Raw genomic sequence first — 72,089 nt, forward strand, 5'->3', positions numbered from 1 at the left:
CTAAAGAAAGAACATGATCCTAAATGTTGGACGCAACAAATTACACTACAATGTAATATACATAATAGATATGGCACGCGGGCCAAACCAAATCTTGCCTAGGAAAGGTATGTACACAAACAAACCGCGTCTAAGATAGAAAAGGTGCCGCAACCCTCAAACCACAATACCAGCACTGGAATAGGCGGGTACACATGCACAACTGTGCTTCGACGTGAAAATATGGGCACGTACCAGACCAAGCTCAACATGGAAAGGCGCAAGCCATAGATGGATGTGATGCAGTGGATGCATGCAAGCTACAATGCAATATATACAATATGCACTGGATGGGTAGGTGTAGACACCCCATTTTTGACAGCCCATAAGACTTGGGCGTTACTGATGGTTTACTTGGTGATAAAAGGTGTGCAGGGCAAAGATCCAGTTTCTTCGGCAAGGAGAGAGATAGGTCTCAAATTCACACCCCATTTTGGACCAAAGCTATTTTGGATGGTTTTTAGACCTTAAAACCCTCTCTTTCAAAACTTTTTTGAAATAAAGTCTCTGCGTTGTTTCGAGGCTCGCATTTTGTCAAACGTTGCGCTTTTTGGTAAACCGAGCAGGGACGAAGTGGAAATGAATGAAAGAGAGATGAAATTTTTGAAAAATCTTTGAAAACACTTTGTTTAGGGGTTTGAAGTTGAAGAAAAGAGGAAAGGAGAGGAGAAAACTAGTTTGGGAGAAGTTCGGCATGAATCTAGGTAAGAGAGAGTTGAGCAGCTCTCGCTGAATCGGGCCTATTCATCTACATACTTGGATTTTAGCTATGGGGCCACCACCGTCAGAAATCTCACTTCCGGGGCTTCATTTTTCACTAAAGAATCTCTTAAATCCAAGTCCGGGTGGGAGAGATATGATCAGTTGAAGTTGGGCATCATCCCGGTTGGATCGAATCTGCGCGGCTTCACCAAAAAAGGCATAACCTTTTGCACAGGAGGAATTTTAATGCAAGGTTTGCTCCATTGGAAAGCTAACTTCTGGGGCTTCAATCTGGACACCCACCGGCCATTTTTTGACCTTGGCAACACCTATCGGCAATCTATTTATCCGGCCGGAAATTTATTGTGCCGACCGGCAATTTATTGTGCTGACCGGCCATTTTTGCTGGCCAACGACCTTCCGGAGTTTTCTACAGATTGAGTGGATGCCAGCTGTGCCAGCTGGAGGGCACAGACTGGATCCTCCATACACGTGTATGGAGGATCTTAGCTCTTGGTTTTGAAGCTTCTAAGAGAAGTCTTACTCCCTTGGCTCTATAAAGGAAGCTCTCCTCTTCCTTATACTAGGTTAGAAGAAAACCAGCTGGAGCATTACATACAATCCTCCATATATCTCATCCAAGCCTCCAAACCCTAAAATCCTTGCTCCATTTGCACTACACCCTATAGCACCACACCACCACTTCCATTTCCAGCAGCTGGAGGCTGTTCTTCAAAGCCTAAGGAGCCACAAACTCAAGCCAAGAAGCCATCAAAGTTTGGTCTTCAAGGGTGAGTAGCATTCTCTCTCTTTTGTGCTTTTTCTTGTATCATTTCTTAGCCATATTTTCTTACTGTTTTGGGCTCCGACCCTAACTGAAGTTAAGCTCATTTTGAGCCATTTTTCATGTTTCATTAAGGGCTCAACACTGTTTGAGCCCCCCCTCTTGCACTTGCTTCATTGTCCTTCTTAAATGCCATAATCTTGCATGTATTTTTTGGCCTATGTATGATCTGTTTTAGAGCCTGATGTAAACTGAAAATAGGCTTATTTTGAGCCTCTCTTCAACATTGAAGAAGGGTTCAACACTGTTTGGGACCTCCATGTTATACTTGCCTTTATATTCTCTTTTTGGTCCCATTTTTGCATGCCTTGGCAGCCCCTGATGTTGCTGTTTTTGGACTTTGGTCCGAACTAAAAACAGCCATATTTTTCCCCCATTGTCATGTTTCATTAGCGGTCTTTGGCTGTTTGTTGAATATTTTGTATACTTTCTGTTATAGCCTCTTTTGAGCCTCATTTTGCATGACATTTTGAGTGTATTTATATACTGTTTTTGGGGCTTCCATAAACTGTAAGTAGTCATATTTTTGGCCCCTCTTCAGTGTTGTAGAAGAGTCATTTTTTGTTTGGGCTTTGTGTCTACCACTTACTTCTTTGTCCATCTTTCGGTCCAATTCTTGCATAACAGCTTAGCCATACCTATGTTTGTTTTTGGGGTTTTTACAGTGCTTTAAAATGTCATATTTAGGGCCCTTCTTCAATGTTGTTGAAGGGCCCTAACCTGTTTGGGGTCAGCAACTGTGAGTTGCTTCATTATCTCACACTTAGGGCCATTTTTGCATGCTAGTTTTGCCCTATTTGTGTTTGCTGTTTGAGCATGCTTTAAACTATAAAAATGCTTATTTTTGGGCTGCCTTGCTTCTGTCTTTTCATTCCATGTACCAATTATGCATGCTTTGTATAGCTGTAAGCCATTTCACGTACCTAGTTTTGCATTTCGGGAGAAATTCCATGCATCGGGTGTCATTTCGCCTTGTTTCGGGGCTGTTTTGCCCCTCATTTTGCTAATTATTTTCATGCTTGCATATCATATTCCATGTCTTTGCCATGTCTCATTAGAGTGGCATTTCGATGCTTGAGGGTCGGTCCTCGGTTTGCGTGCACGCGTGCACGCATTTCGAGTTGTCTTGTTTTCATCTGATGGCCATCTGATGTGGGTGTGGTTGAGGTCCACTCACATTGGTGTAAGTCCATCTTGCACTGTGTATGCCATGTTTCAAATGCGTTGTGCATGTTATGTTGTTAGCATTGTGTGTGCCATGTAGTTGTATTGCATGTTTGTATGTTTGCTTGCATGCTTAGGTCGCATGTGCATTGTTGTGCATTGCCTCGCCTCTTGACCAACCATGATTAAGGTTGGGTCCCTTGTATGTTTTGTGTGCATTGCATTTGACATTGAAATGCATACTTGACTCTTTGGCCATCATGCATCGAAATGCGTGATTGGTGGCCCGAGGGTCGAGGGCCATGCTCCCTTGAGTCCATTACATGATTGGGAGTGTGTCCGTGCATACATTTGCCTAAAAATTCTATGCCATACACTGCTTGTCCTCTGCTGCTGCCAATTGCAGGTTCTGCAGGAAGCTTTGGCCGGTCGGTTAAATACAGTGCCGACCGGCAATCCATCAATGGCCGATAACTTCATCAGCGGCCGGTGACCATTTCCCATGGCCGGTGGCCATCCCTTCCAGCCGGTGGTATTCCCCAACATCCAGAGAGCATGTCCTTAGACTTTGGCAGTCCTCAGAGGAGTAGGGCAGTGAAAAACAGAGGCAACAGTGCTATGGCAGCGAGTTTCCGGGCAAGACGGGTTCGAGCATGCATCATTCGCGTATCTTGAGGCGAAGGCTGTGGCAATCTCTCTCCTTCATTTTGCATTCTTTTAATTAAGTAGAAATTCTGTAATAATTAATTTATTTGTTATTCGGACTGTAATATTTATTTGTACCCTCCGAGTGAGGGCAAATTTGTAATAAGTGTGGGTGAGTGTGTGAATGTCTTCCAATCCCCACTTCTTTCTTCCCTTTTACTTACCTGCTTATGATGGTAGATTAGGGCATGTTTAAATTAGCATACATTATGCTATGCATGCGTGCATTCATACATTTGTCTCGCATGCACCGGGCTCGGTACATCACGCTAACTGCATCTGTATTTCAAATTCCAAACTGAATACATGCTAGTTGTGCATTTTCATATGTCATTCATAGACTAGCCGAGCCCACTCTAATGACATTTTGTATGCGATGCATTAGGCATTTAACATGGACTTGGATCATGCATTGATTACTAACACGTTCCTGTTTTTAGCTCGGAGTACTATGTAAGTATTTATGCTTTAGCATCTCGCATGCGTGTGAATGTTGCCATAACAGTATGTTTGCCATGCGGCTAAATGCTTACGTGATGTTACTGTTTGAATGCCCGTGGGTGAAGGTTGGATTGTTTGAGTTGGAAAACTCATTGAAATCCGTGTTTTACCCTACTTGCGAGTAGCAAATTCCGAAGTGCTTTTCAAAACAAACGGATATGCAATGCTTGTTTCCAAATTAGGCAATCTAGTCTATACTTGTTTGCTGCGCACATAACATAGTAATTCTAGGCTAATAAATGGAATAAGAACACATAACGTTTTCAAAATCGGATATCATGGTTAGTAGAGGCCGGTCTTCAGACCGGGCGAAAGGGGGTGCTGATAGCTGACCTTTCCCGATCGTACCCAAGCTCCCGAGCCGAGACAACTCCGGTGATGACGGACATGTGGCCTTCGGCACCGAGTCAGGGTTTCCTAAATTTCCCATTAAAAAATATTTAGGTGGCGACTCTGTATCTAGCAAAGCAGTCCATGTTTGGCACTTCTTTTCAAAAATTCGTTTCTCAAAACAATTTGTCGGATTTGGACTCTTTGGTTCAAATATAGAACCGTGACAAAAATCGAGTCCGAGCTGTAGTGACCCCACGAAATGAACAGAACGGGAGCTCACCCTCCCGGGGCGTTCGGGGGACATCTACTGTTTCTGGCGACTCTGCTGGGGATTTAGAGAGCTTGACTCGAACTCGTGATATCCTATTTTGATTTTATTTATGTGTCTCTTTGCATTGCATTTGCATAGGTGCGCCTAGGAACACAGTGTTTGCCATCTGCCATTCCTGAACGGTTTGCCGGAGGCTTGTCTTGTCAAGGCATGACCATAAGGCAGACCGGTTATGGGCTCTGACAGTATGAGAACACAAACCCCGGTTTTACTGGGGCACCCCTTTTGGACATTCGACCTAGTGCATATTGAAATCCATAGTGACCATTCCAAACTAGGACAGGTTGCTCATCCAATGTTAGGTTGTTTGAAACCGCTGTGTGTGTAGTGAAACCCTAGTTCCTGACAAAATAGGACAGGGAAACCCTACCCCAACATAGGGGTGTTTTGGCTCTCACTTATCTGCTATGTGCTTTAGAGTATGCCTCTACAGGGAATGCATGTATCAGTTTGTAAGTTTGTGTATCAGGCTTGTGGGCATCAGCATCAGTATTTGGGGAAACAGTTTTACCCGAGGGTATCAATTTTGGGACAGATATTTGGGGAACAGTTATCAGTATTGAGTACAGTCGTTCTGCTATCCGTTCCAGTGAAATTGAACTGCGATGCTGTCTGTTTTCTCTTTTGCAAGGGGTAGTCCTGGAACTATAGCTTCAGAAGGCTCCGATATCCCCGGGGTACATTGGACTAGTGTTGATAGACTTTGTTAGGTCAGAAATTCAATTCAAGGGCAACCAGTGTTCTTTCGCTGAGGCAAGACAAAGAAAGGCCAGTCAGGGCTTACCGGTTCATCTGATCCATCAGTCGCCAGTCACATCACCTTTGTTCATACTCAGCAGGCCATGATGGCCCAGGGTTCGGAATAATTTGTGGCCGTGATAGCAGCGTTAAATCAGGGAACTACCATGCAGGCTGAGACCAGTATTGAAAAGCAACATCCATCTAGGGCATCTGCCTCACATCCAGCTTTGGGACCCCAGCCAAACTTTAACCCACTTCCGCCAGTTGAAGATTTGTAGTGTCCGAATCCTCGAGAAAGGTTGACTCCAGCTCAAGTGCTCAGACCCCTGGTGCAGCCTAATGAGAGGCTTTATTCCTTTGATGTTAATGAGCTCAATCCGACTGCAGTGAAGATTGCGAACCTTGAGAAGCAATTCAAAAAGGTGCAGGGCCTTAACTCCATTCCCGACATTGAGAATGGGCACACCGAGGCTGCCGTTCGGCTCCCAGACAGATTCAAAATGCCATATATTGACCGTTTCGACGGGTCTGGAGATCCAATGGTACATATCCGACTTTTCTTGGATGTCCTAAAGCCGATGGGTCTGACCAAGCCACAGAAACTCTCCCTGTATGGAAGAACCCTGTCGGGTGTAGCAGCCACTTGGTACGCTAAGTTAGAAGATAAAGTGAAGCAAAACTGGGAAGAATTGGCTGAGGCCTTTGTTGATCAGTATTCCTACAATACCCAAGTTGAAATGACCATGCAAGAGCTTGAAGCAACCCGCCAGAACCCAACAGAGCCTTTTGTGGAATTTTTTGCGAGGTGGAGAGCAAAGGCAGCACAGATGATAGATCGCCGCCCTTCTGAGAGGGATCAAGTACAGATGATGGTGCGAAACCTCGAGCATGATATGTTACAAAAGTTGATAGTTGCTCCGCTATTCACTTTCAAAGGTTTGCATAATCTGGGGGTTCAGATCGAGAATGCGTTCAACAGTGGGATCATTCCCAGAACAAGTGAACCGACGAGGAAGGTTTGTGCAGGGAGTACCAATGCTGGTAGTAACGCAATTCCCAAACCCACCGAAATCAATACAATAGCCACAGCCAACCCTTTTGCCAATCCAAGCCTACAAACAACCGGCCCAGCCCGAGCTCAGGGAAGAACTTTCACCCCCCTCTATATGAGCCTGACTAGCGCACTAAAAGCCTTGATGGAAAAAGGGCATCTCAAACCCCTCGATCCTCAACCTCTTCCTAACCCACTTCCAGCCAGACATAACCCCTCCAAGTACTGTATGTACCATCAGCAGCGCGGTCATGGCACCGACCGTTGCTACCGCCTTCGTCATGAGATCCAAAATCTCATTGACAACCGGATGATAGCTCCACCTTCAGCCCCCAATGACCAAGTACCTCATCCACATCTTAACCTAATCCACGTGCTGGCCGTCCCTTACGACCCCAGCGTATACATCACCCCAGTCCATCTACCCAAGCCTAATGTGTTTATCCCAGAGAGCCTGGACTTATGCATGATGGGTGCATCTGAACCCCAATCATCTCAAACCCATGAACCCACTACTTCTGAGCTGATGAGAATGATCGAAAATCTTCAGAGAACTGTGGCAGATCTGGCCTTTGGGGTTTTGGCCCCATCATCGACCACATCACGTACCAGGGAATTCATATCTAAAGGCTCCCCAACCTTGGGACGGGTCGCATTTGAAGAAGGCCAATCCCTTGGCAAAGTGGAGGCAAGTGGTAAGAACAAGGCAGGGGCAGGCATTGGTCCCCATGAACACCTTCAGTGGGATATTGAGGCTTTGAAAGCCAAAGGGCTGAACAAACAGCAAGTACTCGCAGTTGTTGCAAAAATTGTAGATGACACTTTCGCCACTCAGAGACGACCCATTTTTGACAAGGCCGAAGACTTAGACAAAGTATGCAAGACAAGCAAAGATATGCGCCTGAAGGCAGGGGCAAAATGCAACTGATAATGCAAAAAGCCGAACATAACTTATGATCATGCAAATGGCTCGAAAGCTCAAATCCAACCCTACTTGGCCAAATGACCAATTGAGCAAGGGCTGAGTGAAGATCGGGCAGTCATAAAATGTGCTGAATATGAGGTGGGAAAGGGATATAATCCCGAGGCCCAAAGAAGAAAAGATATAAATAGGAGAAACATCAGCTAGAAAGAGGTATATGAGAATTAGTGTACTTAACTTAGAATACAAGCATCCTCGAGTGTAGATACTAACTTGCCTGCCGGAGTGCTAATTCCGGCACCCCCGACCGGAGTGTTCATTCTTTTTCAAGTGACCAGAAGAGGATTACAAGCATTCCCCAGGATCATAAGAGTATTTACAAACTACTTCCCCACAGTATAGAAGCATGCACAGAAGAAAAACAGTAAACAAACATGAAGAGAAGCATTCAACACTTAGAAGGAAATATAAGACTTGCATTCAGAAGATGGAACTTATTCATAGGCAAAAAGGCGCTTTAACCTGGCAAAAAGATAACTTGTTCGGATACAAAAGAAGGCACACCAGCCAAATCGAAACTTAAAATTGTTCAAACAAAATTAAAGTACAACTGAAAGAAGAAAAGTTCAGAGTAAAGAAAAGAAACTTGTAAGTGTTGGTGGCATGGGCATCTGTCTCAGATTGTTCAACCTCGGCTGTTAGTGTTGTGTCGGCCTCGGTTGGCAATGTGGTTTCCTTTTCCGCCGCTATCTTAGCATCAATTTCCAGAAGTGTCTGGTCTAAGCTTTTCTCGGCTGAAAGAACCTCGGCTTCAGAAGTAGTTTGTTTGGGAGAAGCACCCTTGGAAACCAAGTCCTCTTCCTCATCATGAGTCAAGTCTAAGACTTGCTCGTTTAGAGTTAGGGACTTGGCCCCAATAACAGTTTCCTCTTCATCAACATCATCAGCCTCAGGGTCCTCATCCTTGGCTTCGTCTTAGGAATCCTTGGGAGCTAGAGGAAATGACAATTTGAGTTGATCGGTATCACGGAGAGGAGAGTCTGCAGGGACAAACAGTTTGTCTAGGGCCACAGTCCAGCCGAGGAGAAAGTCTCGGTTACAGGCTTGGGTAACCTGGGCCTTGTATGCATCACGGACAGCAGCTTGCCCCTCTGAGAATGTCTTCTTATCGATGGCTTTGATTTTGGCCTCCTTAGTGGCCAAGGCTTCTCTGAGCACTACCAAGGTTTTGGTGGTTTTAGTTTCAGCCTCCTTGGCCTCGGCTTTGAGAACCTTGGCCACATCCTCCACCACTTCAGCCCTCTCCTCGGCTTGGTCTTGCACACTTTTTGCAGCCTTGGCTTGATCTAGTAGAACTTTTATTTTTGCCTCAACATTGTTCAAAGAGGCAAGAAAGCCAGCAGCGTCTCAGGTTTTCTTTGTTAACTCCTTTTTCATCTCCTTGGCTTTCATCGTAAAGGAATGGGCATGTTGGATCGCCTAGAAGAAAAGGAATGAACATGTTAGTAAAATTTCTGCAGTATGAGAACTTGAAGTAAAAAGCCAAAAGTTTCAAGTATTGGGAACTTACTAAGATGGAATGTTGCATCATCAAAGAAAAATTTTCGTATTCAGAGATCTCGACCACGCGATTTAGATCAGTAGGCAGAAGAACGGTGGTAGAAAAAGCGACGCTGACTTCGATTTTGTCAATGGCACTGTTGCCGGCCCCGATTGGGTGGTCCCCAATAGCAATGGTAGCAGCCCAAGGTTCATTGGCCTGGAAAGCATTTGGGCTGGCTGTGGCTTTAGCCTTCGGCTTCTTCGACCGAGCAATATCAGATGGCTCGGCCTTGGCAGGCCTTTTCTCGGCAGCAGAAGCATTTTTCTCGACCTCAACCAGTCTGGAGATCGACAAGGTGTCTTTGGTGTCCACTTGGGTAACTGGGGCCTTTGCCTTAGCCCTTTTCACCCTCTTTGGTTTTGGCTTGGGCTGGGACTCTGATGGAGAGGATTGAACTGTCACCACTCCTGGCAGGTCGGCCAGGAGGTCCTCCACAATGGCTTTACTACGGCCCATTTCCTTGGCAGTTGTAGCGATGGTGATTTTGGTGCCAAAATGAATAGCTGGCAGGGCGATTAGAGGGTTTGCTCTGTCAAATACTGATTCTTTAGAATCTCATCGTATGCGACTTCGAGTTTTACCGGTAGGGATGTTTGGTGGAGCTCGACATCGGCATTGGCGTTGTGATATCAAGATGAGTTGGGGGGCAAATGTTGATGGCAACTCAACTGGATCAGAAGAGGAAGCCTGATCAGCTCTTGGTAAAGAAGTAACTGCAGGGGTTGAGGCAGACGGTGGAGTTTGACTTCTCCAAGGGACATCGGGCAATGCCGACTTGTATGTTGAGATGTAATTAAGTAGCAGAGGAGCTTTGCGCTGGTCAATAGGCAGGCCCAACAACTTTTTCAAGTCCTTGCTGGGGAAAAATGTTTGTCGGAAGTCCTTTGCCGGCTGGGGAAGAGCTGCAAAACAGACCAAGAAGAAAAGAAAAAACATTTAGAAAGAGATATATGAGTTGATAAGTCCTAACATAAATAGGATTAAAAGAATGACTCAGTTCTTACCATTACCCTCTTTAAACATGGATTGGCACAGAGTGAAGAGATGAAGATCATCATTAGGAGCAAACTCCCAGTTGCCTAAGACAATGAGGTAATCATCTCCCGCACCCTTGTTGGAGTCTGGGAGGTTGGCTATGATTTTGTATGTAGTGGATGTGGGTTTCAGGTAGTAAATGTAGCCTTTTTCTGACTTTAGGCACACATGATATCACAATACTGAATGTCGGCTAATGTTAACCTAGTGTTTTCTTAGCAGGATAGAGCAATTATACCATTAATAACCCTATAGGAATTGATGGCTAGCTGCATAGGGTTGAGTTTATAGTAGTGAAATAGTTCCTTAAAGAGAATGTCTAAGGGAAGCCGAAGTCTGCATTCTATGAAGGCCACAACGGGGAAGGGCATAGAGTCTCCATCTAGGATGATAGAGTCCTCCTCCCCAGCTAACCTAATCTGGACATCTGCAAGGATAGAAAACTCTCTCCTAAAGTACTCGAGTTTTTCTAGGATGTCTACCCTCCACCTGAACATACCCATTATCTCGGCAAAAAGGGCTTGGGTAACAGAGTGATGGATATAGGTTTGAAAACCTGGGCCAAAACCTAAATAAGCACTTGGGGCTAGGGTTTATGCATATCTATGGGGAGTTTGTTTCAGTTTCTCCTAAGTATTTGGTTTCTAGGCAAAACCCAATTTTAAGTCTACACAGAAACAAGAATTGAGGGAAAAATCTGAAATATAACAAGAAAAGCAAAAAAAGGAACAAGATTTAGAGTTAAGAAGCATCAAAGGCAAACAAAATTCAAGAATTGAACAGAGCAAAAATGTAGAAAGAAACACAAATATGGCAAGAGCAGTGCCAGACATTCAAAGTGACCAGTACAATGTGCTAAGGGTGTGCTTAGTCATACGGATGACAATCCAAGTACATGAAGAATTACAAACGTAGTGTGATTATGTGAAAGTAATGTGCACAAATCACAAGCAAGTGCAATGATGAATGTTCGAGGAACAACAAAGATTCAAGAACAGAGAGTGTCTCATACTAAACAAAATACAACAACAAAAATAGATGTAACTTCCACAGCAATAGATACGGAGTGGAATATATGGCAAAACTCAAAAAGAATAAACTGAGGACTTATCGAGTGAAACCGATAGAAAGGACGCTAGACTGAGTCTCACCAAAGTCAAACGGCGTAAATAATTGGAACCAAACGATGAATTGCTCGCCGGAGGAGATGATTGGAGTAGTTGTAGGAGCTTGGAAGCACAAAAATGGAGGTTTGAAAGAGAAGCGTTAGAAAGAGGAAATTTGAAGGAAAATTGAATTCTCAAAAGTGAAGAGACGGAGAGAGAGTAGGAGTTTTGTCAAAAATTCGAAAGGACGACAAACCATAATGGAATGCTTAGGACGACGTACCTGTCAGGCGGTATGGGCAGATCGACGTGACTTAGTGACGCATGAATAGTACAAGCCAGTAGGGGCGTGACACATGGAGGAAACGGTTGAGAAAACCGTGCATGACAACTTATGCGTAGATAAAACTCTTAGAATTCTTGCAACAACCTCAGCTAGAGAAACAATCTCGGTTAAGGCACTCAAAGAATTGGGTTTTTGATTTTGGTCATTGATAAGAGATGGACAGTTGAGTCTTGGGTATTTGAAACCAATGAGTCATGATCTCGGTCGAAAGGAAGAATGAATTTCAACCGGCATAAATATAAATAAGCAATGTAGGTTCCATCACCTCAGGTTGCCGAGGTAATAGAACCTAGGGGGCAGTTGTGGAGACATATTTTGTGAGTGACAGGACGTGGTCAAAGTGACATTGGAGTGTCAACCGAGGTGCCACATTGCCTGGTCCTAACACCGAGATGATCTCAGCTAGGCCGAGGTTATCTGCGGAGATATTGGAATCCGAGATGCGCAGATAAGGGACAAGAGTCCGAGAATAGGGGAGATCTCATTCTGGATAAAGATAAAGCTCTTAGGGAGTTTATCCCTATCTAGTTGAGAGTCCAAGATGAGCATTGATCCTGAGGCCATTGAAGTTAGGCCTCTACAAGGATCAGGTCATTGCTGCCTATAAAAGCAGGGCACCCCAGTAGGTCTCAGGTATTTGTAACATATTGTGAGCATTAAGTTAATTCTTGTGAGTTAAGCACAGCTTGCTATCTTTGAGAGATATTCAATTACTAACTTGATAGTCGGAGTGCCCCCGGGTGGACGAACTACCTCCAGATTCTTATCTTTCTGTGACAGGTTGTTCGAGCTTAATCTATTCTGCCGGTGCTCTCTAGCTGAGTTCCTTATTTGGTTATGTGGTCAGAAATCAACAGCCACACTACCTATACTAGGGTTCTATTACAAGACCTGATGGTGGCTCTCAATTTATTTATGGCTTCTCGGCACACATCAATGTTAAGATCCTCCAGAATCAGATATTACTGGATATAGATGTCATCCCTCTACTAGAGCTCATTATGGTGAACTAATTCTGTGTACGGCTCTACTGCTTTGAGTAGTGGTCAAGAAGTAGGTTGATTTTGCTTTGATTATTGTCTATTTGAAAACTAAGAAGAAAGCTAACAGTTGTCTATTTGAAAACTATGTTGTCAATGATTACTATTTATTTGGTTAAGAGGATGTTGAATTGCCGTTATTCCCTTGATTTTTCTTTTTGTAGTTCATAGAGTTTTCTTGTTTTATAACTTGTGATTAGGTTCATAAGTTTTCTAAAAAAAGATTTAGAAATTTTCTTTTTTTTTTTCAATAGGTTTTGCTCTGTTTACGTTCTTTGTTTGTGTGTGTGTTAGTTTTTACTTTTTCTTGGTTTGTGAACCTAACTGATCTTTTGGTTTTGATTGGTTTTGATGTAGGTGATGACTAATGGAAGTTTTAGGAGTGTATGAAAGAAGTTTGTACAAGGATTTTATATGGTGTGAATACAAGAAATCTGCTTACAAGTCAGTTAGGTCTTAGCTAAATGTCTAAAAGGGTTGACTTAACTTACTACATATATATATATATATATATATAAGAATTGGTTCTTTATTTCATCACCCTCTGTTTCCCCCCCCCCCCCCCCCCTCTCCCCTTTCCAATTTTCTTCAATTTTTTTTTTTTTTTTTTTTGTGAGAATTTTCAAATGATTTTTTGACTTGGTGGAATAATAGAATTTTCTTTTTAAACCAAAAGGCTAAAATTGGTATGATAAGGGTTTGGAAGTTCCAAAAAAAAAAAAAAAAAATTGTGGTGTTTCTTGAAAGAGCCACTAAATGTTGGATATGACATCATTAGTTAACAGAGACGAAAAAAAGGTGATAGACATTAGGATATTACGATATTGCAACGTTTTTCATAGTTGTCGTTGTAAGACATTATTGATGTTTTTGAAACGCTGTAAGCCTAAGATGGCAGCTGCATCTGTGATGCAATTTAGAAATGTCGCCTTTTCTTATGGTAGTGTTTTCTTAGACCTAAGGCGGCATTTTTGAAATGCTAAAAACCCCGCCACCAAGAGCATGATTTCCTATAGTGATACCATGGTTATACTATCTCTTTAGCAAAACCAAATTGTTGAAGTTTTCATTCTCTGCGAGTATTAACAAAATGTTTCAATTGTGTTAGGTCATCAAACCATCCTGTCTCACTATCCCAAAAATTGTTTTAAGTCTTTCCTTTGAAATATAGAGAGTTTCAGTGAGTACTTTCTAATAATATAAATGGGAGTTTATGCCATATACCAGGAACAACACAAGACAGAGCCTGCCAATACATGATGAACCTGCCTGTACTAAAAAACTTCGTTACGCTAACCACACACTATATCTCTTCAATTAAAGAGCTCTCTTACTATAGACAACACGCAAATTGAATGAACATACATTATTTTTTAGTGAACATCATACACAACATAACCACTATAGCAGAGCAACAAAAGCAAGCCTAACTAGTAAAAGAAAATTGAGATGGACATGGAGGTACATCAATTTCAATAACTCCTTCAAGCATCTGGGTGACCTTCCTCATTGTAGGCCTCAAAGATGGATCTTCTTGAATACACAAAATGGCAACCATCAAAAATCTCTCCAGCCTCTTCCAGTCATTTATCACTTCCATATCGTTTTCAACCAAAGTATCCAATTTTCCTTCCTGAAAGCAGTCATAAGCCCAATAAGTCAAAATTACTTTCTCTTCTTCACTAACCTCCAAATCGTTGTGCTTTTTCGACAAGAAATGATCCCCAGTAGCAACACACCATAGCTATAGACATCAACCTTTGCAGTAATTGGATTGTTGTTGAACCACTCTGTAGCAACATATCCTTTTGTCCCTCTAATAGTAATAGGATTGGTCTTACTCTGGTTCAACATTAGAAGTTTATCCAACCCAAAGTCAGAAATCCAAGCATTGTAATAATCATCCAGAAGTACATTCTAAGGCTTTATATCACAATGGATGATCTGGGTACTACATTCTTCATGCAGGTACCCAAGTCCTCTGGCAATCCCTAATGCAATTTGGGTCTTTTGATTCCAACTTGGCTTCTTTTCCCCAAAGAGAAAGCTTGTTAAAGTCCCATTGCTCATGAACTCGTACACTAACATCCGATGTTGTTCTTCGTTACAAAATCCAAGCAGTTGGACCAGATTCTTGTGAAGTGTCTGCCCAATTACATTTACTTCAGTTTTGAATTTTTTCTCTTTCTCTTGAACCACCCTATCTAGTTTCTTCACTGCAACAACTACTCTGGAACCCATTTGTATCGCCCCTTTGTAAACAATACCAAAAGCTCCGCTTCCCAGTTCTTCCTTGAAACCATTTGTAGCTTCTACAAGCTCTTCGTACGTAAAACAACAAAGATTAGTCTCCACAACATTGTGATTGACATGATGACTTTTTATGCTTTTCTTGTGGTAGATAAGGAAAAAACCCAAGCAAACAGCACCAATCAATACAAAATTGATGAACACAGAGCTACCCAACAGAACCGATCCAATGAGAATTAAGGTCCTCTAGTTCTTCTTTGTTTCTGGAACTGGAGGAGAAGGAAGAGTTTGAGGAGGAGGCTGTAATAGAGGAACATTGTTTTTCCTAAACATCATGAAAGCCTGACCATTAACAACACTGTCCTCTCTCCCATTTGAAAGTGGCAGTTTCTTCTTCCAGCAACTATCTCCTCTCAAAATGGCAACAACACAAAAAAAAGTCATTGATGCAAAACCTGTTGCACTGTGTTTCAGTCACAGGCACCAACTGTTCATAGTCAGATGTTGGCCAATCAGTATTGTAGACACCCCATTTTTGACCGACCTTAAGACTCAGACGTCACCAATTGAGCGCTTGGTGATGTTGCATATCGCGCTCGTTCAAAAGTCTCAGAGTCGCAGCCATGAGCCCTGCCTCCGGATTTCCGAACCCTCTTCTGTGCCTTGTCTCGGTTTGCGAACCAGACTCGGTTTTCTCTGTTTCTTTTCCTGAGGGGAGGGAGAGGTCCTGTAGACCATCTCTCAGTGGCCGTGGGCTACATTTTGTGGCTATAGGCCATTTTTCCCATTTCGGAGCCCGGTTCCCGATTTTCGGAGCTGTCAGGCCGTGTGCCTCGGTTCGGGACCGCTCAACCATCTCCATTCGCTCTGATTTTTGGCATACATCTTATTTTCTCCCTTTCAAGGGACACCAGGGTTTGAAAAACCCACTTTGTAGCCGAACGCCACTTTCGGTGCTTAGCAGCCCATTTTCGGGACCCCGAACTGTGTGTTTTGGCCCCCGAGCATTCGTTTTGCATCGATTTTCGTTCATTTTTGGCAGGTACCTCTGTTTTATCACCAAGAAGGTCACTGGAGGGTGGGAGGCCAGCAATTATCTTGGCAACCAGTTATTTTCCATTTTCGCCCTCCGGCACCCGTTTTTCTCACTTCCGAGCCAATGTTGAACACCTTGGGGCCACTTTCTTCAACCCCAAACCACATATTTGTGTTGTACACACATGGGAGGATCCTAATATCATATGGTCGGCCAGAAATTCCATTTGACCCTTTTGAACCCCTCTTGAAAATGGCCTATTCTCTCTCCTGTTTTACAGTTTGTAATTTTGAACCACAGGGTTGTGATGAGGAGGCATGGGAGGACACCAATATGTGGTGGCCAGCCACTAACACAACTTGGCCCTTTTGACCCTTGGCCGGCCGGCTAGGGGAGGTGGCCGGCCGGCCACCTGCAGCAAAAATGTCAGGCCGGCCTGCTTCTTCAGGTTGAGTGCATTCCAGCTGTGCCTTGGTTTTCCCCCAAAAATATCTACATCCGGGGGACCCTTTTGGAGGGAAAAGAAGCCTCATTTCCCTCCACTTTTGCCTAGACTCTTCTCTCCCTCTCTTGCCTATATAGTTGGCCTCCCAACTCAAGAAAAAGGGTTACAAGAATTGCTTTGAGGATATAGATACATATCTCTCCATTTCCTTCAAGTTTTGGCTCCATTTCTTCATCATCATCAAGCTCTACCACCACCCCTCCATTCCAGAAACAAGGGGAGGAATTCCAACAGCTTAGAGTCATCAAAGTTGGTCCAAGAAGCAACAAAAGCATTGGTCTTCAAGGGTAAGTCCACTTTCCCTCTTTTCTAGCTCATTTTTGCACCATTCCTCTAGCCATTTTGCCTACTGTTTTGAGCTCCGGCCCTAACTGAAAGTGACCTTCGTTTGAGCTCTTTTTCACTTTTTCTTAAGGGCTCAACACTGTTTGAGGCCCCCATATTGCACTTGCTTCAATATCTCCTTGTATGTCAATATTCTTGCATGCTTCACTAGCCTATCATTTTTCTATTTTTGGGCCATTATCAGAACTGAAAGTGGCCTTATTTTGACCTTCTTAACATGTTATATTAAGGGTCTTTGCTTGTTTGGTGAATTCTTTGTATACCTCATGTTATAGCCACTTTTGAGCCTCATTTTGCATTGCATTTCTAGCATGTTTGTGTACTGATTTTGGGGTTGCCATAAACTGTAAATGTGCATATTTTTGGTCCCTATTAAATGTTGTAAAAGGGCATTTTTCAGTTTGGGCTTTGCATATACCACTTGCTTCTTTGGCCACCTTTTGGACCATTTTCTTGCATAAGAGCTTAGCCATATCTATGTTTGTTTTTAGGGTTTTTATAGTTCTGTAGAGTGGCTTATTTTGGGCCCCTCTTCAATGTTGTTGAAGGGCCCTAACCTGTTTGGGGTCAGCAGCTGTGAATTGCTTCATAACCTCATATTTAGGGCCATTTTTGCATACTAGTTTTGCCCTATTTATGTTTGCTGTTTGGCCATTCTTTGAACTGGAAAAATGCTTATTTTTGGGCTTCCTTGCTACTATCTCTTCATTGCATGTCCATATTGTGCATATTTGGTATAGCTATAGGCCATTTCGGGTGCCAAAGTCCATGTTTCGGGACTATTCCATGCATCGGGTGTGTTTTCGCCTTATTTCAGGGCAGTTTTCCCCACATTTCGGTGCTGAAATTCCATTAGCATGTTTGCATATCATTTTCCATGCTATTGCATTGCATATGTCATTGCCTCGGTTTGCGTGCCCGTGTGCACGCATTTCGAGGCACTTCATTTTCATCCATCGGCCTCTTATGTGAGTGTGGCTGAGGCTCTCTCATGTTAGTATAAGTCCATGTTGCATTCTATATGCCATTTTAGCCATATTACATTGCATATGCCATTGCCTCGGTTTGCGTGCCCGTGTGCACGCATTTTGAGGCACTTCATTTTCATCCATCGGCCTCTTATGTGAGTGTGGCTGAGGCTCTCTCATGTTAGTATAAGTCCATGTTGCATTCTATATGCCATTTTAGCCATATTGCATCGCATATGCCATTGCCTCAGTTTGCGTGCCCGTGTGCACGCATTTCAAGGCACTTCATTTTCATCCATCGGCCTCTTATGTGAGTGTGGCTGAGGCTCTCTCATGTTAGTGTAAGCCCATATCATATTTCCATATCATTTGTATCGCATTCTGTCACTTTCTCGGCTTGTGTGCCCGTGTGCATGCATTTCGAGACATCTCATTTTCATGGCATTGTGCATACTAGGCTGTATCTTAGTTGCATTCATGCATATCATGCATATTGCATCGTGTTCGGGATAGGAGTTAGCCCGGTCACGGGAAACGAGGTGCGTTTCGTACTCCGAGTGACGGAACGTGTCTCAATTCCCAGTCACCGACACTCCGGATTACCCATGATGGACTCATCTGCCATCATACATCGATATGCGTGATTTGTGGCACAAGGATCGAGGCATGCATATATCTGTGAAAATACATTGCTATGTCCCTTTCCTGCTCTCTGTTGCAGCAAATGAAGAATCAGCAACTTTTTCAGAGTTTGGCACGCTTTCCAAGAAAAATCACAAAACAGAGGCTAATTGGGGCATCCCAGTGGATTTCCGCGCAAGGCAGCCCAGACATGCATCATTCATCAGAAGCAAGGCAGTCCCTGGCTTGCACGCCAGTTTTACAGCTTTCTTAGTTAATTTGATTAATTAATTAGGAATTTGTATGTTATTTGGACTGTATTATTTGGACTGTAATATTCTTTTATTCGGGACTGTATATTTATTCGGACCCTCCGAGCGAGGGCATAATTGTAATAAGTGTGCGTGAGTGTGATGTATGTCTTCCAACCCCACGTCTTTCTTCCCTTTTATTTATCCGCTTTTGATGGTTAGATTAAGACATATTTGAATTAGCATACAGTATGATAGCATGTTTGCATTCATTCATCTGTTTTGCATGCACCGGGCTCGGCGCATCATACTAACTGCATTGTACTTTCAATTCCAAATTAAATACATGTTAGCTGTTGCATCTCATATGCCATGTTCAGAATAGCCGAGCCTGCTATAGTTGCATTTTGCATGTGTTGCATTAGGCATTTCTGTACACTTAGGATTCATGCATAGATTTCTAATGAGTTTTTGTTTTGGCTCGGAGTACTCGGTGAGTTTTATGTTTTAGCATCCTTGCATGCGTGTAAGTGACTGCCATGAATAGCATGCTTACCATGAGGCTAAATGCTTATGTGATATATCTGCCTGAATGCCTGTGGGTGAAGGTTGGGTTATTTGGATTGGGACAATTCGTCAAATGTTTGTTTTAAGCCCACTAGATAGTGGCAAAACCATCTTTTCTAAGCCCACCTGCGGGTGGCAAAATCTGCATTTTAAGCCTACTTGCGAGTAGCAAACCATCTTTCAAATAAACAAGTATGAAATGTTTTGTTCCAATTCGGGCAACCCAGTCTATACTTATATGCTGTGTGCATCACATAGTAACCTAGGCTAATAACCGGAATAAGGACACACAAAGTTTTCAAATATAGATATCATGGTTAGTAGAGGCCGATCTTTGATCGGGCGAGCGGGGGTGCTCACGAAGTGACCTTCCCCAATCGTACCCAAGTTCCCGAGCCGAGGCAACTTTGGTGATGACGGACACGTGGCCTTAGGCAACGAGTCAGGGTTTCCTAAATTTCCCAAAATAAAATATTTAGGTGGCGACTCTGTATCTGGCAAAGCAGTCCATGTTTGGCACTTCTTTCAAAAATCTGTTTTCTCAAAACGATTTGTCGGATTTGGACTCTTTGGTTCAGATTTAGAACCGTGACAAATTTGAGAGTCCTGAGCTGTAGTGACCCCAAAATGAACAGAACGGGACTAACCCTCCCGGGGCGTTCGGGGACATCTACAGTTTCTGGCGACTCTGCTGGGGACTTAGAGAACTTGACTCGAACTCGTGATATCTGTTTTTGACTACACTTGTGTGATTCTTTGCATTGCATTTGAATTGGTGCGCCTAGAACACCATGTTTGCCATCTGCTATTCCTGAACGGTTTGCCGGAGGCTTGTCTTGTCATGGCGTGACCATAAGGCTGACCGGTTGTGGGCTCTGCCAGTATGGGAACACAAACCCCGGTTTTACCGAGACACCCTCTTTGACCATTCGACCTAGTGCATATTCGGATCCATAGTGACCATTCCAAACTAGGACAGGTTGCTTACCCGTTTATAGGTTGTTTAAAACCGCTGCGTGCGTAGTGAAACCCTAGCTCCTGACAAAATAGGACAGGGAAACCCTACCCCAACATAGGGGTGTTTTGGCTCTCACTTATCTTTTATGTGCTTTAGAGTGCGTCTCTACAGGAATGCATGTATCAGTGTATGAGTTTGGGCATCAGGCCTGCGGGCACCAGTTTGCGAATTTGGGCATCAGGCCTGTGGGCATTACTATCAGTATTTGGGAGTCAGCTTTACCTGTGGGTATCAGACTCAGATTTTGAGGCCGAATTTTGGGGCAGAATTCAGTAGAGGGCACACTCATTCAACTATGCTTGTATCTGTTCAGATGGAATCAGGCTAAGATGCTGTCTGTTCTCTCTTTTGCTAGGTAGTCTGGGAACCATAGCTTCAGAAGGCTCCGATATCCCCCCGAGGTTCATCGAACTTGTGCTGATAGACTTTGCTAGGTCAGAGATTCAGTTCAAGGGCAATCAGTGTTCCTTCGCCAGAGGCAAGGTAAAAAGGGCTAGTCGGGCACAAATCACCGGTTCAGTAGTTACCAGGTCAGCGGCCCTTATCCACCCCACCAGTGAACAGTCAGGCTGAGGTCTCAGTTTCTACTGCAAGGATAGATACCAATCAGTCAGATGGAACAGCAGAACACGTCAGGGATGGAGGCAATGATGCGCCAGATGCAAGAAAGTATGAGACTCATGCAGCAGGATGCTGCCCGTCAGGAGGAATTTGCTAAACAGAAGGCTGCGATCATGGCTCAGCAGGCCGAGCTCATCACCAAGCTACAACAGCAAAGCAGTGCATCCGCTTCACAACAAGTTCCTCCCCCAGTAGGAGCTCCAGCACCTGGGGAGACGCCAAACCTCCAGGATGATACGGACATTCCAGGTGGGCCGGCTCTGCCCCCAATTTTACCTCAACTATCCAAAACACCTACCAATCTACCGGACTCTCCCTCCGAGTTCGAGGTCGACCCCACAGCGTTGAAGTTGAGCAAGCTTGAAAAGCTGTTCAAGAAATCCCAAGGGGTAAAGTCCATCCTGGACATTGAGGACGGGTACACCGACGCAGCTGTAACTCTGCCGGACAGGTTCAAGATGCCTCACATCAACCGTTTTGATGGGTCAGGAGATCCCATGGTCCACCTGAGCTTGTTTTCAGATGTTTTGCGCCCGATGGGCTTGACAAGATTACAGAAGCTCTCCTTTTTTGGCAGGACCCTGTCGGGTATTGCGGTCACCTGGTATGCCAAATTAGAGGATTCAGTGAAACGAAGCTGGGAGGAGATGGCCGAGGCCTTCATCGCACAATATCCATACAATACCCAAATCGAGATTACGACCCGTGATCTTGAGACGATGAGGCAGGAGCCGAAGGAGAGCTTCTCAGAATTCGTAGCCCGCTGGAGGGCCAAGGCTTCGATGATGACCCTTAGGCCCATTGACAAAGATCAAATTCGGATGATTGTGCGCAATCTCCAGCCCAAGCTAATGCAGAAAATGATCGTGATCCCCTTCCCTACCTTTCCAGACTTGCATGAGATGGGAGTGCAGATCGAGGATGCTATGAAGCAGGGCCTCTTTGACCAGGAGAAGAAACAGCCCAAGAGGGCGTTTACCCGCAGTTCGAATGCGACCCCCAGCGGTGACGCAGCTGCAAGATCTTCTGAAGTGGGCATGGTCACCGCCACCGCACCAAAAACAACCACCCCATTCACCGGTGCATTCGGGAGTAGCTCGCAAGCAGCCAAATATCCACCCCAAGCCAAGAAGGTTTTCATCCCACTTTATATGCCTTTGTCAAAGGCTCTAGGGGCTTTGATCAAGAAAGGGCATCTGAAGCCCCTGGAGCCGCAACCATTACCAAAGAACCTCCCTCTCTCGCACAACCCAGCCGACTACTGTGCCTTCCATCAGCGAGCTGGCCATGACACTGACATGTGCTTTCGTCTCTGCCACGAAATACAAGATCTGATCGACAACGGGGTCATCCCCGCACCAGGACCTGCAAAGTCTATCGGCACTTGATCAGTGAACTTAGGGGATAATGTGATGTGATTGTAGACACCCCATTTTTGACCGACCTTAAGACTCAGACGTCACCAATTGAGCGCTTGGTGATGTTGCATGATGTGCTCGTTCAGAAGTTTCGGAGTTGCGGCCGTGAGCCCTGCCTCCGGACTCCCGAACCCTTTTCTGTGCCTTGTCTCGGTTTGCGAACCAGACTCGGTTTTCTCTGTTTCTTTTCCTGAGGGGAGGGAGAGGTCCTGTAGACCATCTCTCAATGTCCGTAGGCCATTTTTCCCATTTCGGAGTCCGGTTCCCGGTTTTCGGAGCCGTCAGGCCGTGTGCCTCGGTTCGGGACCGCTTAACCATCTCCTATTGCTCTGATTTTTGGCATACTTCTTATTTTCTCCCTTTTGAGGGACACTGGGGTCTGCGAAACCCACTTCGTGGCCGAACGCCACTTTCGGTGTTTAATGGGCAGTTTCCGGGGCCCCGAACTGCGTGTTTTGGCCCCCGAACATTCGTTTTGCATCGGTTTTCGTTCATTTTTGGCAGGTACCTCTGTTTTATCACCAGGAAGGTCACTGGAGGGTGGGAGGCTAGTAATTGTTGCAGCAACCAGTTATCTCTCCTCCGGAGCCTCCCGGCGCCCGTTTTTCCAACTTCCGGGCTAATGTTGAATACCTTGGAGCTAGTGTTGCCAACTTTCAACCACATAACTGTGATCTACACACCTTGGAGGACCCAAAAAAGTCATGGCCGGCCATTAATTGTTATTTCCATTTTTGCCCCTCCTCTTCCGGGCCAATGTTGAACACCTTGGGCCCACTTTCTTGAACTTTGAACCACATATCTGTGATGTACACACTTGGGAGGACCCTAAAAGTTTATGGCCGGCCATTAATTTTTCTTTCCATTTTTGCCCCTCCTCTTCAAATGCAATGTTGAACACCCTGGAGTCACTGTTGCCAACCCCAAACCACATATATGTGATCTACACACATGAGAGGACACCAAAAGTTGGTGGGAGGCTAGTAATTTTGCCAAAAAGCCAACTTCTTTTTGGTCAAAAGTGTTTCAGCATGAATCCGGGAAGGAGAAAAAGCTGCGCGGCTTCACCGAAACGGGCGTAACTCTTTGCACAAGAGGAATTAAGATATGAGGCCACCACCATTGGAAAGCTTACTTCCGGGGCTTCATTTTGCACTCAAGAATCTCCCAAGTCCAAGTCCGGGGGGGAGAGATGTGGTTGGTTGAAGTCCACTTGGACTAAATCTGCGCGGCTTCACGGAAAAGGGCATAACTTTTTCTACAGGAGGAATTTTAATGCAAGGTTTGCGCCATTGGAAAGCTAACTTCTGGGGCTTCATCCTAGGGGGTGACCGGGAATTTTTTCTGGCCGGCCGGCCATTTTTTTCTTTGACCTAGCCGGCCGGCTATGTTAAGTGGCTGGCCGGCCATCTGCAGAAAAAGTAACTGGCCGGCCTGCTTCTTCAGGTTGAGTGCATTCCAGCTGTGCCTTGGTTTTTCCCCAAAAAATATCTACATCCGGGGCCCCTTTTGAAAGAAGAAAGAGGCTCATTTTTCACTAGACTTTTGAAGAGGCTCTTCTCTCTCTCTCTTAAATTTTGTTGACCTCCCAACTCAAGAAAGGGGTTACAAGGCTTTCTTGGAGGAGATACATACATAGCACCCCATTTCCTTCAAGTTTTGGGTTCCATTTCTTCATCATCTTCAAGCTCTACCACCACCCTTCCATTCCAGCAGCAAGGGGAAGAATTCCAGCAGCTTAGAGTCACCAAATCTGGTCCAAGAAGCAACAAAAGTGCTGGTCTTCAAAGGTAAGTCCAATTTCCCTCTTTTCTAGCTCATTCTTGCACCATCTCTAAGCCATCCATGCTTTTTCTTTCAAGCTCCGGCCCTAACTAAAAAGGGCCCTCTTTTGAGCTCATTGTCACTTTTCATTAAGGGCTCAACCCTGTTTGAGCCCTCCATATGCTACTTGCTTCAATACCCTTTGTAAATACCGTTTTCTTGCATGTTTAGTTAGCCTACCATGCTTTTGTTTTCGGCCATTTTACAGGCCTATAGATAGTCTTATTTTGACCTATACTTCATGTTTTATTAAGGGTCTTTGGCTATTTGGTGATTATTTTGCATACCTTATGTTATAGCCACTTTTGAGCCTAATTTTGCATTGCATTTCTAGCATATTTGTATTCTGTTTTGGCTGTTTTACAGTTCTGGAAATATGCTTATTTTTGGTCCCTCTTCAATGTTTTAGAAGGGAATTTTTCAGTTTGAGCATTGCATATACCACTTGCCTCTTTGGCTACTTTTTGGTTCGTTTTCTAGCATGTTTAGTTAGCCTACCATACTTTTGTTTTCGGCCATTTTACAGGCCTATAGATAGTCTTATTTTGATCTATACTTCATGTTTCATTAACACTTTTTTTCTGTTTGGTGATTATTTTGTATACTTCATGTTATAGCACCTTTTGAGCTTTGTTTTGCATCACATTTTTAGCATATTTGTATACTGATTTTGAGGCTGCCATATACTGTAAATGTTCATATTTTTGGTCCATATTCAGTTTTGTAGAAGGAAATTTTTCAGTTTGGGTTTTGTTTATATCACTTGCTTCATTACCCCTTGAAAATACCGTATTCTTGCATGCCATTTTTGCCATATCTATACTTACTGTTTGGCCATGCTATAAACTGGAAAAGTGTTTATTTTGGGACTGTCTAGCTTCTGTATTTGCATTGTATGTCCATATTGTGCATGTTTGGCCTAGCTATAGGCCATTTCGGGTGCCTAAATTCATATTTCGGGACAATTTCATGCATTTGGTGTCATTTCGCTTCATTTCGGCACTGTTTTCCCCCATATTTTGTTGCTGAAATTCTGTTAGAATGATTGCCATCCATTTCATGTCATTACATCGCATTCTGCCATCGCCTCGGTTTGCGTGCCCGTGTGCACGCATTTCGAGGCACCTCATTTTTCTGCCATTGGCATCTTATGTGAGTGCGGCTGAGGCTCTCTCATGTTAGTATAAGTCCATACTTCATTTTTCATGTCATTTGCATTGCGTATGCATTGCCTCGGTTTGCGTGCCCGTGTGCACGCATTTCGAGGCACTTCATTTTCTGCCATCGGCATCTTATGTGAGTGCGGCTGAGGCTCTCTCATGTTAGTATAAGTCCATACTTCATTTTCCATGTCATTTGCATTGCGTATGCATTGCCTCGGTTTGTGTGCCCGTGTGCACGCATTTCGAGGCACCTCATTTTCTGCCATCGGCATCTCATGTGAGTGCGGCTGAGGCTCTCTCATGTTAGTATAAGTCCATTTGTCATTTTTCATGTCATTTGCATTGCGTATGCACCGCCTCGGTTTGCGTGCCCGTGTGCACGCATTTCGAGGCACCTCATTTTCTGCCATCGGCATCTCATGTGAGTGCTGCTGAGGCTCTCTCATGTTAGTATAAGTCCATTTGTCATTTTCCATGTCATTTGCATTGCGTATGCATTGCCTCGGTTTGCGTGCCCGTGTGCACGCATTTCGAGGCACCTCATTTTCTGCCATCGGCATCTCATGTGAGTGCGGCTGAGGCTCTCTCATGTTGGTATAGGCCCATCTGTCATTTCCATGTCATTTCAATAACATTTTATCATCGCCTCGGTTTGCGTGCCCGCGTGCACGCATTTCGAGGTACATATCATCGCCTCGATTTGCGTATCCCGTGCACGCATTTCGAGACACATATCATCGCCTCGGTTTGCATGCCCGCGTGCACGCATTTCGAGACACATATCATCACCTCAGTTTGCGTGCCCGCGTACACGTATTTCGAGACACATATCATTTTCTCGGTTTGCGTGCCCGTGTGCACGCACTCCGAGGCATTTCATTTTCATTGCATTCTGCCATTTTCTCGATTTGCGTGCCCGTGTGCACGCATTTCGAGGCATATCATTTTTATAGCATTATGCGTACTAGGTTGTATCTTAGATTGCATTCTGCCATTTTCTCGATTTGCGTGCCTGCATGCACGTATTTCGAGGCATATCATTCCATAGCATTGAGTATGTTAGGATTGCATCTTAGTTGCATTTCATGCACATCATGCATATTGCATCGTGTTCGGAATAAGAGTTAGCCCGGGCACGGGAAACGAGGTACATTTTGTACTCCGAGTGACGGAATGTGTCTCAATTCCCCCAGTCACCGACACTTCGGATTATCCATGATGGAGTTAGGTTTTAGCTGTAGTTTCATGTGCATTCATCCTATATTGAGTTGTGCATTTCGACTCCTCGGCCATCATGCCTCGGTATGCGTGATTGGTGGCACGAGGATCGAGACATGCATATATCTGTGAAAATACATTGCCATGCCCCTTTCCTGCTCTCTGTTGCAGCAAAACGAAGAATCAGCAACCTTTTGGGACTTGGCACGCATTTCAAGAACAGGTGTAAACAGAGGCTAATTGGGGCATTCCGGTGGATTTCCGCGCAAGACAATCCGGACATGCATCATCCATCAGAAGCGAAGCAGTCCCTGGCTTGCATGCCAGTTTTACAGCTTTCCTAGATTAATTTGTAAATTAATTAGGAATTTGTACATATTCGGACTGTAATATTTGGACTGTAATATTCTTTTATTTGGGACTGTATACTTATTCGGACCCTCTGTGTGAGGGCACAACTGTAATAAGTGTGCGTGTGTGTGTTGTATGTCTTCCAACCCCACGTCTTTCTCCCTTTTATTTATCCACTTTTGATGGTTAGATTAGGGCATGTTTAAATTAGCATACAGTATGACAGCATGTTTGCATCATTCATCTGTATTGCATGCACCGGGCTCGGCGCATCATACTAACTGCATTGTATTTTCGATTTAAAAGATGAATACATGTTAGCTGTAGCATTCCATATGCCATCTTAGAATAGCCGAGCCTGCTATAATTGCATTTTGCATGTGTTGCATTAGACATTTTTGTATACTTAGGATTCATGCATGATTTCTAATGTAGTTTCTGTTTTTGGCTTGGAGTACTCGGTAAGCTTTATGCTTTAGCATCCTTGCATGCGTGTGAGTGAATGCCATGATAGCATGCTTACCATGAGGCTATGTGCTTATCTGATATATCTGCCTGAATGCCTGTAGGTGAAGGTTGGGTTATCTGAATTGGAATGAATCATCAAATGTTTCAAGCCTACCAGCGGGTAGCAAACCATTTTCAAAAACAAGCATGAAATGTTTTGTTCCAATTCAGGCGATCCAGTCTATACTTGTATGCTGTGAGCATCACATAGTAACCTAGGCTAATAACCGGAATAAGAACTCACAATGTTTTTCAAAAATTGATATCATGGTTAGTAGAGGCCGGTCTATGACCGGGCGAGCGGGGGTGCTCACGAAGTGACCTTCCCCAATCGTTCCCAAGTTCCCGAGCCGAGGCAACTTTGGTGATGACGGACACGTGGCCTTTTGGCACCGAGTCAGGGTTTCCTAAATTTCCCAAAATAAAATATTTAGGTGGCGACTCTGTATCTGGCAAAGCAGTCCATGTTTGGCACTACTTTTTCAAAAATCAGTTTCTCAAAATGATTTGCCGGATTTGGACTCTTTGGTTCAGATTAGGAACCGCGACATTCAAGAGTCCGAGCTGTAGTGACCCCAAATGAACAGAACGGGAGCTAACCCTCCCGGGGCGTTCGGGGGACGTCTACAGTTTCTGGCGACTCTGCTGGGGATTTAGAGAACTTGACTCGAACTCATGATATCTTTTTTTGACTACACTTGTGTGATTCTTTGCATTGCATTTGCATTGGTGCGCCTAGGACACCGTGTTTGCCATCTGCTATTCCTGAACGGTTTGCCGGAGGCTTGTCTTGTCAAGGCATGACCATAAGGCTGACCGGTTGTGGGCTCTGCCAGTATGGGAACACAAACCCCGATTTTACCGGGGCACCCTCTTTGACCATTCGACCTAGTGCATATTCGGATCCATAGTGACCATTCCAAACTAGGACAGGTTGCTTACCCGTTTATAGGTTGTTTGAAACCGCTGCGTGCGTAGTGAAACCCTAGCTCCTGACAAAATAGGACAGGGAAACCCTACCCCTTTATAGGGGTGTTTTGGCTCTCACTTATCTGTTATGTGCTTTAGAGTGCGTCTCTACAGGAATGCATGTATCAGTGTATGAGTTTGGGCGTCAGGCCTGCGGGCACCAGTTTGCGAGTTTGGGCATCAGGCCTGCGGGCATTACTATCAGTATTTAGGAGTCAGCTTTACCTGTGGGTATCAGACTCAGATTTTGAGGCCGAATTTTGGGCAGAATTCAGTAGAGGGCACACTCATTCAACTATGCTCGTATCTGTTCAGGTGAAATCAGGCTGAGGTGCTGTCTGTTTTCTCTTTTGCTAGGTAGTCTTGGAACTGTCGCTTCAGAAGGCTCCGATATCCCCCGAGGTTCATCGAACTTGTGCTGATAGACTTTGTCAGGTCAGAGATTCAGTTCAAGGGTAATCAGTGTTCTTTCGCTGAGTCAAGGTAAAGAAAAGCCGGTCAGGACTCATATGTTCATCTAATCCGTCAGTCGCCAGTCACATCACCTTTGTTCAGACTCAGCAGACCGTGATGGCACAAGGTTCGGAAGAGTTTGCGGCCGTGACAGCAGCGCTAAGTCAGGGAACTGCCATGCAGGCTGAGACCAGTATTGAAACGCAGCGCCCATCTGGGGCATCTGCCTCACATCCAGCTTTGGGACCCCAGCCGAACTTTGACCCAATTTCGCCAGTTGAAGACTTGCAGTGTCTGAATCCTCGAGAAGGGTCGACTCAAGCTCAGGTGCTCAGACCTCTGGTGCAGCCTAATGAGAAAACTCAACCCTTTCATGTTGATGAGTTCAATCCGACTGCAGTGAAAATTGCAAACCTTGAGAATCAATTCAAAAGGGCACAGGGCCTTAACTCCATTCCTGGCATTGAGGATGGGCACACCGAGGCTTCCATCCGGCTCCCAGACAGATTCAAAATGCCATATATCGACCGTTTCGACGGGTCTAGAGATCCAATGGTACATATCCGACTTTTCTTAGATGTCCTGAAGCCGATGGGTCTGACTAAGCCACAGAAACTCTCTTTGTATGGAAGAACCCTGTCGGGTGTGGCAGCCACTTGGTATACCAAATTGGAGGATACAGTGAAGCAAAACTGGGAAGAACTGGCCGAGGCCTTTGTCGATCAATATTCCTACAATACCCAAGTTGAAATGACCATCCAAGAGCTTGAAGCAACTCGCCAAAACCCAACAGAGCCTTTTGTGGAATTCATTGCAAGGTGGAGAGCAAAGGCAGCACAAATGACAGATCATCGCCCTTCTGAGAAGGATCAAGTGCAGATGATGGTCCGAAACCTCGAGCATGATATGTTGCAAAAGTTGATAGTTGCTCCACTATTCACTTTCAAAAGTTTGCATGAACTGGGGATTCAAGTCGAGAATGCGTTCAACAGTGGGATCATTCCCAGGACAAGGGAACTGACAAGGAAGGTGATTTCAAGGAGTACCAATGCTGGTAGTAGCGCTATTCCCAAACCCACCGAAATCAATACGGTCGCTACAGCCGACCCTTTTGCCAAATCGAGCCTACAAACAGCTGGCCCAGCCCGAACTCAGGGTAGAACTTTCGCCCCCCTCTATAGGAGCCTGACTAGCACACTAAAAGCCTTGATGGAAAAAGGGCATCTCAAACCCCTCGATCCTCAACCTCTTCCCAACCCACTCCCAACCAGACATAACCCCGCCAAGTACTGTGTGTACCATCAGCAGCGCGGTCATGGCACCGACCGTTGCTACCGCCTTCGTCATGAGATCCAAAATCTCATCGACAACCGGACGATAGCTCCACCTTCGGACCCCAATGACCAAACATCTCCTGCCTACCTCAATTACATCCACATACTGCCATCCACCTTTGACCCCAGCATATACATCACCCCGGCCCATCTACCCAAGCCTGAGGTGTTTATCCCAGAAAGCATGGACCTATGCATGATGGATGCACCTGAACCTCAACCATCTCAAACTCGTGAACCCACTATTTCTGAGTTGATGGGAATGATTAAAGATCTTCAAAAAAACCGTGACAGATCTGGCCTTCGGGACATTGGCTCCATCATCAACCACACCACATACCGGGAACTTCATGTCAAAAGGCTCCCTGATGTTGGGACGGGCTACATTTGAGGAAAGCCAATCCCTTGGCAAAGTGGAGGTGAGTGGAAGGAACAAGATAGGGGCGGACATGGATCCCAATGAACATCTTCTGTTGGCTGTTGAGGCTTTGAAAGTCAAAGGACTGAACAAAGAGCAAGTCCTCGCAGTTGTTGCAAAAGCTGTGGATGACACTTTCGCTACTCAAGTTGGGGGCAGTCTGAATCAAAGGGAACATCGGGAGAAGGGCCGTCATACCAGAGACGATCCTGTTACCTCTAATCCTCCACTCGGAAGAGATCGGCCAACCAGGCCAACATCTGCCAATCCCTTTGCTGGTGCGCCCAGCAAAAATCCACAAGCCTTGAAGTACCAACCCCGAGGTCGGAGGGTCTTCTATGCCCTCTATATGCCTTTGTCCAAGGCTTTCCAAATCCTTGTTGGACAAGGCCATCTCAAACCCCTTGAGCCTCGGCCTCTCCCGAACCCTCTTCCGGCTACACATGATGCTACCCAGTACTGCGCGTACCATCAACAAACTGGCCATACTACTGACGACTGCTTCCGTCTTCGCCATGAAGTACAGGATCTATTTGACAATGGAGTCATCCCCGCACCAGGTCCTGCAAAGTCTATCGGCACTTGATCAGTGAATTTGTAGGGGATAATGTGATGTGATTGGAGGGATGAACCACCTGCGGGCAGCGCTCAGTTTACTCCATATATGGTGGATGGCATGCACTGTTTTGAGCATTGGCGAATGCTGATTTCCAACTCGGGTATTGGGTCAGTCTTGTTGTTTTGTTTTGAGTCTGTCTTTTTGTTTTGAGTCAGTCTCTTTTTATTTTGGATCTGTCTTGTTGTATCGAGTCAGTCCTGTTGTACAGGAGTCGGGTGATTCCGGGGGGTGTTACCTCGGGCGTCACCATTTTGTTTTGCGTTTGTCTTTTCGTTTTGTTTTGAGTCTGTTCCTGCCAGGGAGCCAGTTGTACCAACAGATTTGAATGAAACAGCAGTAATTTTTGCACTTCTATGTTCGCTTCTGCCGTGTGCTAGTTGTGACGGAATCTGAATGAAATGGCAGTACATTCTACCTGCTCTCTTCTGCACCCCAAAATCATTGCATTTAACCTAAGTTTTTCAAAACTTTTTGAACACTGCGGTGAAAACGAAGAGGAAGGAATTCCTCAGGATTTGCAAAACTTTGATCATTTGAGAGAAAGAGAGGCGTGCTAAGCCCTTAATGAATGAAATCATGCTTGTTAGCGTGAGTACTGAGAAGGACCCTGGCTTGATCCAGACTGGTTTCACACTACCTTCAGCGCGAGCGATTTGTCGCTTTCTTAAAAACTTTCAAAAAACAAAATGTTTTGCGCGGTCTTGCGAAGACCTGTGTGGAATCGCTCTTGAGATTGTGTAGCCCAGGATCGCTCTCAGCCTCGAGACTCAACCCCTTCGCTTCCAAACCTTGAACTTGAAATCAGAAGGTTCGACAGTCAACTACGATGTGAGGCCTGTGTGGCTAGATTTGAAGCAGCCCTCGAACAAGAGGCACCAAAGTCAGGTCAAGAAGATCAGATCTCATCAGAAGAAGCTTACAAAGCAAAGCAGCAGCCATTCTCCTGGATTCAGATGACTCCAGGATCTCAAAACCATTTGGCATGGACTTGTTATACTTTTACCCTTTGAGAGTCTCGCTGGGCCGAAAACCCGGAAGGGCGACCCAGGCAAAAGTTAGAGCAAGAGAAAAATACAAAAAAGAAGAAAAGAAGCAAAAAATGCAAAAAGAAAAAAAGAGAACAAAAAAGAAAGATGCAAAGAAAAGAACGAAAAAATCAAAAAAGGAAAAAGAAATGAAAAGAATTGAAAAGAAAAGAAGAACAAAGCTCGCAAGGTCGAAAACCCGCAACGGGCGCCTTGGCAAAAGTTAGAGCCTAAAAAGGAGAGGTTAATACCCGAGTGTACCTTAACCCCGAACTACGTGAGGCTTGATTCCCATCTTTGGGATACGTAGGCAACTTCATTCTGAAGTCCAGCCGTAAAACACTTCAAACTCAATCATGCCCAGGTAATGGATCTGATAATCTTTGCCTTCTCTATATCTGAGAGTCTGGTTGCGTTCGTCGCTCTGAGGACTGACTACAATACACTACGGTGCCATTCAGACAAGGGGCAACTTTCCGTTGCCATTCAATGCACCGCGGTGTCATTCAAACAAGGGGCAATTTTCCGTTGCCATTCAATGCGCTGCGGTGCTATCCAAAGAAGGGGCAACTTTCCGTTGCCATTCAGAACGCCGCGGTGTCATTTCAAACAAGGGGCAACATTCCGTTGCCATGCAGTGTCCTTCAGACAAGGGGCAATTTTCCATTGCCATGGATCCGAGGTTGCGCATCTCAAGAGTAGGTCCCATGCTCGTTGAGCAGTGGTCGTTTGCGAAAATAGTTTTTGAGAATTTTTACTGAGGTTGACTAATCTTCTCGAAAAGTATTCCATTTTCAAAACTGGACCATTTCTTGGACCCAAAAAAGAAAACTCTCAGTGCTCACTGCCTAACTTGCATGATTTTAAATCAGAAAATTGAACAAGTATGTTAATCTAACTCTCATTTTGGTCAAAATTTTTTTTTAGGAGAAAACTAAAACTAAAAAATGGTCAAAATGATGAACTACGGGCACAGTTGAGTCAGGCTTCCTGTCTTTTCCCCATTGCCAACATACTTGCCAGAAATGCCACTCTACCCGCCAAAAAAAAAAGGGGGGGATAACCGAAGTTAACAACAAAGGGCTGAAAGCTCTCTCATCCTCCAAGCAGCGAGGTATCAAGCCGAGTGCGAAGCACGAATTGGAATGGATCGAGATGCTCCATTCCCTCATCCGGCGCATCGACAGATGTCACCGAAGGAAATAGCCGCGAGCTGATTATGTTGGGTGTGAGCCCGCAATTTGCTGTTTATCCATCAACCACCTAGGGGAGGGATGAAAAATGAGAGATTGAAGAATAGAGAGATGTACGATGAGAGAAAAAGTGAGAAAGGGGCTTTTTCAGAAAAAACAGAGCTTGAGGGCCGAGTGATGTGAGAACCACAAATAAGAAAGGGTGGGAAACACTACCCGGTGAAACAGGCTCCCTGTGCACATTTGAGTGTCGTGTCTTTTTGTTTTATCTCGATTCTTGTTTTGAGTCGTTTCGAGTGTTACCCGATGTGTCTAGGTTGTGTGCCTTTTATTTCCGTGTTGAGTTGTCTTGCTGTGTTCAGTCGTAGGCTCGATACCCAGTCGAGAGCTCATTTATCAATTTCAAAATAAAATCGTTTCGCGCTCCGAGTGCCGTGCCGTTCCCCACATCTGTGCAAAACAAGATTCGTCCTTTCATAAAACCGCAGGGTTAGACCTGAGTCATGTGGGAACAGTAAAACAAGGACCTATTTGAAGCTATATGGGTTCCGGACTACAAAGCAAAAAAAAGGAAATTTTGAGCATCTGAGTGTGTTTCACCTTCAGAAAATTCTGAGATCGCATTCCATATGTACCTCTTCAGGCCTTGCTGGTGCCCTGAAGAATGAGTGTGCCTCTACTCCAAGCTTAAGCATGCTTCAAGTCAGAACGGCAATTAAAGCAGCAGCAGCAGATGTTATCTCTCGCCAATATGAACAGGGTGTGCCCCTTGTTGAGCTGAGTGTGTTGCAAAGTCCTCTAAGAGGTAAATCAGAGGCACCAGAGTACATATTTGATACTCCTCTACTACATAGAATATGGATTTTCATATACACTATTGTTGCATGCGTGCCACACATCGTTATGATTCGTGCATAGAATATGCTTGCTTTTGATTCATGCATAGAATATGCTTGCTTTTGATTCATGCGTAGAATATGCTTGCTTTCGATTTCGCATAGAATATGCTTTCCTTGTTTCTTGCATAGAAAATGCTCATATCTTTTGCATAGAAAATGCACTCTTCCATACTTGCATAGAAAATGCACCTCATTCGCATAGAACATGCATTCACTCGCACTATCTTGTGCACTTACACTTTGTATCTCACTAGCACTGTCTTGTACATCTTGTGGTTGTATCTCACTCGCACTATTTTGTGCATTGCATTTCAATCGCGCTGTTTAGCGTATCGCACTGTTTAGTGCATTTCAATCGCGCTGTTTAGCGTATCGCACTGTTAGTGCATTTCAATCGCGCTGTTTAGCGTATCGCACTGTCTAGTGCATTTCAAAATCAATCGCGCCATTTTGGGCATCGCACTGTTTAGTGCATTTCAATCGCGCTGTTTAGCGTATCGCACTGTTAGTGCATTTCAATCGCGCTGTTTAGCGTATCGCACTGTCTAGTGCATTTCAAAATCAATCGCGCTGTTTAGCGTATCGCACTGTCTAGTGCATTTCAAAATCAATCGCGCCATTTTGGGCATCGCACTGTTTAGTGCATTTCAATCGCGCTGTTTAGCGTATCGCACTGTTAGTGCATTTCAATCGCGCTGTTTAGCTTATCGCACTGTGTAGTGCATTTCAAAATCAATCGCGCTGTTTAGCGTATCGCACTGTTTAGTGCATTTCAAAATCACTCGCGCTATTTTGCGCATCGCACTGTTTTGTGCAGTTTATCATTCGTGCTATTTTGCGCATTGCACTGTTTCATGTAGTTTACATTTCGCACATCAATCGCACTGTCCTGTGCATTTCAAATCACTCACACTTTCTTGCGCATTGCACTGTTTTGTGCACTTTACTTGCATTTTGCATGCATTCCATCGCGCTATCTTGCGCATCTCACCTGTACTTGTTAGTGCATTGTATCGCGCTATCTTGCGCACCTTATTGGTATCGCACTGTTTTGTGCATTCACCTTGCTCGTACTGTTTTGTACACCTTTTAGCATCGCACTATTTTGTGCATCTGTTTAGCACTGTTTTGTGCATTCACTCTGCATCGCGCTGTCTTGTGCACTCCCCGGTCTAGGAGACCTTAAATCCTCCGGTCTGCGGAGACCTTAAATCCTGCATCTTTATTCGCACTATCTTATGCACTCCTGGTCTAGGAGACCTTAAATCCTCTAAAGGTGTAATTCCTTCGGTGTTTGTCGTGCCCGAACGACTTCCGGTGGCCCGGTATAGCCACCTGCCTGTGTTTGCAGTGAGTTCCTAGGAGACCAACTGCGACGGTGGAAACTAGAGTTCGAATGGCTCATGCCTAGAACACAAAGGTTTTGGATTTCCGTGACTAAAGTCTGGTTTAAATACCCAGAGGCGTGTCCTCGGCTTGAAATCTGTATGGAAGCCCCATAGGTTGAGATAGCGTGTATGCACCTCAATTCTGGATACTGAACCAACCTAGTTTGTCACCCCGTTGGAGAATAGGGAAAGCTGCGACCATAGTCAGGGAGAAAAGTGGTACCTGCAGTTCAACCAAGAAGAAGCGAAAGATCCCCAGCAGCATGAGGTAAGTCATTGCCAATTGCCCCTGTAAGGTACCTTTACCTCTTAGCCATTATATTGCATTTTAGCCACTACATTACAGTGCATTGCATGAATCCTCAATTTTCAAACCGGCTTCGCGTAGCGTATAAGTCCAACTTTCAAAACCGGCTTCGCGTAGCGTATAAGTCCAACTTTCAAAACCGGCCTCACGTAGCGTATAAGTCCAATCTTCAAAATCTTCTTGCGTATCATTTTGCATTTTGCCCCCTGCCTGCGGGCATGCCTGCGGGCGCATCTCTGTTTATCCTGTATGTTTGTCTAAGTCTTCGGCCTTGTCAAAAATGGGTCGTCTCTGGGCTTTGACATTCACTCCCGTCACTTGTGACTTCCGAGTTCTGTCAAAGAGGGGCAACTGTAGACACCCCATTTTTGACCGACCTTAAGACTCAGACGTCACCAATTGAGCGCTTGGTGATGTTGCATGATGTGCTCGTTCAGAAGTTTCGGAGTTGCGGCCGTGAGCCCTGCCTCCGGACTCCCGAACCCTTTTCTGTGCCTTGTCTCGGTTTGCGAACCAGACTCGGTTTTCTCTGTTTCTTTTCCTGAGGGGAGGGAGAGGTCCTGTAGACCATCTCTCAATGTCCGTAGGCCATTTTTCCCATTTCGGAGTCCGGTTCCCGGTTTTCGGAGCCGTCAGGCCGTGTGCCTCGGTTCGGGACCGCTTAACCATCTCCTATTGCTCTGATTTTTGGCATACTTCTTATTTTCTCCCTTTTGAGGGACACTGGGGTCTGAGAAACCCACTTCGTGGCCGAACGCCACTTTCGGTGTTTAATGGGCAGTTTCCGGGGCCCCGAACTGCGTGTTTTGGCCCCCGAACATTCGTTTTGCATCGGTTTTCGTTCATTTTTGGCAGGTACCTCTGTTTTATCACCAGGAAGGTCACTGGAGGGTGGGAGGCTAGTAATTGTTGCAGCAACCAGTTATCTCTCCTCCGGAGCCTCCCGGCGCCCGTTTTTCCAACTTCCGGGCTAATGTTGAATACCTTGGAGCTAGTGTTGCCAACTTTCAACCACATAACTGTGATCTACACACCTTGGAGGACCCAAAAAAGTCATGGCTGGCCATTAATTGTTATTTCCATTTTTGCCCCTCCTCTTCCGGGCCAATGTTGAACACCTTGGGCCCACTTTCTTGAACTTTGAACCACATATCTGTGATGTACACACTTGGGAGGACCCTAAAAGTTTATGGCCGGCCATTAATTTTTCTTTCCATTTTTGCCCCTCCTCTTCAAATGCAATGTTGAACACCCTGGAGTCACTGTTGCCAACCCCAAACCACATATATGTGATCTACACACATGAGAGGACACCAAAGGTTGGTGGGAGGCTAGTAATTTTGCCAAAAAGCCAACTTCTTTTTGGTCAAAAGTGTTTCAGCATGAATCCGGGAAGGAGAAAAAGCTGCGCGGCTTCACCGAAACGGGCGTAACTCTTTGCACAAGAGGAATTAAGATATGAGGCCACCACCATTGGAAAGATTACTTCCGGTGCTTCATTTTGCACTCAAGAATCTCCCAAGTCCAAGTCCGGGGGGAAGAGATGTGGTTGGTTGAAGTCCGCTTGGACTAAATCTGCGCGGCTTCACGGAAAAGGGCATAACTTTTTCTACAGGAGGAATTTTAATGCAAGGTTTGCGCCATTGGAAAGCTAACTTCTGGGGCTTCATCCTAGGGGGTGACCGGCCATTTTTTCTGGCCGGCCGGCTATGTTAAGTGGCTGGCCGGCCATCTGCAGAAAAAGTAACTGGCCGGCCTGCTTCTTCAGGTTGAGTGCATTCCAGCTGTGCCTTGGTTTTCCCCCAAAAAATATCTACATCCGGGGCCCCTTTTGAAAGAAGAAAGAGGCTCATTTTTCACTAGACTTTTGAAGAGGCTCTTCTCTCTCTCTCTTAAATTTTGTTGACCTCCCAACTCAAGAAAGGGGTTACAAGGCTTTCTTGGAGGAGATACATACATAGCACCCCATTTCCTTCAAGTTTTGGGTTCCATTTCTTCATCATCTTCAAGCTCTACCACCACCCTTCCATTCCAGCAGCAAGGGGAAGAATTCCAGCAGCTTAGAGTCACCAAATCTGGTCCAAGAAGCAACAAAAGTGTTGGTCTTCAAAGGTAAGTCCAATTTCCCTCTTTTCTAGCTCATTCTTGCACCATCTCTAAGCCATCCATGCTTTTTGTTTCAAGCTCCGGCCCTAACTAAAAAGGTCCCTCTTTTGAGCTCATTGTCACTTTTCATTAAGGGCTCAACCCTGTTTGAGCCCTCCATATGCTACTTGCTTCAATACCCTTTGTAAATACCGTTTTCTTGCATGTTTAGTTAGCCTACCATGCTTTTGTTTTCGGCCATTTTACAGGCCTAGAGATAGTCTTATTTTGACCTATACTTCATGTTTTATTAAGGGTCTTTGGCTATTTGGTGATTATTTTTGCATACCTCATGTTATAGCCACTTTTGAGCCTAATTTTGCATTGCATTTCTAGCATGTTTGTATTCTGTTTTGGCTGTTTTACAGTTCTGGAAATATGCTTATTTTTGGTCCCTCTTCAATGTTGTAGAAGGTAATTTTTCAGTTTGAGCATTGCATATACCACTTGCCTCTTTGGCTACCTTTTGGTTCGTTTTCTTGCATGTTTAGTTAGCCTACCATGCTTTTGTTTTCGGCCATTTTACAGGCCTAGAGATAGTCTTATTTTGATCTATACTTCATGTTTCATTAACACTTTTTTTCTGTTTGGTGATTATTTTGTATACTTCATGTTATAGCACCTTTTGAGCTTTGTTTTGCATCACATTTTTAGCATATTTGTATACTGATTTTGAGGCTGCCATATACTGTAAATATTCATATTTTTGGTCCATATTCAGTTTTGTAGAAGGAAATTTTTCAGTTTGGGTTTTGTTTATATCACTTGCTTCATTACCCCTTGAAAATACCGTATTCTTGCATGCCATTTTTGCCATATCTATACTTACTGTTTGGCCATGCTATAAACTGGAAAAGTGTTTATTTTGGGACTGTCTAGCTTCTGTCTTTGCATTGCATGTCCATATTGTGCATGTTTGGCCTAGCTATAGGCCATTTCGGGTGCCTAAATTCATATTTCGGGACAATTTCATGCATTTGGTGTCATTTCGCTTCATTTCGGGACTGTTTTCCGCCATATTTTGTTGCTGAAATTCTGTTAGAATGATTGCCATCCATTTCATGTCATTACATCGCATTCTGCCATCGCCTCGGTTTGCGTGCCCGTGTGCACGCATTTCGAGGCACCTCATTTTTCTGCCATTGGCATCTTATGTGAGTGCGGCTGAGGCTCTCTCATGTTAGTATAAGTCCATACTTCATTTTCCATGTCATTTGCATTGCGTATGCATTGCCTCGGTTTGCGTGCCCGTGTGCACGCATTTCGAGGCACTTCATTTTCTGCCATCGGCATCTTATGTGAGTGCGGCTGAGGCTCTCTCATGTTAGTATAAGTCCATACTTCATTTTCCATGTCATTTGCATTGCGTATGCATTGCCTCGGTTTGTGTGCCCGTGTGCACGCATTTCGAGGCACCTCATTTTCTGCCATCGGCATCTCATATGAGTGCGGCTGAGGCTCTCTCATGTTAGTATAAGTCCATTTGTCATTTTTCATGTCATTTGCATTGCGTATGCACCGCCTTGGTTTGCGTGCCCGTGTGCACGCATTTCGAGGCACCTCATTTTCTGTCATCGGCATCTCATGTGAGTGCGGCTGAGGCTCTCTCATGTTAGTATAAGTCCATTTGTCATTTTCCATGTCATTTGCATTGCGTATGCATTGCCTCGGTTTGCGTGCCCGTGTGCACGCATTTCGAGGCACCTCATTTTCTGCCATCGGCATCTCATGTGAGTGCGGCTGAGGCTCTCTCATGTTGGTATAGGCCCATCTGTCATTTCCATGTCATTTCAATAACATTTTATCATCGCCTCGGTTTGCGTGCCCGCGTGCACGCATTTCGAGGTACATATCATCGCCTCGGTTTGCGTGCCCCGTGCACGTATTTCGAGACACATATCATCGCCTCGGTTTGCATGCCCGCGTGCACGCATTTCGAGACACATATCATCACCTCGGTTTGCGTGCCCGCGTGCATGCATTTCGAGACACATATCATTTTCTCGGTTTGCGTGCCCGTGTGCACGCACTCCGAGGTATTTCATTTTCATTGCATTCTGCCATTTTCTCGATTTGCGTGCCCGTGTGCACGCATTTCGAGGCATATCATTTTTATAGCATTATGCGTACTAGGTTGTATCTTAGATTGCATTCTGCCATTTTCTCGATTTGCGTGCCTGCATGCACGTATTTCGAGGCATATCATTCCATAGCATTGAGTATGTTAGGATTGCATCTTAGTTGCATTTCATGCACATCATGCATATTGCATCGTGTTCGGAATAAGAGTTAGCCCGGGCACGGGAAACGAGGTACATTTTGTACTCCGAGTGACGGAATGTGTCTCAATTCCCCCAGTCACCGACACTTCGGATTATCCATGATGGAGTTAGGTTTTAGCTGTAGTTTCATGTGCATTCATCCTATATTGAGTTGTGCATTTCGACTCCTCGGCCATCATGCCTCGGTATGCGTGATTGGTGGCACGAGGATCGAGACATGCATATATCTGTGAAAATACATTGCCATGCCCCTTTCCTGCTCTCTGTTGCAGCAAAACGAAGAATCAGCAACCTTTTGGGACTTGGCACGCATTTCAAGAACAGGTGTAAACAGAGGCTAATTGGGGCATTCCGGTGGATTTCCGCGCAAGACAATCCGGACATGCATCATCCATCAGAAGCGAAGCAGTCCCTGGCTTGCATGCCAGTTTTACAGCTTTCCTAGATTAATTTGTAAATTAATTAGGAATTTGTACATATTCGGACTGTAATATTTGGACTGTAATATTCTTTTATTTGGGACTGTATACTTATTCGGACCCTCTGTGTGAGGGCACAACTGTAATAAGTGTGCGTGTGTGTGTTGTATGTCTTCCAACCCCACGTCTTTCTCCCTTTTATTTATCCGCTTTTGATGGTTAGATTAGGGCATGTTTAAATTAGCATACAGTATGACAGCATGTTTGCATCATTCATCTGTATTGCATGCACCGGGCTCGGCGCATCATACTAACTGCATTGTATTTTCGATTTAAAAGATGAATACATGTTAGCTGTAGCATTCCATATGCCATCTTAGAATAGCCGAGCCTGCTATAATTGCATTTTGCATGTGTTGCATTAGACATTTTTGTATACTTAGGATTCATGCATGATTTCTAATGTAGTTTCTGTTTTTGGCTTGGAGTACTCGGTAAGCTTTATGCTTTAGCATCCTTGCATGCGTGTGAGTGAATGCCATGATAGCATGCTTACCATGAGGCTATGTGCTTATCTGATATATCTGCCTGAATGCCTGTAGGTGAAGGTTGGGTTATCTGAATTGGAATGAATCATCAAATGTTTCAAGCCTACCTGCGGGTAGCAAACCATTTTCAAAAACAAGCATGAAATGTTTTGTTCCAATTCAGGCGATCCAGTCTATACTTGTATGCTGTGAGCATCACATAGTAACCTAGGCTAATAACCGGAATAAGAACTCACAATGTTTTTCAAAAATTGATATCATGGTTAGTAGAGGCCGGTCTATGACCGGGCGAGCTGGGGTGCTCACGAAGTGACCTTCCCCAATCGTACCCAAGTTCCCGAGCCGAGGCAACTTTGGTGATGACGGACACGTGGCCTTTTGGCACCGAGTCAGGGTTTCCTAAATTTCCCAAAATAAAATATTTAGGTGGCGACTCTGTATCTGGCAAAGCAGTCCATGTTTGGCACTACTTTTTCAAAAATCAGTTTCTCAAAATGATTTGCCGGATTTGGACTCTTTGGTTCAGATTAGGAACCGCGACATTCAAGAGTCCGAGCTGTAGTGACCCCAAATGAACAGAATGGGAGCTAACCCTCCCGGGGCGTTCGGGGGACGTCTACAGTGATTGGGGGGATGAACCACCTGCGGGCAGCGCTCAGTTTACTCCAGATATGGTGGATGGCATGCACTGTTTTAAGCATTTGTGAATGCTAGCTTTTGTGCTTTCTGACTTGGGTATTGGGTCAGTCTTGTTGTTTTGTTTTGAGTCTGTCTTTTTGTTTTGAGTCAGTCTTTTTTGTTGTTGTTTTGGGTCTGTCTTGTTGTATCGAGTCAGTCCTGTTGTATAGGAGTCGGGTGATTCCAGGGGGTGTTGCCTCGGGCGTCACCATTTTGTTTTGTGTTTGTCTTTTCGTTTTGTTTTGAGTCTGTTTCTGTCAGGGAGCCAGTTGTGCCAACAGATTTTGAATGAAACAGCAGTGATTTTCACGCTCTCGCATTCGCTTCTGCCATGTGCTAGTTGTGACGGAATCTAAATGAAATGACAGTGCATTCCACCTGCTCTCTTGTGCCCCAGAATCATTGCATCGACCTAAGTTTTCCAAAACTTTTTGAACGCTGCAGTGAAAACGAAGAGGAAGGAATTCCTCGGGATTTGCAAAACTTTGATCAATTGAGAGAAAGAGAGGCATGCTAAGCCCTTAATGAATGAAATCATGCTTGTTAGCGTGAGTACTGAGAAGGACCCTGGCTTGATCCAGACTGGTTTCACACTATCTTCAGCACGAGTGATTTGTCACTTTCTTAAAAACTTTCAAAAACAAAATATTTTGCGCGTTCCCGCGAAGACCTGTGTGGAATCGCTCTTGAGATTGTGTAGCGTAGGATCACTCTCAGCCTCGAGACTTGAGTCCTTGCTTTCAAACCTTGGGCCCATTCAGAACGTTCAACGATCAACTACAATGTGAGGCCTGTGTGGCTAGATTTGAAGCAGCCCTCGAGCAAGAGGCACCAAAGTCAGGTCAAGAAGATCAGATCTCATCAGAAGAAGCTTACAAAGCAAAACATCAGCCATTCTCCTGGATTCAGATGACTTCAGGATCTCAAAACCATTTGACATGGACAAAGCTACACTTTTACCCTTGAGAGTCTCGCTGGGCCGAAAACCCGGAAGGGCGACCCAGGCAAAAGTTAGAGCAAGAAAAAAAAAAAAGCAAAAAGTACAAAAAGAACAAAAAAGAAGAAAAATGCAAAGAAAAGAACAAAAAAAGAAAATGCAAAGAAAAGAAATGAAAAGAATTGAAAAGAAAAGAAGAACAAAGCTTGCAAGGTCGAAAACCCGCAACGGGTGCCTTGGCAAAAGTTAGGGCCTAAAAAGGAGAGGTTAATACCCGAGTGTACCGTAACCCTGAACTACGTGAGGCTTGATTCCCATCTTTGGGATACGTAGGCAACTTCATTCTGAAGTCCAGCCGTAAAACAATTCGATTATGTCCATGCGATGGTTCTGGTCATCTTTGTCTTTTCTGTATCCGGGAGTTCGGTTGCAATCATCGCTCTGAGGGCTGATTACAATACACTACGGTGCCATTCAGACAAGGGGCAACTTTCCGTTGCCATTCAATGCACCGCGGTGTCATTCAAACAAAGGGCAACTTTCCGTTGCCATTCAATGCGCTGCGGTGCCATCCAAACAAGGGGGCAACTTTCCGTTGCCATTCAATGATCTGCGGTGCCATCCAAACAAGGGGGCAACTTTCCGTTGCCATTCAATGCGCCGTGGCGCCGTTCAAACAAGGGGCAACTTTTCGTTGCCATTCAATGCGCCGCGGTGCCGTTCAAACAAGGGGCAACTTTCCGTTGCCATGCAGTTCCCCTCAAGCAAGGGGCAATCTTCCTTCGAATCCGAAGTTGTGCATCTCAAGAGTAGGTTCCGTGCTCATTGAGCAGTGGTCGTTTGCAAAAATAGTTTTTGAGAATTTTTACTAAGGTTGACTAACCTTTTCGAAAAGTATTCAATTTTCAAAACTGGACCATTTCTTGGACCCAAAAGAGGAAAATTTTCAGTGCTCACAGCCTAACTTGCATGATTTTAAATCAGAAAATTGAACAAGCATGTTAATCTAACTCTCATTTTGGTCAAAATTTTTTAGGAGAAAACTAAAACAAAAAATGGCCAAAATGATGAACTAGGGGCACAGTTGAGTCAGGCTTCCTGTCTTTCCCATTGTCAACATACTTGCCAAGAAGGGCACTCTACTTGCCAGAAAAGGGCACAACAAAGGGCAGAAAGCTCTTACATCCTCCGAGCAATGAGGTATCAAGCAAAGTACGAAGCACGAACTAGAATGGGGCAAGATATTCCACTCCATCATCTGGACAGATCTTATCACATCCAAACTCCCCAACAAAGCATCATCAACTGATGTTAGCTGCAGATTTGCTACACACCCAGTTGTAGCGCAACCTTTCCGTGGGAAGAATTCACTAACTGTGAGCGAAAGAAAGAGAATCTAGCAGAATGCTAGGGACACGAGCCCACAATTTGCTGTTTATCCATCAACCACCCAGGGGAGGGATGAAAAATGAGAGATTGAAGAATAGAGAGATGTGCGATGAGAGGAAAAGTGAGAAGAGGGCTTTTTTAGAAAAACAGAGCTTGAGGGCCGAATGATGTGAGAACCACAAATAAAAGAGGGTGGGAAACATTACCCGGTGAAACAGGCTCCCCTGTGCACGTCTGAGTGTCGTGTCTTTTTGTTTTATCTCGATTCTTGTTTTGAGTCGTTTCGAGTGTTACTCGATGTGTCTAGGTTGTGTGCCTTTTATTTCCTTGTTGAGTCGTTTTGCTGTGTTCAGTCATAGGCTCAATACTTGGTCGAAAGCTCATCTCTGAATTTCAAAAATAAAATCGTTTCGTGCTCCGAGTGCTATGCCATTCTCCACATTTGTACAAAACAAAATTTGTTCTTTCGTAAAATCGCAGGATTCAACCCAGGCCATGTGAGAACAGTAGAACCAGGACCTATCTGAAGCTATATATGGTTCCGGACTGCAAAGCAAAAGCAAAAGAGGAAAATGTCGGGTATCTGAGTGTGTTTCAACTTCAGTAAGTTCCAGGACTACATTCCGTATGTACCTCTTCAGGCCTTGTCAATGCTCTGAAGTATGAGTGTGCCTCTACTCCCAAACTCAAGCCTACTTCAATGCCAGAATGGTAATCGAAGTGCTCCCTCAGAAAACCAGCCCCTGCCAGATGCATCTTGGCTGTGTTTGCAATGAGTTCCTAGGAGACCAACTGCGACGGTGGAAACTAGAGTTCGGACGGCTATTGCCTAGAACGCAAAGGTTCGGAATTTCCGAGACTAAAGTCTGGTTTAAATACCCAGGGGTCTATCCTCGGCTTGAAATCTGTATGGCAGCCCCATAGATTGAGATAGCATGTGAATGCGCCTCGATTCTGGATACTGAATCAACCTAGTCTGTCACCCCGTTGGAGAATAGGGAAAGTTGTGAACATAGCCAGGAAGGAAAGGTAGTAACTGCGGTTTGGAAATACAAATCAAGAAAGTGCAAGAGGAACCCACTCTTTTCAGCTCAAAATGTTTCTGCGGAATTTTCAACTCATGTCTTCGATGTGTAGCTCATCGTCAGTCGGCATCCACGAGGTGTATCCTTTTTGGAATGTATCGTGACCCCTCCGAGAGGTAAATCGGAGGTTGCGTTTGGAATTTGGTCTACTTAAGGCTTGTATTCCCTTATTCAGTATTTTTGTTTCAAACGGGTGTTGTCACGCGCGTTCCACTGGCATTGTTATGCTCATTCGTTGCATTATTATGCACATCTATCTGGCATTGTTATGCTCATTCGTTGCATTATTATGCACATCTATCTAGCATTGTTATGCTCATTCGTTGCATTGTTATGCACATTTATCTAGCATTGTTATGCTCATTGCTTGCATTGTTATGCACATCTATCTAGCATTGTTATGCTCATTACTTGCATTGTTATGTACACTTCACCTGCATCGTTATGCACATTTTCACTTGCAATTGTCGTCTTTTCTCCTCTCTCATGCGGCGCGTTAGGACATCTTCAGTTTCGAACATTCGAACGAGTTCCGGTGTTCATTCATACCTTTTCTCTCTTGCATGTGATATGCTGAGAGGCTTTCTCTTGCGTGTGATACGCTGAGAAATTTACCTTTTCTCTCTTGTATGTGATATGCTGAGAGGTTTTCTCTTGCGTGTGATACGCTAAGAAATTTATCTTTCCTCCCTTGCATGTGATATGCTGAGAGGTTTTCTCTTGCGTGTGATACGCTGAGAGGTTTCCCTTTTCTCTCTTGCATGTGATATGCTGAGAGGTTTTCTCTTGCGTGTGATACGCTGAGAAATTTATCTTTCCTCCCTTGTATGTGATATGCTGAGAGGTTTTCTCTTGCGTGTAATACGCTGAGAAGTTTCCCTTTTCTCTCTTGCATGTGATATGCTGAGAGGTTTTCTCTTGCGTGTGATACGCTGAGAAATTTATCTTTCCTCCCTTGCATGTGATATGCTGAGAGGTTTTCTCTTGCGTGTGATACGCTAAGAAGTTTCCCTTTTCTCTCTTACATGTGATATGCTGAGAGGTTTTCTCTTGCGTGTGATACGCTGAGAAATTTATCTTTCCTCCCTTGCATGTGATATGCTGAGAGGTTTTCTCTTGCGTGTGATACGCTGAGAAATTTATCTTTCCTCCCTTGCATGTGATATGCTGAGAGGTTTTCTCTTGCGTGTGATATGTTGAGAAGTTTACCTTTCCTCTCTTGCGTGTGATACGCTGAGAGGTTTACCTTCTTCCTCTCCTATGTGTGATACGCAGAGAGATGTTGTGTGTAAGACTCCGGGTTTTCTCAATAGTCAATTTTAGCCTTCTCCGTGTGAGACGTAGTGAGAATTGCACGATTTTCTTACATCCTTCTGCATGAAATGTAGTTAGATTTGTATTCACTTGCTTAAAACTGTTGCATTGTATGCTTCATTACAGCTTTCTTTACATGATCATAAGTTATGTTCAGCTTCTTGCGTTGGCTTTGCATTTTGCCCCCTTGCCTGCGGGTTCGCCTGCGGGCACATCTCTGTTTATCTTGTACGTTTGTCTAAGTCTTCGGCCTTGTCAAAAATGGGTCGTCTCTGGGCTTTGACATTCACTCCCGTCACTTGTGACTTCCGAGTTCTGTCAAAGAGGGGCACCTGTAGACACCCCATTTTTGACCGACCTTAAGACTCAGACGTCACCAATTGAGCGCTTGGTGATGTTGCATATCGCGCTCGTTCAGAAGTCTCAGAGTCGCGGCCATGAGCCCTGCCTCCGGATTTCCGAACCCTCTTCTGTGCCTTGCCTCAGTTTGCGAACCAGACTCAGTTTTCTCTGTTTCTTTTCCTGAGGGAAGGGAGAGGTCCTGTAGACCATCTCTCAGTGGCCGTGGGCTACATTTTGTGGCTATAGGCCATTTTTCCCATTTCGGAGCCCGGTTCCCGGTTTTCGGAGCTGTCAGGCCGTGTGCCTCGGTTCGGGACCGCTCAACCATCTCCATTCACACTGATTTTTGGCATACATCTTATTTTCTCCCTTTCAAGGGACACTAGGGTCTGAGAAACCCACTTCGTAGCCGAACGCCACTTTCGGTGCTTAGCAGCCCATTTTCGGGACCCCGAGCTGTGTGTTTTGGCCCCCGAGCATTCGTTTTGCATCGGTTTTCGTTCATTTTTGGCAGGTACCTCTGTTTTATCACCAAGAAGGTCACAGGAGGGTGGAAGGCCAGCAATTATCTTGGCAACCAGTTATATTCCAGTTTCGCCCTCCGGCACCCGTTTTTCTCACTTCCGAGCCAATGTTGAACACCTTGGGGCCCCTTTCTTCAACCCCAAACCACATATTTGTGTTGTACACACATGGGAGGATCCTAATATCATATGGCCGGCCAGAAATTCCATTTGACCCTTTTGAACCCCTCTTGAAAATGGCCTATTCTCTCTCCTGTTTTACAGTTTGTAATTTTGAACCACAGGGTTGTGATGAGGAGGCATGGGAGGACACCAATATGTGGTGGCTGGCCACTAACACAACTTGGCCCTTTTGACCCTTGGCCGGCCGGCTAGGGGAGGTGGCCGGCCGGCCACCTGCAGCAAAAATGTCAGGCCGGCCTGCTTCTTCAGGTTGAGTGCATTCCAGCTGTGCCTTGGTTTTCCCCCAAAAATATCTACATCTGGGGGACCCTTTTGGAGGGAAAAGAAGCCTCATTGTCCTCCACTTTTGCCTAGACTCTTCTCTCCCTCTCTTGCCTATATAGTTGGCCTCCCAACTCAAGAAAAAGGGTTACAAGAATTTCTTTGAGAATATAGATACATATCTCTCCATTTCCTTCAAGTTTTGGCTCCATTTTTTCATCATCATCAAGCTCTACCACCACCCCTCCATTCTAGCAGCAAGGGGAGGAATTCCAGCAGCTTAGAGTCATCAAAGTTGGTCCAAGAAGCAACAAAAGCATTGGTCTTCAAGGGGAAGTCCACTTTCCCTCTTTTCTAGCTCATTTTTGCACCATTCCTCTAGCAATTTTCCCTACTGTTTTGAGCTCCGGCCCTAACTGAAAGTGGCCTTATTTTGAGCTCTTTTTCACTTTTTCTTAAGGGCTCAACACTGTTTGAGGCCCCCATATTGCACTTGCTTCAATATCTCCTTGTATGTCAATATTCTTGCATGCTTCACTAGCCTATCATTTTTCTATTTTTGGGCCATTATCAGAACTGAAAGTGGCCTTATTTTGACCTTCTTAACATGTTTTATTAAGGGTCTTTGCTCGTTTGGTGAATTCTTTGTATACCTCATGTTATAGCCACTTTTGAGCCTCATTTTGCATTGCATTTCTAGCATGTTTGTGTACTGATTTTGGGATTGCCATAAACTGTAAATGTGCATATTTTTGGTCCCTCTTAAATGTTGTAAAAGGGCATTTTTCAGTTTGGGCTTTGCATATACCACTTGCTTCTTTGGCCACCTTTTGGCCCATTTTCTTGCATAAGAGCTTAGCCATATCTATGTTTGTTTTTAGGATTTTTAAAGTTCTGTAAAGTGGCTTATTTTGGGCCCCTCTTCAATGTTGTTGAAGGGCCCTAACCTGTTTGGGGTCAGCAGCTGTGAATTGCTTCATAACCTCATATTTAGGGCCATTTTTGCATACTAGTTTTGCCCTATTTATGTTTGCTGTTTGGCCATGCTTTGAACTGGAAAAATGCTTATTTTTGGGTTTCCTTGCTACTTTCTCTTCATTGCATGTCCATATTGTGCATATTTGGTATAGCTATAGGCCATTTCGGGTGCCAAAGTCCATGTTTCGGGACTATTCCATGCATCGAGTGTGTTTTCGCCTTATTTCGGGGCTGTTTTCCCCAAATTTCAGTGCTGAAATTCCATTAGCATGTTTGCATATCATTTTCCATGCTATTGCATTGCATATGCCATTGCCTCAGTTTGCGTGCCCGTGTGCACGCATTTCGAGGCACTTCATTTTCATCCATCGGCCTCTTATATGAGTGTGGCTGAGGCTCTCTCATGTTAGTATAAGTCCATGTTGCATTCTATATGCCATTGCCTCGATTTGCGTGCCTGTGTGCACGCATTTCGAGGCACTTCATTTTCATCCATCGGCCTCTTATGTGAGTGTGGCTGAGGCTCTCTCATGTTAGTATAAGTCCATGTTGCATTCTATATGCCATTTTAGCCATATTGCATTGCATATGCCATTGCCTCGGTTTGCGTGCCTGTGTGCACGCGTTTCGTGGCACTTCATTTTCATCCATCGGCCTCTTATGTGAGTGTGGCTGAGGCTCTCTCATGTTAGTATAAGTCCATGTTGCATTCTATATGCCATTTTAGCCATATTGCATTGCATATGCCATTGCCCCGGTTTGCGTGCCCGTGTGCACGCATTTTGAGGCACTTCATTTTCATCCATCGGCCTCTTATGTGAGTGTGGCTGAGGCTCTCTCATGTTAGTGTAAGCCCATATCATATTTCCATGTCATTTGCATCGCAATCTGTCACTTTCTCGGTTTGCGTGCCCGTGTGCACGCATTTCGAGACATCTCATTTTCATGGCATTGTGCATACTAGGCTGTATCTTAGTTGCATTCATGCATATCATGCATATTGCATCGTGTTCTGGATAGGAGTTAGCCCGGGCACGAAAAACGAGGTGTGTTTCGTACTCCGAGTGACGGAACGTGTCTCAATTCCCACTCACCGACACTCCGGATTACCCATGATGGAGTTAGGTTCTTGTTGTGTTTACACGTGCATTCATTCTATATTAAGTTGCACATTTCGACTCCTCTGCCATCATGCATCGATATGCGTGATTGGTGGCACGAGGATCGAGGCATGCATATATCTGTGAAAATACATTGCTATGCCCTTTTCCTGCTCTCTGTTGCAGCAAATGAAGAATCAGCAACTTTTCGGAGTTTGGCGCGCTTTCCAAGAAAAATCACAAAACAGAGGCTAATCGGGGCATCCTAGTGGATTTCCGCGCAAGGCAGCCCAGACATGCATCATTCATCAGAAGTAAGGCAATCCCTGGCTTGCACGCCAGTTTTACAGCTTTCTTAGTTAATTTGATTAATTAATTAGGAATTTGTATGTTATTTGGACTGTATTATTTGGACTGTAATATTCTTTTATTCGAGACTGTATATTTATTCGGACCCTCCGAGCGAGGGCATAATTGTAATAAGTGTGCGTGCGTGTGATGTATGTCTTCCAACGCCACGTCTTTCTTCCCTTTTATTTATCCGCTTTTGATAGTTAGATTAAGGCATATTTCAATTAGCTTACAGTATGATAGCATGTTTGCATTCATTCATCTGTTTTGCATGCACCGGACTCGGCGCATCATACTAACTGCATTGTACTTTCAGTTCCAAATTGAATACATGTTAGCTGTTGCATCTCATATGCCATGTTTAGAATAGCCGAGCGTGCTATAGTTGCATTTTGCATGTGTTGCATTAGGCATTTCTGTACACTTAGGATTCATGCATAGATTTCTAATGAGATTTTGTTTTGGCTCGGAGTACTCGGTGAGTTTTATGCTTTAGCATCCTTGCATGCGTGTAAGTGACTGCCATGAATAGCATGCTTACCATGAGGCTAAATGCTTATGTGATATATCTGCCTGAATGCCTGTGGGTGAAGGTTGGGTAATTTGGATTGGGACAATTCATCAAATGTTTGTTTTAAGCCCACTAGATAGTGGCAAAACCATCTTTTCTAAGCCCACCTGCGGGTGGCAAAATCTGCATTTTAAGCCTACTTGCGAGTAGCAAACCATCTTTCAAATAAACATGCATGAATTGTTTTGTTCCAATTCGGGCGACCCAGTCTATACTTATATGCTGTGTGCATCACAGAGTAACCTAGGCTAATAACCGGAATAAGGACACACAAAGTTTTCAAAAATAGATATCATGGTTAGTAGAGGCCGATCTTTGATCGGGCGAGCGGGGGTGCTCACGAAGTGACCTTCCCCAATCGTACCCAAGTTCCCGAGCCGAGGCAACTTTGGTGATGACGGACACGTGGCCTTAGGCAACGAGTCAGGGTTTCCTAAATTTCCCAAAATAAAATATTTAGGTGGCGACTCTGTATCTGGCAAAGCAGTCCATGTTTGGCACTTCTTTCAAAAATCTGCTTTCTCAAAACGATTTGCCGGATTTGAACTCTTTGGTTCAGATTTAGAACCGTGACAAATTTGAGAGTCCTGAGCTGTAGTGACCCCAAAATGAACAGAACGGGACTAACCCTCCCAGGGCGTTCAGGGACGTCTACAAGTATCGATTAGTGTCTCAAAATCGTGGATATCTTCCGCAGAATTGATGTCATTTTCTAAGCAACCTTGTGCAAAATTTGGCTTGCAGCTTCCATACATATTGTTCGGATCAAGTAAGGAATACCCTCGCATGCATTTATAATCTGGCCTTTTATAATCATTGAGTTTGCAAATGCTGTTAAACCCACAAGCCCCACTGCCTTCAGTTCCACAACTATCAACACATATATTATCTGGTTGTGACCAAATAGGAGTCCACTTTGTACCGCTATTAAAAGTCTTCGGATGATAATATTGGGTGAAAACTCCATCAAAATTCAGAGTTGCTCTGTGAAAATTTTCAGTAGCTGGGAACAACACTCTACGGTGTCATATCAAATCTATGGTTATTCCTTCTCAATATGTACATGAATCCTGTGTCGTCGAAGATCACTCAGTAACCAGAATTGGACGAATTGGAGGGGATCATACGTGTCGTTGATACAGTAAGCATCATAAGCAAAATTGGCAGTGATATCTTTGGTATTAAGGACAAGATTCCCATCCGGCAGCAAATGGAATTGAAACCTTCCCTGCGAGAAATTGGTCTCTGAAAGGCAAGAAAATATTACCCCACGGGACTCCATAATCTGTGTAGGCAACATAGTATCAGTTGGATTTGTGAAACTCTCTCATAGATTGACAGAATCGCTGTGCACAAGTACAAAGTTGCCAGTATCATTCATAAAACTATAAGCAACATTGTCGAGAATAGACTGAGACTGCCACAATTCATTGCCTTGAGGGTCACTGAGCACTAGCCCTCTGTCAACAGTTAGGCCTAGTTTGGATCCAATTGAGACAGGGACACCATCATACCTATACCAGACAATGGTTTGGTCTGGTATTTGGTAATACCATATGGAGAGCAAAAAGAGACTCTTTTCCTCAAGTGGTTTAAACCCAAATGCAAAAACACCAGAGGGTAAAAACCATAGGGTGTCCTTGTTATTTGCAGTGATAGATGTACCCACGTCCACGGTACCATTAGTCCGAGCAACAATAGAAAATGGCAGGAGGAAGAGTAACAAGAAGACGAAGAATAGATGATGAGGTAGAGCACAAGCCATTGATAGATAGATCAAGCTCGATTTGGGTAGATGGAAATGAATGAATAAAAAAACAAAGACCAAAGTGTTTTTAGGCAAAGGAAAAGACTTTAAAGTCAATTTGTACCTTTCATCAAAGACTTCTATATCCATAGCACAATTTCAAATGTATCCCTTCCTTCTTGTTAGTCTTTGGTCACCATTAGTGAATATTATTACCCCTCAAAAAGGGCAACATTGTGGATCACTAGTATGGTTTCAATGACACAATCAGAGCCACATATATAGTTGTCTGGACCATTAAAAATCCATAAAATAAAATACCGATAATTGTCATAATGTTGGACTCATTTTCACCTCACATGATACGCGCAATACAAAAAGAACGAGTTTTAATGGAATGACAATTAATAAAAATGAAAATGGGTTAGCTTGTAATTTCAAAGAATTAAATAGAAAAAATGCTTTTATAATAATCATATTAATTGTGAATTTATCATATCTATAATGAATTGGGTATTAACTCGGCTATGAATCAATTAGTACAGTGAATAGATCAATATATGTGTACTAATGGGGAGGATTAACTTTTTAGACATGAAAAAAATTGGAAAATAAGATTCAAGCCTATATTTTCTTGAATCACTAAATATCATGCAAAATAAATAAATAAATATTTTCCATGCTTTCATATGTATCCAGTTAGTCACGCATTCTCAAGTGCACTAATCAAGTATTAAAATTGTATTACTTTATATTTATATCATATATTAGTTAAATCTTCAAATTGATAAGTATTAAAAAGTATTTTTTTAAATTTTTTGTCAACATTTGATTATTTCTAGAATTCTCAACATTTGATGGGTACATATGCAACGTTTTTGATCATTTGATTTTGACACCTTTACCAACAAAACCTTGTGTTCGTTGAATAGTCCACATGGTTTCGTAAGTTCAAAATTAAAATAGCCCACACAATTTCTAGCTTTTTTATTTTCTCCCATAAATCAAAATAAAAAATCCAAACATATCGTCAAAGTATCCCGACACATATAAAAATTCATTAAGATTGATGCAAGAAAATAAGGAAAATTCTACTTATATCACCAGTTTAACTCCTTACACGTTTAAAATTCAATTTTTTTTTATAGTATTAACACATGCTTAAATTTCTAATTTTTCTTGGGAAATTTGGCCAAAAACTCCTCTTATCTTCCTTTTCTTGTTAAAAGAACCAAAAAAAAAATTATACTTTCAAAACGCCCTCATAATTATAAAGTCATGTATAAAGGATAAAAAAATTTAGTTTTATATTTTGTGTGACAAATTTACCCCTTCACACACGCACTCTCTAGCTTTCTCCTCTTTCTCTCCATCAGTTTGTCATATCTCTCTCAACTCTTTCTTTCTCTATGTCTTTCTAAGATCTCTCTCCACCACCACCACCACCACCGTCTACACCACCACCACCATCACCATCTCTACTACCACGACTACCATGACTACTATCGTTTCCACCACCTCCGTCGTCTCCACCAACACCGTCTCAACCATCGATGTTGTTCATCATCACCACTACCACCACCGTTTCACCACTAGCATCTCAACCACCAGCGCCATTCGATGCCACCATCATCATCGTTAGCGTCCAAGACTTCAGATCTGAGATTGATGACCTTAGATTTGAGATCTATCATCTCAGATTTATATTCTCTCCCTCTTTTTCTCTTTGTCTCCTCATCATGCTCTGTTTTTTAGATAGTAAAATTTTACTCTAGCTTGAACCAAATCTAAGGCAATATATGTGCTCTCTCTATCTCTCTATTTGTCTATTTTTTTCTCTGGTATGTCCTCTGTTTTTGTTTAACAGAATGATAGTAAATTTTTACTCTAGTAGATGCTCTGATTTTGTTTGATAGAATGAGAGTAAAATTTTACTCTGGTATATGCTTTGTTTTTGTTTGATAAAATGAGAGTAAAATTTTACCTCTAAAGCAATATATGTGCGTAACGATATAAAATTTACTTTGAATCCTAGTAAATTTTACCCTGATTCAGATCTGAATCAGGGTAAAATTTACTAGGATTCAAAGTAAAATTTTACTCTGAAATATACTGGGAGGATGACTTTATAGGAGAGCTGATATATATATATATATATGAGGACAGTATAGTAAAAGAAACAAGTTTTAAAATATTAGGGGGTTTTGAAAGGATCTATATAATTTTTGTCATTTTGAAAGACAAATTAGATAGTGAGGGGTCTATCACCAAATCCTCCATTTTTCTTTTATTACAATTGTACCGTAAAATCAAATTATGGCTTCATTTGGGAAGCAAAAGTTGGGGCTTTTTTTGGCTATTTTAGCCACAAAAAACAAAATAGGCTTTTTAGCCCAATAAGTCAAAATATCACATCCAACCCATAATCATTACATTCTTTCTCTCACAAAAAAGCCAAAAAAGCCTAAAGTTCTTCCCAAACCAGGCATTTTAGCCCCAGGCTAAAATAGCCAAAAAAGCCAAAAAGCCAACTCACTTCCCAAACCAACTCTACATTAAAAAAGATCATTTAATGGAACACTCACCTATCAAATAAGAATTAGCACTACACAATATTGTACACCCACCCCCACCTCCACATCTAACTCTATGTATTTCACCTTTCTAAACCCTAAACATGTTACTCTTCAAAACCAACCAACATAAACCCCAAACTCGTTACTATTCATAACCATCTTAAACCCTAAATATATCGTCTTCATCACCATCATAAATCCTCTTGAATCAGAAACCTTGAACCAAAAACCTCTTTTCAAGTCCAACGTATTACTCTTTATCAGTTATTTCACCTTGTAGAGCAATGGAGGATGATGACAACAATTCTGATGAGGCTGGTGTTCCATTGGCAAGTTTATCTATCTTATATTAACATTTTTAGTCGTTTTCAATCATTGCTATTTTGTTCAAACTATTCGGTACTGGTTTGCTGACTGTTAAGATTATATTCGATAACACAGTACTAAACACAAATATTTAGTTCCATATATGGGTTCCGAGCAATATGCAGATAGTTGATACTATTGAACCGAATATAACCTTTATTTTCGACACTAGTGTGCCGAACGGTTCAATTTTTGTATCTTCAACACCAAATCGTGTTTTTCGTGAACGTTTTTCCCTCTAAAAGTCCCTTTTATGCCGAAATAAACCAAAAAATAAATAAGTGATAGAAAGAAAAGAGGCAATGTTGTTGATAAGATGGGGAGTTGATATTTACATAAGAGGAATTTTCGACGAGTTTTCTACAATGGTGGATAGGAATTTCCGACAAGTTTTCCGATGGTATTCTTTGGACACCGTCGAGTCGATTCCTCCTTTCATTGAGAGTTGATAGGAATTTCAATGATGGACCGTCGATGCAATATGCTCTTCACTGAGGCAATGGTGTTTACTGATGTAATGGCTGTCAGAGTTCTTTTCAACATGAGATGGACAGTCATCAAAAGGAGAATGAGAGAGGTGTGCAAAATTAGATGGGTGTGCCTTAGGTGTGATAATATTATGAATAAGGGTAAATTTCGGGGTGTTCAAAGAAATTTTATTGAAATTTAGGGTCTAGGGTGGGGGCTCAAAGAAATGGGAGGTCCAAAGAATTTAGGCAGGTGCTAATAGCAGCCCTCTTATTTTATTTTATATTTTTTAAATTTCTATAATTCTTTTATTACCTTCATCCCTAACCTTCCTCATTCTCTTTCTTCTTACACCCAAAACCTAAAAAACCCTAAACCTAATTCTCTTCCATTACCACCACCACCTCCATTGGCCCACTACCAACGCTGCTACTCTACCGCCACTCCGCCACCACTCCACTACCCTAATTTTATTAGTTCTTTACAATTACAGCCCAACAAGTAAAGAAAAACCCAACCTTACCCAACATAGATATGGGGGTAACTTATAAAGATTATCATAAATTGTAACCAAAACCATAAAGTTGAAATGAATTAATGATAGCATCAAGATCAAGGTCAACTTTTCCTATCACCATGCAACATCACAATTAATTCAATTCAATTCAATCAGGTTTTTTGATGGACACAAATTTGATTGAGGAACAAACAATCCATGAGATTTGTAGTCCATTACATACATATGTCTACAAATAGAGAGAGAGAGAGAGAGAGAGAGAGAGAGAGAGAGAGAGATGGACAGACCTTGTAAAACATGACCTTTAGGGTCAATAGAAGAATCACTATAGAGATCATAGACAATTCTGCCATGGATTTCCCAGTCCTAGCTCTCATACCACAAATCATCATCATCATGAGGATCGTAAAGACAAAAAACAGTAGTGGCACTAGTGGTTGGAGGGCTTGCGGCGATGAAGATGGTGGTTGGAGGTGATGGTGGGAGAGAATTGGGATTCGGGTTTTTTAGGTTTTGGGTGTAAGGATGAGGAGGAAGATTAGGGACATGGGGGTAATAAAGGAATTACAGAAATTATATAAATAAAAAATAAAAGTTAAAAAAGTTAAATTTTGAGGGTGTAAGGAGTTAAATTGGTGATATAAGTAGAATTTCTCAAAAAAAAAAAGTTAAATAAAAGGTAAATTACACTTTGCCCTTTTATATTTGGTCAATTTTTTATTTTGGTCTTTAAAGTTTATTTTTCCTACTTTAGCCTTTCATATTTTAACTTTCTTATAGTTTACTCCCAAATTTAACATATGTTCAAAATTAGGCAGAAAATATTACAATAATTACCACATATCATAAAAAATATATTATTATATTGAAATTTGAATTTATGTCAGAGGTGCGAATTATATATAATAAAATATTTTTATATCATGTAACTATTAATGTGTCATTTTCTGTCTAATTTCAAAAAAAAATTAATTTTAAAAATAAATTGAGAAAAATTTAAAATATAGAAGGTCAAAAACAAAGCGTGGCTTTTAGTCAACTGCTACATGTTGGTAATTTAGCCTTTTGAATATTTTACCATCTCTTTTGAGGTCTACCGATGGCGTTGCAGGTATATAATCGTTGTAGACATCCGTGGTAAGGTTTGCAAAGTAGCAAAAGAGGGAGCTCCAAATATTCTGATGTCCAATCTTAATGGTTAGGAGGACAATTCTCTTTGGTGGACTCTAGTAGCCTTGAGTTTTACAATTATAGTTTAACCACTACTATTTAAATGTTACTAGCTAACTGTTATTTATATCTATTCAACTGTTACTTACATATTAGGGCTAAACCTAACGTCTATACACTTCATCTCAAAGCGCCTCTCTCCCGATAAGGTAACAAGATCTTTCGAAAATTGAATCTGCTGAGGCAAAGATCCTCGTGCGGCTGCATTTTCATGCATGTGCCCATACAATGGTGGAGTGGCCACAAAACATACATAGTATGACCGTGAACCCATTTTGCGGCCCTTAGTGGGATGTGCGGGTGGACCAAAGATATACGAAGGCTTAAAAAACATGCATGCCTACTGGATGTGTGGGTCCATGCTTCAACTCTTGGACTATCTAGTTGCACAACAAAGCCCAATAAAACTCCATTTGATATCATGACAATAGTTTTTCATTTGTAAAATTTGTCAACTTGAATTTAATTGGGCCTCCTTCCTTCTCCTCTTTTTGAAAGATATTGAAATGACAAGTTTTGATGGAACAAAAAGATGTTCAACGAGCCCAACAGTGGCCCAAACACTATCTTTTGTCAAACTACACTATTTTTATCATCGGGAAGCATCCAAACACTCTTATGGTTAGTCAAAATGAGGTGTTTACACTGACAATTCACCCCAGTATTGTTCATAATGTACAATGTGAAACGAGTGAGGGTCCAAATCTGGTAAATTCGTAGAAAATTTACTAAGCTATCGAAATGCCAAATAAAGACCGTATCACTAGACCTAGAGTCGCCACCTAATCTTTTTGAGGAAACTAGAAAATCCTGACTCCTACCAATATAGGCCACCGATACATCGTGTCCAAAGAACTCGGTCTGGGAGTTTAAGTATGAATGTGATTTGATGAAATGATGTGACTTTGAATAATTGATTAGATGAATAATGATTTGAAATTGCTCCACTTTATACCTTGTTGAACTTGTTGAGAGTATCATTATATATTGTTGTTAGTTATGCTCTAATGTTGCTTGTTTAGAATATTTTGATAGAGATAACTGTTGTTAATAGTCGATGGAAGATTGCATTGTTGTAGAAATATCGCAACAACTGAAACCCAATTTGTTAATCATGTGGTTTAATTTTGATGATGTCTCAAATATTATTTGATAATTTGTGATTTTTTTAATATATATATATATATATGTTATAATAATTTGACACAAAATATAAAAATATATTATATCCTTTTGATACATGTTGCATCGAATTCAAATTTGTTTTGCATCTTTTAATAGTTTAATTGTATGTAAGACACACTCACGTGATGAGTATATCATAAGCCATTATTTTGCATCATTTGAATATTATATATATATATATATATATATCTTTATATATAATATAATTTAAAAAGATAAAAAAAAAATACTCAAATGGTGTCTCAAGGCGAATCTTTTATTTGATTGTGTTTAATATATATGATGTTACATGTATGTATATTGTTTATTGCAAATATATATATATATATATAATATTCAAAGGCATTGATTGTAGGAAAATGATTGAGTTTTATATTATATTTATATAATCAAATCAATCCCTTGGTAAAGTGTTTAAATTTGCCAGCTGCAAAGCTAGAAAAAAAGTAAAGTTAGCTGCATGTTATCTATTCAAGCGCTGTGTAGAAGAGTGTCTGTCTTCCCAACGGATAGATTTTTGGGTATCAATATAAGTGTTTTGTTTGGAGAAAAATCAAGAACTTTGAAAGAAAAAATTTGTGTGCATAGAAATCTTGATTGTACTTTCACTCTGCTCTTTCATTTTCAAATCTAAGTGTTGTCTCTGTTCTTACACTTTCATATCTACTCTTTGTGAGAGAATCATTATAAAAGAGATTGAAATACCTCTTATCTTTACTGATTATTTTGTGAGAGGATTTTGTAAGGGTAAGGCACTTATTGTTGAGTGAGGCTCAAAGGATAAAAGTAAGTCTTGTGTAAAATCCACAAGCTTGGTAAAGCTTTGGTGGTGTATTGATTCATTTTGATAGTGAAGAAATTCTCGAGGAGGATCCTTGAGGAGTGGACATAGGCCCGGCGTGCCGAACCACAATTAATCGCTGTGTTTGATTTTTTTTTTCCTTATCGCTTTATTTTTATATTAATTATTATTATTCTATTTTTTATTTGTTAAATTCGAATATTTTGGCTATTATATTTAGGGAGATTTACCAATAAATCCCAAATGTTAAACTTATGAACCAATTGGTCCCAATTTTTTCTAATAAACCGTTTAGTCCTTGGATATTTTGAGGGACCTTAATGCCCTCATTTAGATGTTATTAGATGCATGCTCTTTATGAGGGTATGTCACGTGACACACACAATGGGTGCCACACATCAACAAAATACACTAAGGCTCTTTATGCTTTTTGCCTTGGAGTGTCACATGACACACACAATGGGTGCCACACATCAACAAAGTACACTAAGGCTTGGAGTGTCACGTGACACACACAATGGAATGATGTATGTCACGCGACACACACACGGAAGGGTATAATTGACCACTCAATGTTACTAAACAAAGGAAATAGGATCAACTGGTAAGATATTTCCCCACTAATAGGACTAATCAGAACAATAGAAATAACCTTAGGACCAATCGGTAAAACTATTTGTGAGATAGGATTTATTGGTAAATATCCCTTATATTTAATATTGTGAAATTATTTTTGATAACCCAATTCACTCCCTCTTGGTTTGCCTACTTGGGTTAACAATTAGTATTACAGCAAGGACTCTAGTATTTTTTACTTAACCATTTTAGAGTAGATTATGGCAACTCCTAGCTATTCGTTACCAAAAGGACAAGTGTCTAATAGATCACTATTGTTTAGTGGCACAAACTTTAGTTATAGGAAAACCAGGATGACCATACACATACAATCTAACGATTATGATGCTGGAAAATCATTTGTAATGATCCAAAACCCCTTATCAAAACCGTAAAGGCCAAAAGATACCAAAACCTGAAAATGAGTAGACAAAAGCTGATACAAGAATTGCTCAATCCAATGGTAAAGCCACAAATATGTTGTACTATGCCTTGGATGCCAATGAGTTCAATAGAATTTCTACATGTAAGACGGCAAAAGAAGTTTGGGATAAACTCATAGTGACACATGAGGGAATAGACCAAGTTAAAGAGTCTAAAGTTAGCTTGTTAGTCCATAATTATGAGCTCTTTAGTTACTCAAATGTTTACTTGTTTTACTGATATTATAAATGATTTATCTTTCTTGGGAAAATATATACTAATGCTGAAATTATAAGAAAGTGCTCAGGTCATTACCAAAGAGTCAGAAGAGAAAAGTCATTGCCATCACAGAAGCCAAGGACTTATCAAAGCTAAATCTAAACGAGCTAATGGGATCTTTTCTCACACATAAGCTCATCATGAAATAAAGAGATGAAGAAGAAGACAACAAGAAAAAGAAAGGAATAGCTTTCAAACCACTGCTACTCATGAAAAGGATGATGAAGATAATTCATAATCTGATGATGAAGAAATGACCTTCTTAACAAAAAGGTTTCAAAAATTTATGAAAAACAATCAAAGAGAAAGAAGATTTTGCAAATGAGATTTTAACAAAAGAGAATATAGTAGAAAAGATTTGACAAAATGAGAAAATACTAAGAAAACTGAAATCACTTGTTATGAGTGTAACAAGCCTGATCACATCAAGGCCAATTGTTTGGAAATCAAGAAACAATACAAGAAAGACAAAAGAAGAGCCATAATTGTTGCATGGAGAGATAGCGACGAAAGTGACTCAGAAAATGATGATAGCAACCATGAAGTTGCCAACCTATGCCTAATGGAATTTGGAGATGATGACGAGGAAAACAATGAGTCTTATTCTTTTGATGAATTACAATTCGTATTTGAAGAATTGCATGATGAATTTCGAAAACTTGGCACTAAAAATATTGCTCTTAAAAAATTGCTTTCAAGTTCAACAAAAGAAAATGAATCTTTATCTAATAAAATTGAAGTATTACAAAAAAATAAAATAAATAAATAAATAAAAGAAGAAAATGAAATTTTAAAATCAAAAGAATCCCTTATTTTACAAAAGGAATTAAATGATTTCAAAATTGAAAATGATTCTTTAAAAAAAGGATAAAGTTGTTTTAACCGAAAATATAGAAGATTTAAAAAAACGTTTCTTTCAAAATTCACTCAAGGAAGAGAGACTTTAGATAAACTTCTTAAAATTCAAAATTGTACCTTTGGTAGGGCTGGAATTGGGTATAAACATTTTTCAAAAGAAAAAACTTTCAAAAATAGTTTTATTTATGCATCTTCTAGACACTCACATCTTACGTGTCATTTTTGTGGTAAAAAGGGTTATATTTCACCTTCATGTCCTGTTAAAAGAAATCCTTTTGCTATTGCTTTCAATGGTAGACTAGGAAATAAGGAAAGCCAGCTAGATAAAGGGCTAGAGCAAGCCTGGGTAAAGGCCCTAATATGATATTTCATTTGTTAATGTTAAGTTTCTCATTTTAGAGTACTTGTAAGATAATATCTATAGGTCTATCATCTTCTCCTAATAGTCGCCTAATTCCAACGATAGTAGGGCTAACTAGAGATCTTTCCTTGACTAGATAGAGATAGATAGGAATATCACAGTACAGTAAGACTTTTTTTTAATAACATGCTAACGAGTGTAATAGCAAGAAAGGCATAAGGAATAAGTTCTTTACCGAGCATACGAAGGATACCAACCTTGGCTAAGAGGCCTAACGTGGCTAATTTTTCTATCCTAGCATAAGGACACTTCAAAGGTGTCAAATTCTAACTTTTAGGAACCTAAGAAAATATGGGTACCAATAGAAAAATCAAATTTTTGTAGGTATATTTCAAGACAAAATCTAGTAACGATATATGGTATCTTGATAATGCATGTTTGAGGTACATGACTGGAGATAAAGCTACGTAACCTTCGACGACAATAGTAAACGGCGAGATTGTCGGCGGCAAGATCTTCAGATTTCGAGATCGAGTCTTTGAGAGATCTTCACTAATTAGATTTTCGAATATATGAGATCGTGTATATATGGATTAGATTTTCATATATATGATATATATATATATATATATGTGTGTGTGGGGGGGAGGGGGAGGGCAATATAGTCCACAAAAAAAGGAAAAATTATGGTATGTCCTTCCTGAGCTACTCTCCTCTTTCTCAATGACTTTTTGAAACTAAATTAGTTAAGTTGTCTTTTATCCTAGAAAAAAGCCAAAAAATGGGGGTTTCACCAAAAATTCCTTCTATCTAATTACACTCCAAAATCTTCAAAGAAAACTTATTATAATTTTATCCCTAACTAAAATTACTAAAAACCCCTTGAACCATAAAAACACAAACCCTAATTTGTCCCACCATTTTTTCAATCCCTTTCACCAGGCCACCTCCACTATCACCTGTCGCCGCCATCCCAGCCCCTTCTTCCCTCCCCACTACCACAACCACCTTCTCTTCTTCTCATTCTTCTTTATTCTTCTTCTCCAATTCCAAACTCTAGATCTGAAACCTCTCTCTCTCTCTCTTTCACACACACACGAAAGGCAACTGTGGGGGTTCCATTCGAAGCAGAGAAGATGACATAGGTTACCGAAGCAGGGATTTGAAAGGAGGGTCGTGGTATCGGGAGCGACTGGAAGGGAGATTGCGGAGACAGCTGTGGTCGAGACGATAACTGGAATTAGTTATCAAAAGAATGCCAAATTTGAAGCCTTTAAAAAACAAGACTTCGTTGCAGTGTGAATTGCACAAGTTCCTACTTCTGGTCCACGTAAGGGCACCATACAAAATGGCCTGGTCTCAAAATATTAAAAGTAAAAAGAAAAAGAAAAAACAAATGATTCTGTTACACACACAAGTTGTTGGCCAACATACATTATCAGATTCCTAAAGCGGTTGATGTGGACTTGAATTATCATTTTGTTTCGAAAGGTAATTAATTGATCATTGAATATCACAACTGCCTTAAATATCAAACATGGCTCTGCTCAGAACTGCTGGCAAGTCGAGCATTTTCTTGAATATGACATCTCTCTCTCTCTCCCTCCCTCTTTCTCTCTCTCTTTCTCACACACACACACAAAATAGATAAAATATAAAAAATATATACTGTTACTCGTTCTCCTCTAAATCCATTGGCATGGTTTTGAATGCTGCCAACACCACAGCCACTTTACATGCAAGAAATCCCAGCATCCCAAACACGACTTCTTTCGGTGTTAACACCATGCCACCACTGTCTCCAGAACCATATTTCACTGCAATAGTAGCAAATACAAATGCTAATACTAGGCTTGAAACTAGGCCCTTAAATCTTCCAAATATTTGAGCAAATTTCCCTCTTCTGTTTATTGATGCTGATGGTGCAGCAGGAGCTGGTAATCCATCAATGGACCTCTGCACCAATAACAGATATAAAAAGCCACCAATCCCACTGCCTAAGAATACAAATGCAACATTTTCCCCAACTGAAAAGGATGCAATTGACGAGCCAGCAAGTACAAGCAAACCATCATAAAGTAATAAACAATACTTCAAATCCGTATACTCTCTCATGCCTTCTTCATTTGTTATTCCACTGTCACTCACAATTGATGTAGGTTGCCAGAGGTACTCACTTAACCAGGTCAAGTTGTCCCAAGAAAACTCTCTAACTAGGCAAGGCCTCAGTTCCGCCATGGAAATATCATTTCCCTCACCGAGCAAGGTATCCTCGATCTCAAATCTGTGTTCAAAACCAACATATTGAATTTATTTTCTGCCATTTTCTTTCGATGTCGGTTGACACAGGAAAGTGACAATTAAGCTAACATATTGAAAGGATTTGCCAATGCAGATATACGTTGTTGGGATTTTTTATTTATTTATTTGTTTTCCCTTTATAATTATTGCATATAGAGCTCAAAATATATATATATATATATATACATACATATAAAATAAATGCATTTAGACCCTTGAATGTGTTTGTTTGGCAGTCCTGGAATTCTCTATTATCCTGAACTAGGCCTATAACTAGCTAGATATCAGGCTTGCATTGAATTGAAATTTGAAACACCTTGCATCATGAAGAGACTATCCTGATTCTAGACTGATCCATAGTGCTTCAACTTGCCCCAGTTTAGGTCCCTCAAAGGCGAACTCATCAACAGAACCCCTTTGCAAATGGAGTACATCAGAAACAATCTTGTTCTCTAATTGATTAGAGTGTTCTTTAATCAGACTTGCCAGTATCCTTTGTAAGATGGAGTCACCATTTTCATCTGTCAAACAAAGCAGTATGCCAGCATTTAAATCACTAAGACCTGATCCATAGATATTACTTGTACATAGCTTGACTTTGTATAAACACTATTGCATCCCCCCCACTTTAGAATCTTCTCCAGTGAAGAATCTGCACAAACTTCAGGTTCTGCAGCTAGCAAAAGACGTGAAGGTTTTGCATAGCCCAGAAAATCTGAATCAGAAAGTAGTATAAATAATTGACGTGAAAGTTTTTCTCATCGTTGAATGGCAATTCAACGATGAGAAAAATCAACAAATTTTGCAGAATCTAAAATAAGACAAAGACAAAAATAAATAATTTCTATGTGCCAATGCTAGTTAATTACATTAAGCATAGTGAGGTGCTTGGATGAACACGATGTCATCAGGAATGTTCCCTTTTATTTCCACGCAACCATGGAATTTTGGAGTCCAGAACTGTAACCTACTGTTGATACCTAGGTCGTCAATGAATTAGATATGATTTAGGTTGTGTTAAAAAGCAATTTCAAGCCAAAAGATACAAGGACAAGGAGTTATGCATACATCTCTCTGTCTCTGTCCCTCTTCCATAAATTACCGTCTTTCATGCTCATTGACTGTTCTCTCATCATAAATTACAGTCTTTCACGCTCATTAACTGTCACATGGTCCCATTTTGATTTTAAAAGAAAAAGTTGTTCAGGTTGATAACATCTCTAAAGTCAGTTTCTATTCCATAAAACATGGTCAAGAAAAAAGGTTCAATGACTTGGCGCAAAAATAAAGGATAAATGTTGAAGTACAGTAAGTTTCTTAACATATCTAGCAAATCCAGATCAAGACCGAATGCCAATAGAAATGACAAAGCACCAACAGAATTGTGCCTAGAAAAGGTGAATAGGCCAATTTTAACAGTTGATGCTAATTATGAAATTACCCAAATGATTAATTGATTTCATGCCAATTCAAAACACAATCATCAACCAATCAATTAATCAAGCTAACAATGTGGAAATTAAACAATCTAATCCTTGAATTCACCCATTGAGTCATTTAATCAAACACATAGCAATTAATCATGAGAGTCAAGAATTTACGTGGAATGGAAACCCTATGAGATAACTCTCCCAAGGGATGAAAACCACAATCCCAACACCCTCAACAAATCCACTAATGAATTAGACAGTTACAAGACTCAAGATTAAGGAATTACAACCCTTACCCAAGTTTACCTCACCATTGAGTTCACCACAAGCTTCAACAAGCTTGATCCCCAGTCCAAATGTAATAACCCTCACGCTATCCTAACCATACTTATATGCATTCATGTGATTCTGTCTTGTAAACTTGCATTTCGAGTCTTGTCCTTGTTCGTTTAAGTGTTACAGCATGTTTTGTACCCTGCTTGGTGTGAGGTTAGCCGAGGGCGTTTTTAGTCTAGAACTTCCTTGGAACCACTTTGTTTGACCTCTACCTTCGCTTTGACATACTGGCCAAAATGTCATTATCTAGGCCGAGGTGTTCATCACTAAGGCCGAGGTGTAAATTATCTAGGCCGAGATGTTACCTTTGCACCAAGTGATCTTGTCCTAGAGAGGTATGACCTAGACTGAGGTGTGGCACAGCTTAGTCAAGTGTTGTCCTTCCTAGCCGAGGTCATTGTTCCCTACTTGCCGATGTCTTGTTATTAGCCGAGATCATTACTCGCCAGAGTGCCCATACCGTCTTGCTTGTTGAACACACTTTGTCATAGTTTTGTCTTGTCACTCAGCCACCTTTCTGTGTAGCACCAACCAGCCACTGCCACGTGCCTCTGTAGAGGGTTAAGTCAGCCAACAGACTTAGAAATGTATCAATTGCTATATGTCTTTGTTTGTGAGGAGAGAGAAGCTCTAGAAGAAGAAGAAGAAGTTTAGAGTGAGAGAGTGAGTTTCGAGCTTGATTCCTAGAGATCAAACCATTAGATTCGCGTATTGAGGTTAGATTCTTGATCTACTCTTGTCATTCTTATTGATCATCTAGCTGCATTGCATGATCGAACCCGCTTTGCATGTCATGCATCGATTTAAAGTTGGTTTTAGAAAGAGAAAATGGTGTTCATGTGTTCTTGAAAGAAAAGTCTTGTTTGATCTGAAAGTTTGCATTAAGTTTCGTGTTTTTGTGTTTGTTCTCACTAGATCCTTGAATATGGGTACCCAGGTCCATGTTTTTTTAACCCATAGCATGAAATCTCAAATTTTGTAATAGCAAATCACGATCTTTGCATTCATCTCCCTCATATTCATGTTCATCTTGTTCTTCAAGGAAGGGAACCCAGATTTTTCCCGACTTCATTCCTTTGAATGTGACCATCGAGGCCATACCTTGGCCAGGGGATGTAGAACCTCGGCCTAGACCTGGTAGTCGCCCAACATGTTTTTCCGAGATAAAGAATTGTGTTTGTTTTGATTTGACTTAGTCTTGGGGAATGCCGAGATCATCTGCATGCATGTGAAACTTGTTTGAAAGTGCATTCAATAGACTTTGCCATGTGTTTGTAGGGTTTGGACTTGCCTCGACCCCGATGTTTGAAGAACTAAGTAAGTGGTATTTTTAATAAAGCTATGTTATAATGCTTTGATAAAGCCTTGTTTTGCTTCGTTTTGGAAAGTATTTGTAAGCATGAATGGTTATTCCTAATTGGAAAATATATACACATCTTGTTTTGATGACATTCTTGGAAAGTCCGTACGTGCTAAGGGACTATAAGCACTTGTAGCACAAAGTTTGAAAGTCCGTACGTGCTAAGGGACTATAAGCACTTGTAGCACAAAGTTTGGAAGTCCGTACGTGCTAAGGGACTATAAGCACTTGTAGCACAAAGTTTGAAAGTCCGTACGTGCTAAGGGACTATAAGCACTTGTAGCACAAAGTTTGGAAGTCCGTACGTGCTAAGGGACTATAAGCATTAGTAGCACAAGTCCTTAGTGTCCGGGGACTATAATGCAACGACACCATTGAATTGAGATATCTCCCTTGTCTTGCCTTGTCTTGTCTTGTTTGCCACTGACGGTTTACCGCGTGGGTTTTGTTTGCCGAGATGTCATCACTTGAATTATAATGATGTTAGTAAGCATCCTTTGAAACTTGACAGATTTGGAAGATGGACTTGGTTCATCCCTTGACTTGTACCAACTATGTTATGTATTTGTTTGATAAAGATCTTGAATACCAGTCATGCAAACCCCTTTATTTCTTACACCATTCACTGAGTATCCAAGCTCACCCTCTCTATATATATGCAGGTGATGAGCAGGAAGGTGGTGACGCCTAGGTGTGACTCGCAAGCTTGTTTTGGGTTTTGTTATGTCGGCTTAACTTGTTTACACGTCGGCGGTCTTGAAAATTTAGCTTCTCGGCTCGTAATACTTGTAATGCTTGTAATTCACACATGTCGGCTGAGAAGCCTTTTGACCAAGATGTAAATGTATTTTGTACTTTATTGTATATGTATCCAAGTTGAATTATTATGTAAAGTTGTATGCCATTCCATGTAACTTACGCACTGCTCTTATGGATCACTTGTATTTTAAGATTATTGCTTCCGCACTTGTGAGCCCCATATATATATATATATACTCTGTCTGTGTGTGAATTTTGAAAGTTGGCCTTCGGTAATCTCGGATTACTGGCCACCACGGCACCAAACTACTAGGGGCTGTTTGGGGTCGTGACACCAAAGCAGCTTTGACAATGTCAACCTCCATTGATTCAATAGCAATCACGAAGCTCCTCACTCCAATCTCTGCCTTCGATGGCTTCGATGCTTATGAAAAGATGTTTGAAGGTTTTGATGTGTATAGAATCAATCTAGGTAGAACAATTCATTTCAAACCATATTTCAAAGATTTAGATTCCAGAGCAAATAAGATTCATCAATGAAGACTGGATGAACAAGCTATGAAACTTGTAGAGATAGAGAAAATAGATCTCAGAAATGTATAACCGTCTATCATATCTGGAAATGATAAAATCTGACATTTTAAAACGATTCAGGGGCAAAATGATCACAAAATCAACCACAAGTATGCCGACAACACTCAAGCTGCTTGAGCCTAGGTCGGGCACCTGTCAAGCACTATCCCCAACATCTCAAGCACCTGAGCTCTTGTCAAGTGCACATTAAGCGCTGCTTCCAGGCGCTTCAGCTCATGTCAAGCTCAAATCAAGCATAAGGGACTTGAGCTACTGTGAAGCTCAAATCAAGCAGGGACCAAGTATCTTTAGAAAAGCTTTATGAAAAGAGGCTTGAAGTACAATTAAGTAAAATCCTTGAAATGGGTTAGTGCCTGAAAATGAGAGAGACAAAAACAACGTTATGCATGGGTTCAGACCGAGTCATATAGCTTTCAAGCAATGGAACCGTTGCAACATTTTTCAAAGAGAATCTCTCAAAGTGGTGAACTCAATCACTCTAAGACACTAAAAATATTGCCAACCCAAACACCCCCAGATTACGGACTCCAAACGTTTTGGTTAACGAAAATCCTAACAAAGGCTTAGACAGACACTAGAATGTATTGATGCGGTTGCGTTATGCAATATAATAAATGCTTTGTAGTTTTGGTATTTCTCCAACAAGATGTTGTATACTGTAGTAATTTCCAAAGCATAGACTCATAGTGGCGACAAATCAGAAACAAAACAATAACCCTAAACTATTTGAAATCACCCATTTAAAAGCACTATCAGCAAGCCTATGTCCACACTTTAGGAAAACAGAAGTTAAGGCTTGGTGATTTCCACCGATCATTATAGATCACATCTCCTGTATTTACCTACTTAGTAACCCCTACAATTATAATCACTATCATTTGGTTTTTAGATTGTTTTGTGAACTAGTTATTTTAGTTGACTTTTTGGTTTTTTGGCTTTTTACGAAAAGACATGCAAAAAATAGAGAGAAGAGTTGACTTTTTGGTAGTGACTTTTTGACTTTTTAGCTATTTTAGTATGTTTCCAAACTATTTATATAAAAGACTAGTGTAAGTAAGTCCAATAGACTAGGTTGTGAATGTATAATCATAAGAATAAAGAAGAAAAGTGAAGCATATTTTTCATTTATTTTCTATCTCTTCTTCTTATTTTTCGTTGTTGTTGTTGTTTTTACATTTCTTTAATTATTATCATATCTTTGGAAATATAACTCAGGGGCTGCTGATTGGTGCAAAGGGAAACACTCAGGCTATCATACATAATAACATGATTTGAGTCTAAAACTTATTCATGAAGCAGGGTTAGGGGTAGGGCACATAGAAGAGTCTAAGATAGGGAGTGTTTAGAGGAGCATTAATAAATAGTGTTAGGCAGCCCCCTTAACTGTCTGTTGATTCTTTCCTTATTTGTATATGTGCAAATATTCTATTACATATATTTAGGCCTAGATTTAGGATTACATTTGATTATGATTACACCTAATTTCTATAATGCCTTTTTTATACTCATTGCAACAGCTATATACCTCTATTGAGATGAATACAATGACTGAATTCTCAAATCCTTACAAGTATTATGTAAAAAATATTTTTGTTGCTTAGTCATAATATTTATGTTAAATGCCTCCAACACATGACCGGTTACACTGATAACAGAAGCATAGTAAATATTTGCAAATCAAGCGACCCCTTTGCTAGGGAAGATCAAGACTCCACAATTTCATCTTTTATATTTTGTTTTGTAATTTGCAAAAGGATTGTATTTAATTTAGTATAACATTTGATGGTGATCAATTTGTTGGCTCTTAATGGGTGGTTATTCGGCTATATATAAGCTTGTCATTATAAGGGTTTTGGTTCTATGTAATGAAATGAGCAATAATTCCCTTTTTATAATAGATCGAATTTTTATTTATTGCTTAAACACATTTATTGATATAAGTTATGGATTAATAACACATGCAAGACATAATACGTTAATCTCTGAAGTTTATTTTTATTATTATAAATTTATATATATTGATGAGCCGAATACGAAAGGCTAAAGATTCTCTCACATTATAGAGCAAAATATAGAGCAATGAAAACATATCCAAATTATAGAGTAAAACATGACCCAATTACAAATATATGCAATATTCAAGGATTGCTTCATGGATCCAAGGAGTTCATTTTGTTTAAAAAATAAAAAATAAAGAAGTTAATTTGTTTTAACTGTCTTAAAAAAAAAGTTCAAACAATAAATACATTAGTTTAAATGATAAATTTTATGCTGCTTATGTAGTGTGAAATAAATCTTATGTGAAATTATTAAGATATTATCTATAATAACATTAATTTTAGAGATATGGTTTCTTTTAAAGTATTTTATCAATGAAAATTATATTTTTTTGGTTAAATGTTTTTATAATATCTTAACAATTTAGAATTTTTTTTTTAATATTGTATAGAATTTAATAATTTTGTTCAACATTACTAACCTATGTATGGGACTTTGTCAAATTTTTTTTTTTTTTTTTTTTTTTTTTTTTTTGTAAAACCTCAAGGAGGTGGGTGAAATTTACTATTTGAATATGTAAGGGCAATATTGAGATTTCTGACTCATAATGCATGGCATAAGCATATTCTATTAAATAAACAGTGGAGAATCTTAATAATAGTTTCAAAAGTAAAAGAGATTAGTGTTATTATTGATATCACAGTTAATTGTTAGAAACTTAAAGGAGAGGGCAGGTAAATGTAATTTACCCAATTCTTAAAAATCCCTAAACTCCAAACATGATCCGCATGCATCTATCTCATCATCAATAAGCAATTTTAACCATTATTTGGCAATCCAATGCCACCAAAGGCCAAAGCTATGAGGAAAAAGAAAAAATTAATAAAGAGAGCTGCACAATGACACACGCAAAAGCTACCCCATATACAACAAACATGCATGTCCTATGAATTCATAAACTATTCAAAGAAACACAAGCAATTGGTTTCAGGTGAATAGGTGTTGAAGGCTCAAAAGAAATGAATTAGAAATTGAAAATTTAAACA

At 41.8% G+C, this 72,089-nt stretch overlaps 1 protein-coding gene and 1 pseudogene across 1 annotated transcript; both read right to left on the minus strand.

Annotated features, from left to right (window-relative positions):
• Positions 1 to 13,757: 13,757 nt before the first annotated feature.
• LOC145814150 (G-type lectin S-receptor-like serine/threonine-protein kinase LECRK3) lies at positions 13,758 to 52,603 on the minus strand (annotated as a pseudogene).
• An 11,333-nt stretch (positions 52,604 to 63,936) lies between these two features.
• On the minus strand, positions 63,937 to 65,684 carry LOC145814151 (uncharacterized). Its single transcript, XM_082910674.1, has 4 exons — positions 65,669 to 65,684; positions 65,183 to 65,281; positions 64,940 to 65,087; positions 63,937 to 64,549 (listed from the first exon to the last, which is right to left on the minus strand). Exons 1-4 carry the CDS (start codon positions 65,682 to 65,684, stop codon positions 63,937 to 63,939), a joined length of 876 nt encoding a protein of 291 aa, XP_082766800.1.
• Positions 65,685 to 72,089: the final 6,405 nt, after the last annotated feature.

Source organism: Camellia sinensis, unplaced genomic scaffold (genome assembly GCF_055761805.1).
Source record: "Camellia sinensis isolate YWXY unplaced genomic scaffold, ASM5576180v1 Unanchor1, whole genome shotgun sequence".
In the NCBI taxonomy this organism is placed as follows: Eukaryota; Viridiplantae; Streptophyta; class Magnoliopsida; order Ericales; family Theaceae; genus Camellia; species Camellia sinensis.

Coding starts and splice junctions, on each gene's coding strand:
- LOC145814151 (XM_082910674.1), bottom strand. Junction 65,088..65,182: donor GATTCTAAAGTGGGGGGGAT/GCAATAGTGTTT, acceptor TTTGTTTGACAG/ATGAAAATGGTGACTCCATC. Junction 64,550..64,939: donor TTTGAGGGACCTAAACTGGG/GCAAGTTGAAGC, acceptor TTTTGAACACAG/ATTTGAGATCGAGGATACCT.